Source organism: Perognathus longimembris, unplaced genomic scaffold (genome assembly GCF_023159225.1).
Source record: "Perognathus longimembris pacificus isolate PPM17 unplaced genomic scaffold, ASM2315922v1 HiC_scaffold_1590, whole genome shotgun sequence".
Lineage (NCBI taxonomy): Eukaryota > Metazoa > Chordata > Mammalia > Rodentia > Heteromyidae > Perognathus > Perognathus longimembris.
This window is the reverse complement of record NW_025956607.1, coordinates 1-50,870: the sequence shown is the minus strand read 5'-3', so window position 1 is coordinate 50,870 and position 50,870 is coordinate 1. Positions and strand designations below refer to the sequence as shown.

Here is a 50,870-nt window from a genome sequence, read left to right as displayed (position 1 = left end):
TATAACTTTAATGGTGGAACGCCATCCTTGAGAAAAAGAAGTTCAAGGACAGTGCCCAAACTCTGAGATGTGGAAATGAAGGATATGATCAATGTTTCACTAAGTATAAAATCTAGCCTGACAAGGAACAAATAGATGCATATTTTAACTGGGAATAGAATATTTAATTATATCTTTCTGGCATAATAAATAACTTTTCAGTCATCAGTAATCATTGTTGGACCTGCTTTCTTTACTCTCCTTGTAACCTGTGTCCCCTCTTTCACAGGACCAAATTGCTCTGCACAGCTGCCAATCATTCTCTTCTCCCACTAGGAAGTGCTCCCCGTTTCCTGCGCCCAGCCACCTATGTGATGTCCTGGGTTTTTCTGGGGATGGAGATTCTGCATTTCTCTATTTGATTTCCTCTGCTGTTTCCTCGATGGCTTCTTCTGATCTTGCCACCAATTCTTTGCAAAGCCTTGCACCCCACTGTCTACTTTGCTACCTGCTGCTGGGGCTCTCTCATACCTTTTGGTTTTTTGGGTTTCCTGTCAGCATTTTTTCTCACCTTCGCATAGATCCCCAAGGACAGGTCCAGAGTAACATGCAGGCTCCAGGGTGTTCCTCCCCGCATACAGGACTTTCCCAGGGTAGGATTGACAGCAGCACCAGGGCTGAGCTAGGAAGAGGCCAGATGGCTGGGGTGTTGTGGGGCGGGGTGTAGTGCAGTGCAGTGGTTGGGCCTGGTTTAAGGACCACAAGCATCAGCATTGCAGGGTCTCCCAATGTCTAGCATGGGCAGTGGGCCAAGGAGGACCAGGCATGGGACCAATCTCAGCTGTAGACTAGGGCTGGGGGCCTGGGGTTGGGACAGGAAACTGAAACAGAGTCGGGTTCAGGACATAAACTGGGAGTCACAGCTGTGGTGGGGGTTCAAGGGTAGGGGTGGTGTGTCGAGGCAGGGGCCTGGAGGCTTGCACAGGGTTCAAGAACAGGGCCTGGAGGCCAGGGTGGAGGTCTGGGCCCGGGATTGGGTGGAGCAGAGGTCTGTGTGTGTTTATGCCAAGGTGACAGTACAGGGGGCTTGAACACAAAGCCAGGCTTCTGTCCCAGAGCCTTTTTTGCCCAAGACTGCACTCTACCCCTTGAGCCAAATGACACATCTTGAAATTTTGGTGATTAATTGGAGGTGTCAGGAGTGTCAGGTTTTTCTGTTTGGCTAGCCTCAAACCACTTTCCTCAGATCTCAGCCTCCTGAGTAGCTAGGATTACTGTTGTGAGCTACCAGTGGCCAGTTGGGGACATGTTTTTCAGCACTGGGTACACAGAGTATAGTTTGCCAAAACTGTCAGGTTTGATTTCAAATTACAATCCTAGATGATCAACTTTTATATATTTTAATGGTATCATTGCTTTCTGTCAAGATGAACTAGATATTAAATAAAACCCATTGAGATAGAAATCATGAATGACTCAGTAAGTTTTTTTGCGTAAGGTTATTTTATTGACTAAAACATGGAAACATTCTAAATAGACCAATTGCCAAATCTCATAGCAGGAGTTCTATAGACAAATCCTCAAGAATACAGTGGATGTGTGAGTGTGTGTATGTATGTGTGAGTGTGTGTGTGTTGTGTGTGTGTGTGTGTGTGTGTGCTCCTGAGGTTTGAATTCAGAGCCTGGCACCTGCTAGGAAAGTGCTCAAACACTGAGCTACCCCAAAGTCCTCATTCCAGGTCTGATTAAATTCTTCACTCTGGAAACTTCTTTCATCTCAATAGCAGGATGAATTCACATCATTAGGAAGAGTGGTCAGCAGTGTGCGACATATAGCCACGGTCATTCAGTATAGGGCCACCATTCTGCACAACCTTCCTCACATCCCCAGTGTTGAGTAGCCTAGGACTTGGTCATCCCACAAGCGAGCACCATGTTGTGCTCAGGCACCTCTGGCCCCTTCCGCTCACATTTGGTGTGATGCAGTGCATCCTCGTACACAGCAGGGTCAAGGTGAAGGGCGCCCAACTCGGGGCCATGTCGCACCTCCATTCCCCACCACTCTCCACTGTCTGGAGGCTGCCGTGCAGAGCCTTTGGTTTCAGAAGGCACATTCACCTTCCCCAGAGTTTGCATAGAAATAATCCTCACAAGATGGCAAGCCCAGCCCTTCCAGGACCCTACCTGGGGAACCTCCAGGAGGGCATTTCATTAGCGGGACTCCATCATGAAGGCACAGCACCTGCAATAATTGCACTTGGTGACCTGAACGTGTTGATTCCAGTCATCCTCATACTCTTGTATATATCTCGTTATGACATATACTTGCCTCAGAATCTATTTGGAGATGGGAGAAGCCCACGGTGGAGAAAGAGGGAGCCTACAGACGCCACCCACCCCTCCCCCCAGGAGTCATGCACACCCGGCCTGGGCGGTTTCAGCAAACCAGTCTGTTCCCATGTCTGCTGGCTGAGGCTTGCTTCCCAGCCTCTGCTATGTCTGTGACAAGATTCCCTGTTTCCTGCACTTGGTGACAGCTATTCTCACAAACTGTTTAGAAACTCGGGGTCTTGCTATTCTGTAGCTCAGGCTGCTGGGCTTACAGAAGGAACCACTCCACTCAGCAGCTTGCCTGAATTCCTGCTGAGCACTTTTCTGTCATCCTTGCTTTGACATTGTTGAGAACGGGGCCTTGGAGGCCAGGTGGGGAAGGATCACGCCACGCTGTGCTCACTCCCCAGGGTTCTGTGAGGAATAAAGCCTACAATGGCTCGTGAAGTTGGAACGTGGGCTGAACGCTTTTCTGCACGTGTCACACATAAGGCGTCTCCCCCAAGTATGTCTCCCCACAAGGTGGGGCTCTGACCATACTGGGCAATTGTCTGGCTGGTGTTCTGCTTGGATGGCACTGTGGGTGCTGAGGTTGGACTGGGAATTTAAGGCTTTGGCTCGCTCACCCAACCACTATGGCTTCGGCCCAGCCTGTGTCCTGCTGTGCACAGCAAGGTGGGAGGCCTGTCTGAAGGCCTGCCTGCACTCCGTGCACCTGTGAGGCTTGGGGACAGTGTGCACGTCCTGGTGTTTGGTGTGGCTCTTGCGACTGCTGAATGCCTGGCCACATGTGTCACACAGGTATGGCCTCTCCCCAGTGTGCGTCAGATTGTGGCACACAAGGTCTTTTTTGCCTACAAACTCCTTCCCGCACTGAGAGCAATGGTGCAGCATCTCCCCCGTGTGTCTCCTGCTTTGCGTGGAGGGGTCGGAGGAACAGGTGACCGCCTTCCCTCACTCTGCACACAGGTAGGTCTTCAGGCCTCTGGGGCGTTGCTCATGAGCCAGGAGACTAGAACGCGTGGAGAAAGCCTTCCTGCACTCTGTACAGATGCAGAGCTTCTCCCCACTATGGCTTCGTGAACCTCGAGGTGGGAACATCTGGAGAAAGCCTTCCCGCCCTTAGCGCAGACGGGAGACTTCACCCGGGTGTGGATCCGCAGGTGATACGTCAGGTACCAGGGGTGATTTCAGGGTTTTTCTCCACTACCACTGCCTGCTTTGAGTGGGAATTCTTGAATTCCACCTCCAGGAGCCTAGCTGCGAGATATAAAGTTTCCATTTGATTAATCAGAGTTATGTATTTCACACTGAAAGACAGACTACCATGGCAAAAATTATACACACATGGCAGAGCCACATGAACTCTGAGCACCATAAAACCCAATGCTTACTAACACAAGGGGTAGGATTCTTTCATTGCAAAGTTGATTACAAAGGGAAGGCAAGCCTCATTTCAAACAACCTATGAGGAACACAGGCTACACACAACCCAGGCTCCCATTCCACAGCCAACTGCCAAAAATCCTATAGTTATATCATAACCAAAGACAAAAAAATGCCTACTTACAACACAGTGACTGTGTACACAAATAAATGCCACAGAGCACACACATGTTGTAATGGTTCAGAGAACAAAGAAGTTTACAGAATGAATTAACTGGTAAATTTGAATTGGTAAATTTGAAAAGCAGAAGCGGGAAAAAGGTAGAACTTGAAGAGGGGAAGATTCAGGATGTTACACTCTGTAATGATGGCTTTGATGTGACAGCAAAAGCAAAACGCTACATGGAATTGTACATTGAAGCATTCTTCTGAGAAACTGAGAACGTATGATGAGCTGTAAAAATAACCCAGTGGCCCACACGTAGAATTCTTGCCATTCGAAGGCTGAGATCTGAGGTTTGTAGTTCAAAGCTCTTATCTCCAGTTGAGCACCAAAAAGAGCCAGAAGTAGAGCTGTGACTCAAAGAGTAGACACCCAGGCCCTGAATTCAAGCCCAGGATTGGGGTTAGAAAAAGAGCAAACACAAGTTGAAAAGAAAACCTTTGAGATTGGGAACTGGCCTCCTTACCAGGAACTGACAGCAGGTGGTCCTGTAGCACTGATGCAGGGGGTGATCCCAGGGAGTCGAGCAAGGCACAAATGGGTTAAGCAAGCCGTTTACAGAAGAAGAATTTTGCGGTAAAGCTGCCCTAGTACCAACTTTATTTTAACAATTGCTGCCATGCTTCCCATTACCGCTAAGCAAGCATGAGCTGGCCAGAATAATCCAGTACTCAACTATAAGTAAACCAAGCCAACAGTTACCATGGCATTTCTACTGCTGTCGAAATCCACAAATGCACAAATGAGGTGAAGCTTTTAGCATCTTGGCGAGGAGAGAGACAAACACTCAGTTAGGAACACTTTAGGAAATTAAATCAGTCCAGTCTTGGAGTTTTCTGCATCGTCTGCGGTGAAGTGTAGCCATGAGGACCGGTATTTGATCTCCTTTCGTTATGTGATTTTTTTAATGGACAGATAATGTATTTATTGGCTGAAGACAAAGCTTTACTCGGTGGACATTGTTGAGGAAAACATCAGAGTGAATGAACATATCTATCTCCTCAGGGACTTGTTACATTGGAGTTTAAAATGTGATCAGAGAAAATTAAAAATCCCCAAGCCCAAGAAGTAATCACAACAAAACTGATGATTGTCTGCTGTCTAAAGTAATATTATTAATTTAATAAACTCACTGGACCTGGTGGCTCACCTCTGTACTCCTAGCTCCCCAGATGGTTGAGATCTGAGGACTGAGCTTCAAAAGCCAGCCTGGGTGGAAAGACTTATCTCCCATGAACCAGGAAGAAAGCTAGAAGTTGAGCTGTGGCTGATGAGCAAAGTTGTTGAGCAACAGCACAAGACCTTGTGTTCGAGATCCACTAATGTCACGTACAAAAACTTGTTTTGAAAAATTTATTGAAAGTGAAGGAAAAGTTGACATTGTCCAAAAAGAAATATAGTCATTACCTGACATCTGAAATGGTAACCCTTCTCTACAACACTTTCATAGTAATAAAAAAATCTTATTTTAAAAACCATTACTATAAATGCATTACTATAAATAGTATAAATTCTTTACATTCTGTCTCAAAAAACCAGGAGACTATCACCATCCCTAGGGCCTTATGCCAAGCAATTTAAAATTCTTCCATTTCCCGCACTGAAATCCAGGTCCACTGGTTGTGCAGAGAGAGGTAGACATCTCATCACTTCCTCTAGTGTGTTTGGCCAGGGAGAGGGGAAGGCCGTGCCCAACTTATCCTGCTGGGACTGTGCACAGCAGGCCACAAGGCCTGTTGACTCCAGAGTTTCAAACTTCCACAACTTGCGACTGCTCACCCCCAGTGTCTTTATGACTGACGGGGGAATGAGTTACGTTGGAAGATACCAGATACTGCCAAGACCTCTGAAAACTCCAAACCCCCCTCACCAGCTCCACTTTCAGAAAAGCCTCTTCTCCCTTCTGTTTCTTCATCCTCTGCCCAGCCTCTCCACATGTCCCCCTTAGCTGCTGGGACACCATCACTTACCCCGGCTCCTAACGGGGTTCACTCTCTGGTGGAAATAAACAACATTAACCACCCCATCCCTGTGTCTGTGGGAACATCATTGCTCTGATCCTCACTGCCTGACTTCAGGAGTTAGACCTCCAGATGTGGGTGTGTGGCCTTGGGATCTCACCTCACCCAGGAGCTGCCATCGGCATGTCACCTGTCCCCACCCACAAGACACCATGGTTTGGGGAATGCGCCGACACAGAAGACTTAAGTTGGCCACACTTAAGTATGTAAGTATCAGGTCTGTGGCTCTCATTCTGTTCTCCATGCAGGAAAGAAATGGATAACAGTAGAGAAGAGAGAAATTACCCAGAATCCCAACCATAGTCTTGGATAATGTCACCTCCTCAGACATATAGATGTCTCCCATCCTTTCTGTTTCTTGTGTCTCATTCAGAGAATCTGATATGGAAAACACAGGCTTGCACAGTACCAAAGGAACTCAACAATTCCCATCCAGCATTAATCCCACTGGAAATATTGCCTAGTGTCTCTCATGCATTAAGAGGATTCCAATTAACTACCAAAGAGGCCACAAGTGGAGCTGTAGGGCAAGTAGAGCTCTAGGTGTGGAGCACTAACCTTGTGCACAAAAATTCAGAATAGTTCCTGGGTCCTGAGATTAGAGCACAAGATGGGCACAAAAATAGAAGAAAAATAATGGGTTCTAAGCTTCCTCTCACAGGTTAAAGTTGTGAACTCCTAGGAAACAACTGAAAATTAATATAAAAATATATTGAAACCTTCATTTGTACTTAGAAAATATACCTTCACTGTCTGTTTTACTCCTCTGGATATTTTTGAAAAAGAGAAGCCAAACTGGTGTATGTGGCTCATGCCTATAATCATAGCTAATCAGGAGGCTGAGATGTGAGGATTGTATTTCAAAGCCAGCCTGGACAGGAAAGTAGGGGAGACTCTTATCCCCAATTGATCCCCAGGAAACTGTAAGTGTGCATCTAGTTCAAAGTGGTAGAATGCTAGCCTTGAGCTAAAGAGCTGAAGGCTGCTGCACAGGCCCTGAGTTTCAGCCCCACTATCCAAAAAAAAAAAAAAAAGGCTTCCAAATATTAATATGGAAATCTTTCAAAATACTGCTTGTTGCACAGTCACACATGTAAGAGACTTAAACATGGCATAATACAGTGCAGAAACAAGGGTGTTAAGTTCTTGGGGTTGTCTTGGGTTGTTCCTCCTCTACTTACAGACGAAAGAGCCTACAGGTGTGAACAAGATAACTGAAAGCTGCACACACACCAATGTTTCATGCATTCCCAGAATGAGAACTTTTTCCTCTTCCTGATCCTGGCCAAGCAGAAGCTCGAGGCACTGAAGTCCTAGTTCAGGAGCAGAAACATCCAGAAACTAGTTTGGCTGTGTACCCTGGAAGTCAGCTGAGCATGCTCACGAGACAAGGACAAACATGGAGGATTCAGCCTGGCATGTAGAAGCAGCAGCACGGGCTCTCAGGAAGCAGGATGGCATGAAAGCTCTGGAATCAGGGAAGGACACGGAGGACACAGAGGGGCCAAAGCTGCGGGTCCTGTGCTTCTGTTGGAGTCTACTCTGGTGTATGTACAACATTGTCATCATGGAGACACTGGGCCTGAGCACAACCCCAAAACACACCTCATCAGAAAACGCCATCAATACTGTAGCTAGGATTTGTCTGTTGTAATCATGAGAAATCACAGCTAGCACTCCTTCAGTCCGTGCCTGCGAATGTCTCTGCTCAGGAGAATGGACAGGCCCTGAGTTCAAGCCCCACTACTGACAAAATAAAAAGAAAAGTCATCATAATGAAGATCTATCTGCTTGAAAAGGTCCCTTAGCCAAGACACTATCACCTGCAAGTGAGCAGTGAGGTATTTTAATAAAAGTAGATGCGATGAAAAAAAATAGATACTGTCCAACAGGAACCTGGCCACAACAAGCTGTGTGTAGTGGTGCAATATCAGCCCACCATTATGGTGATCACCAAAGGGCAGTGGTATGATATAGGAACAGAAGTAAAATGACATCTTTCCTAGGCATTGGTTGAGTTATGCACCCAGAATGTTCTTATTTGATATGAGCACTTCTCCAAAACTTGCACATGACTTTCTTGGCGGGCCTTCCCTCTCTCCCTTCCTCTCTTTCCTCCTTCTTTCTTGGCTGTCGCTGTCTGTCTGTTTCGTCTCTCTGTTTCTCTATCTCCCTTTCCTTCTTTGTGCCACCCCTGGAGCTTTTAGTCAGGGCCTGGGTTCTGTGCCTGGCTTCCTATTGCTCAAGGCTAGCACTCTACCACTTGAGCCACAAAACCACTTCCGGCTTTTTTAGTAGTTTATTGGAGATAAGAGTCTCACAAACTTTCCTGCCTAGGCTGGTTTTGAACTGTGATCCTTATATCTGGCCTCCTCAGTAACTAGGATGATAGGCACCAGTCAGCCAACATCACCCAGCCGCTATTTTCTTTCCAACTGCTTTCTGCTTCTGAACACAAGGAGCTTCAAGAATGGTTTGCTTCATTCCATATGGAACTATAAAAGAAAATCAAGGAATCAAATTGGAATTAGGAAAACACATGTGAGATGAGTTTAAGCAATTTATCTTGTAACTGGACCCTGACAACATTTCATGGAGTAGATTCCAAGGAAGAAGTTGACACAATGTAATAAGCATTATTACAGAAGGTAACATTTCAACATTCAAATCATTTCCTATGCCATCAAAATAGAGATGGGGAACACACATACATAAATATAATACAGTGCACAAATGCACAGGCATGTAAACTCGTGCACACTAGATTCTCCTATCAGAAGACTTTTATCAAGGGGCCGAGATTGTGGAATCACTGAACAAACTTCACATAGAAATGAACCTTTGTGTGTTCCTCAGGGGAGGACCACTTTCCTCCTCCTCCTGCAGGCAAAGCACAGGCTGTAGGGAGTGGAGCGACCACTCATGAGCAGAAAAGGGCTGACAGCTGGGAAACAGCCCATAGCAAAAGCGGCCATATGGTGCAGCACAGGGCTGGGGTTGTAAGTCATAGCCATGTAGATCTGACAGATGCAGGACCAGGTATAAAAGGACACAAAGGTGCTCACGAGGAGAAGGATGTTTTTGGTAGCTCTGGACTCAGGAGAGGCTCTGCAGGAGACACTGGTCCTCTGGATGTGCTGCATTCTCTGCTTGTGTGTGTAGAGGACGAAGAGCATGGAGATGCTGGCCCAGAGCATGAGCCCCAGGCCCAGAACATCAGCCACTGAGAGCAAGACTATGAGCAGTACATCTGCAGCTGGGTTTTTAAGCATGGAGGAACAGTATCCATAGTCTTTTACGATAGTCATGTTTTCATCTGTTTTAGGTCCAGTTATGTATATGAGGAAAGTAATGTTCACCAGGAGGCTGACCCCCCAGCTGAGGTAGACCATGGAGACAATGTGCTTGTGGGCTCTCCCCTTCAGCCATGCACACCGGGAGTCCCCGGGGCTGATGCTGACAGCCTGGAAGACACTCAGGAAGCAAATGCTACCAATCGCCATACCCCTGCCCACTCGGTGAAGATAGAAGACCAGTTTGCACCCCAGATCACTGAGGAAATATCTCCAGCCCCAAGCCACCATGGTTTGGGGAATGCCCCTACACAGAAGATTTAAGAAGTTAGCCACAATTAAGTGCATAAGAATCAAGTCTGTGCCTCTCATTCTGTTCCCCATGCAGAAAAGGAATACATAATGGTAGAGCAGAGAGAAATTACCCAGAATCCCAACCACAGTCTGAGATAAGAGGAACACCCCCATGAGCACACAGCTGTCTGCTGTTCTTTCCATTCCTTGTGTCTCATCCAGAAAATTTGGTGTGGAAAACTGAGGCAAGCACAGTGCCAAGGGAAGTCAAAATTCTGCATCCAACATCAATCCCATGGAAATATTCTCCCACCGCCTCTCACTTATTAAGAGGATTCCAACTTTATTCATCCATGAAAAAAGGGGGGTGGGAGGCAGGATTTTCAGGGAAATGGGTGAACCTTGAGAAACTGCCTGGAGTGGAGGTAAGTCTAGATGAAGGGCACCTCTATTTCTCTCCTTTGTGGGATCAGATCTAAGACTGGGCCCTAGTGGCTCAGGCCTGTAATTCTAGCTACACAGGCAACTGAGATCTTCTATTCGCCATTCAAAGCCAGTCTGGAGAAGAAAAGTCTGTGAGATGCTTGTCTTCAGTTAAGCTCTAGAAAACCACAGGTAGAGTTTTGTCTCAAAGTGGTAATAGCCCTAGCCTTGAGCAAGAGGAGCTCAAGGACCATGCCCAGACCCTGTACCCAAGCCCAATCACTGACTAAAGAAAAAACTGGAAACATTCATGACATACACACATGATCACATGCACGTACGCACCAACACACTGACTGCAGGAGTGGGTAGCAGGCTGCCACCCTTTCCTGAATGCTGCACTGACATTTTTCCAAAATAACTACCAGGAAGGTAAAACGTGTCTAGTCTGTGGATTATGCAGTCTACGGAGGACAGAGTCAGAGAGTGAGCAATTTTGGGCAAATATGCCATAATACAGTCACTGATGTGAAAACACCACTTCCAAGAACCTGGAAAATGAGGATTCGTCATCACCTGTCATAAACCACAACAGTCTCTGTGAAGGAACCGGAAGTTAGAAACCACAGGGCTTGGGGATGGGAGGCCTAGAACTCCAGCTCTTTTCGCTTCCCCAGCTCATTCCTATCCTTCCTCTGTGACTTTTCATGCAACCTGCTTCAACCCAGAATCCCTTTTCTAGAAGTGATCACTTACCCAGAGTGTTAACCATAGCAGGTCTCCTGCAGCCTGTTCCTCACAGATGCCAGTGAACACATGTGTTCACCTTTTCTCTCCGGATATGGACAGCAGCTCCGTGGTTTCGGAGACCATCGTGTGTGCTTTGGAGGTGCAGAAGGCTCCTTAGATATGGGTCTGGGAAGGTGGTAGGTGAGGTCACCTCCCACTGGAGCTGTGATTATCTCTTCACCTGGAGTGGCAAGTCATGTGCACACTGCTTCACCAGCCAAGTTCTCTGAAAACTTTTTCTTTCCCCCATGTGACAAGTATCAAGACACTGCTCAAAGTTTCCCGCTGGTGTTTCCCAAGGGAGGATGGGAGTGGTGGTGAGTCGCTTCTCCTTGATCCCAGTAGACCAACAGGAGACAGTGAGGCCTGACAAGTGAGGACTGTCTGTGAGCAACCTCTGTGGTGTGTAAGCCATGGTTACCAGGAGTTTCCTAACAAAACTTTCCTTTCCTATTCTTCATCTTATTTTGTTGCACAACCATTTACTCTTTCAGGAAAAAAAAATTAAACCCCGTGCTGGTGGCCAATGCCTATAATCTCAGCAGGCTAAGATCTGACGATCAAGGTTCAAAGCCAGCTTGGATAGGAAAGTCCATGAAATTCTTATCTCCAATCATCCAGCAAACAAGCCAAAACACCAACTGGGGATGAGTGGTAGAGTGCCAGCCTGGAACCAAAGCAATCAGAGACAGCACCCAGCCCCTGAATTCAAACCGCAGTACTGTCACCAAAAGAGAAAATAAAAAAGAATGAAGCATTTCTTTAGCGGATTTTGTTGAGTACTAATGATTATCTTCTAAATTCTTCTCATCTCTATTGACCCCATTTGGTGACTTTTATATAAGTATTTCATGTCTTTCATGAGAGCAGGGTGATGAGACCTCTCTTTTCACAGGTGGTAGTTTGTGTAACTTCATTCTCTAAGTTCATAGTTATTTTCATAATTTTCAGTGTTGCTTTTGCCCCAGTAACTTGGTTACTGTGCTAAGGTGAGGATCAGGAATGATCCCTTACCCTGTGTTTCTGGTCTCCGTTATTACATGTGAGTCGATTCCTCACCTGGAACTTTCTGGTCTCACTGACCAACCCTTTGTCCTGTTAAGTCAGTTGCCAGAACATGTATTTGCCTTTGTGTGTCTGACTTGTTTCACTTATCATAGTGATCTGTAGTTCCACAGATAATGGTGCAGATGACAGGATTTTGTTCTTTTCCATGGCTTAGCAGGAGTTTGTGATGGAAATAGGTTGGGCCTGTGACTCTGTTCCTCAGAATCTGGCTGACTTTGCTCCACACGGCAATGTCCAATGTCACTCATTTGTCTGTAGACAACATGGAGCATCTGGGTTATTTCTTGGCTGTGGTTAATAGTGCCACAATGGATATGGTGTTCCAGGACCTACATATCCTTGAGATTATACCTAAGAGTTCCTTTTCTATTCTTAATCTCATTTGGTTACACCACCAAAGAGTATACACATGTGTAAAAGCAACTGAACGTTGCACTCACACCAATCTTTCATGTGTTCTTGGGAAATGAGATTTTCTCTTCCTGATCCATCCTGGCTAAGTAGAGGCGGGAGGCTCTGCTGAAGTCCTGGTTCAGGGGTACAAGAATACTCATGGTTGCAAAACATCCAGAAGTGATTGCTGCTGGCTCAGCAGAAGCAAGCTGGGTGTGTGCAGGTGAGTCTCCACATGAAGAGGACCCAGCAGGGCATGTAAAAGCAGACGCAGGTGCTCATGGGTGGACTCCAGGAAGGATGCAGAGGGGCCGGAGCCGCTGGTCCTGTGCATGTGTTGGATTATCCACTGGTGTCTGTATGCTATCATGGGACTACTAATAATCCATGTACATAAGTGATCATTGGACCTCTAACGTTCTGTGCACACATGTCATCATATGGTTACTAATATTCCATGTATATATGTCGTCACGGGGGCACGAACACTGCATGCATATTGGCGATCATAGGACCGCTAATATTTTATTCACCTATGTGGTCATGGTTCCATGGTTTTTCCATGTACATATGTGATCACGGGACCAATAGTATCCTGTGTACATTCGTGATCACATAGTCTGTGAATAGGTGTCACCATGGGACCAGGTATCTTGAGGGGATGCTGGAAGCTGGGACGGAGAGGATGAGTTCCGGGGGCCTGCAGCCATGCTTGAAGGTGTGGGGTAGGCAGTGCATGGTGCATGGTGGGTGGCACAGGGGTGGACGGAGTGAGACAAGGTGGATGGGAGGTGTGGACTGCGTGGGGTTGTGTGGAAGGGATGGGGTGGACAGGGTGAGAGTGAGTAGACAGGGTGGGGTGGACAGGGTCGAGTGGACGGGGTGGGGTTGCGTGCATGTTATGGGGTACATGAGGTGTGGTGGATTGGACGGGGTGCAGTGGATGGGTGGGGTTGGGTGGATGGCTGGGTTGTGTTGTACCCAAGTCGCAGGACCCTCACCAAGAAGACCACAAGAGCCAGACATTCCAAAATGCCAAAGCAAGGATTTATTCAGGCAAGCTGCAGCTTGGGTCTTGTCCAATTCACCGACGCAGCGGAGATAGCGAGGAGGACCCTGAGTTGAAATCTTACAGGGCTTATAACGGCAAAACCCACAAAGTTACAACAACCAGGTGTTCAAGCAAGATTAGGGTTCCAGCACAATTCTGATTGGCTCCGGGGTAGAAACATTCAAGGGTGAACAGAAGTTACCAAAACAGTCCTCCAGTTGTTTGGGTTCTGACAACCTGTCCTGCTAGGTGGAGTATTTGGTGGCCTGAGCGGGCTCACAGGCCTGTTTATCTTTGGCCAGCATGGCTATATCTCAAAGCTTGTGCAGGCCCAAGGTTACAGGCCCAGAGTGGGGCCTGGCTGGCTCTAAGATAGCTTTGTTTAAGGAGTTTAGAGCTTCAGCAGTTTCAGCACAAAAAAAGTCTAGTTTTTACAGTCCAAAACAACAAGATGGCTACGATTTCAAAACGGAGTTACTGCTGCCTTAAAGTAGGAAAGTAGGATTTACACTCTTCAGGTTGGGGGTCGGTTGGGGGTGGGATGGATGGGTGGAGGGCAGTGGCTCCAGCTGCTGATGGTTCTGTCCCAGGGACAAGCACTAAGGGGAGCTGAGCACAACCAAGGCACCGGAGAAGACCCGGATGTGCAGGCAGTCCTGCTGGTACAGGCAGTGTAAATAAAGTGTCCCCTGGCTATCAGAGTAAAGGGCAGAAAAGTGAGCTATATTTTGTACTCTTATTTCTAGAAAATGCTGAGAGGGATGCAGAGTCTTGTAGGCAGATTGGAGGAACAATGGCAGCCCTCTTATAACTGGGGTCTCCTTTGATTAGGAAGAGGGGGAGGTCAGGCCGGCAGGGCCTGGAAAGGGCAGGGGTGGGATAGGGAGGGCAATGGCTCTTTGTGAAGAGAAGAAATCTTGATAGCGCAGCATGTGTTTTCAGCAGATATGTTGTGTCTGTATTGATTGCAGGGAACAGGTTCTTTTCCAGGTGTTTGGGGAAGGAGAGGGGGGGAGATGACTTGTCACAGTCTGCAGGCATGGCCAGTTTTAAGCCATGGTTGGAGATGAGTGTAAATTATTTTCCATGATAGGAGAGCTGGGCCACGAACATCTTGGTGGGGAAAGGCATGGGCTGGGAATAGGTGCTGGTGAGTTGGGGTACAGGAGGCCCAGCTAGCATGGCCCTGGGGGTCGGGAACACGGCTAGCATGATTCACTTAGGAGACTTGGATGGGGGCACATTCCTTTGGGGCTTGGCCAGTGTGGGTAGGAAGGGGTTCTTGTGGGTGGGTAGCCAGCATGAACGCTGAGGGGCCTTGGTGAGTGAGCGCTGCAGGAGCACAGGGCCCAGGCCAGGTGACTCCTTAACCCAACTATGTGTTTGCACTGAGCCTCTGTTGGTGATTCTGGGTGAGAGGACCTGGGGTTGCTGGAGGATGTGGTTAATGGACCACAGTGGAGGAGGGTAACCTTTGCTGTTGGGTCTCTCTGTTCTCCCCAAGTTCAACTGCTGCTACCTGCTTTGGAAGCAGTGGTTCCAATGGGACATGCCTACACCTGCCTGTGAGAATGACCAGGTGGAAGGGCAAAGACAGTCATGAGACAAAAATTACGAGGAAAGGAGGACAGTGCCTTTAGCGGAAGAAGCACCTACATGGGAAGGTTGCTACATCTTTCAGAGCTGTAGTTGAAGAAAGGGGGTGGCGGTGGAAATCCCTTCATGGCTGCAGCTCCATCCATCAGCCAGCACATGTAGCCATGATTCACTGCCAGAGGCTGTTATAAAGTTATAACACGTTAGAAATAGGAAGCATTGCAGGAAACTGCACATTATCCAAGCAAGTGACTTTCTCAAAGAGGAGCCTTCATTTGTTAAAAATCATTTTACATTGCAACTAGTTCTCAAAAGAACACTTAATGTCATTGTTATACTAGGAGAGATTTTAGCGATATATAACATACACAGCAAAGGAAAAAGAAGAATTGTGAAAAATAAATAATGTGGATGAATTCAACACAGATAGGACTAAGGGAAGAACTTTCAGGAAGAAGGCTTGAAGTTTTCAGTCAGTGCTACCAAAGAAAGGCCATGAAGATGCTGGCCCAGAGCATGAGCCCCAGACCCAGAACATCAGGCACTGAGAACAAGGCAACGTACAGTACATGTGGGGCTAGGTCATGACACACAGGAGCAGTATCCATAGGCTTTTAAGGTGGTCATGCTGTCATGTGTTTGGGTCTGGTTATTTACATGAGAAAAGCAATGTTCACCAGGATGAAGATCCCCCAGCTGAGGCAGACATGGAGCCAGTGTGCTTGTGAGCTCTCCCCTTCAGCCATGCCTACCTGGAGTCCCCGCCCCTCATGCTGATGACCTGGAAGATGCTCAGGGAGCAAGTGCTACAGATCCAAATCCTCTGCCCACTCAGTAGACAAAGCCAGTTTGCACCCCAGGGCACTGAGGAAATCTCTCTAGCCCCAAGCCACCATAGTTTAGGGAATGCCACCACACAGAAGACTTAAGATGCTGGCCACAATTAAGTGCTTTAGACTCCAGTGTGTGCCTCTCATTCTGTTCTTCATGAAGGAGAGGAATAGATAGTGGTAAAGAAGAGAGAAATTGCCCAGAATCCCAACCACAGTCTGGTATAAGAAGATTGCCCCCATAGGCACATAGGTGTTTCCCTTTCCATTCCTGTGTTGTATCCAGATGATCTGGCATGGGAAACCGAGGCATGAATGATGACAGGGTATCCCACCATACTCTATCCATGATTAATTCCACTGGAAATAGTCTCCTTAGGTCTCTAAGAGTATTCTAATTCTATTCATCCATCACAAAGAAAGAAGAGGAGGAGGAAGAATAGGAGGCCAAGAGTGAAGCTAATAGATTTCAGGTAAATGGGTGAACCTGGAGAAATGACATCGAGTGACCACAAGTCAGGCTCTGAGAGATGAAGGGCATCTGTATTTCTCTCTTGTGGAATCAAATGTGAGACTATATATGAGCTGGGCACTAGTAGCATGAGCTACTGTAATCCTAACTATTCAGTAGGCAGAGATCTGAAGATGGTGGTTCAAAGCCAGCCTGGAGGAGGAATGTCTGTGTGACTTTTATCTCCAGTTAAGCACCAGAAATCTGAAGTATACCGGTGTATGAAACCATAGAGCCTTGTTCTTGAGCAGAAAGAGCTCCAGGACCATGCCCAAGCTGCAAATTCAAACCCCACAATGGACAAAAGTAAACGATAAATCTGTATGCCACGTCACATGCACTTATGCACCAACACACTGACTGCAGCATTCAGTCCCAGGCTGCTATCTTTTCCTGAACACTGAACAGATAATTGAATACAATAAATACTCTCAAGATGAAAAATGTCAGGTCTGGAGATGGTGCAGTTTAAGGAGGAGGAGGGGGATAGGGTCAGAGTGAGGAATGCTGGGCAAATATGTCATCATACAGACTGTGTTGTGAAAACACCACCCCTGAGCACCTGGAAAGGCTTCCTCACCACATACCATAAAGCAGGAGAATCTCTGTAAAGTGACAGGAAGTTAGGAACCACCAGGGTTTGTGGGTGGGAGGTCTTTGCACTGCCCCAGCTCCTTCCTATCTTTCCTCTGTGGCTTTGTCATGCAGAATACAGAATCCAGAATACATTTTCTAGAATGGATCACTTAACCAGAGTATTAAACTTAGCTTCTCTCTTGATGGCTGTGCTTCTTGGATGTCCGTGAACATATCTGCTCGCCTTGTCTCTCAGGATGTGGTTGGCACTGCGATCATTTGTAAGACCAAAGTGCACTTCAGAGGCCCTGGTGGCTCCTAGATAAGAGTCTGGGAGGGTGGAGGGATGTGAGGTCGCCGCCTGGTGGCTGTGATTATCCCTTCACCTGGAGTGACAATCCCTGTGCACACTGCTTCACAAGACAAAGGTCTCAGAAAATGTTGTCATTTCCTGATATGTCAGTTGTGAAGAAGCTGCTGGAACATTCTCCCTGATGCTTCTCAAGGGAGGATGGGAGTGGTGGAGAGTTGCAGGAGGCTGGCAAGAGACACTGAGGCCCAACACGTGATGACTCTGACTGACCTCTGTCTATTATAAACCGAAATTCCTAGAAGTTTTCTTCCATTATTTCCTTTCCTATTCTTAATCTCATTTGTTTTCACCATCATTTGCCCAGGTAGAAAATATAGTTTTTAAAGCTGGTGCTTGTGGCCTATGCCTGGGATCCTAGCTACTCAGGAGGCTGAGATCTGAGGATCATATATTAAAGCCAACCTACGCAGGAAAGTCCATGAGATTCTACTCTTCATTCCTACTTGGAAAATACACCTTTGCCCTCCATTTAATCCTTTGAATTTTTTTTATAAAGGAAAGCCAAGGGGAAAATACACCTTCGCCTTCCATTTAATCCTTTGAATTTTTTTTTTTTTTTATAAAGGAAAGCCAAGGTGGCTGTCTGAGGCTCATGACTGTAATCTTAGCTACTCAGAAAGCACAGATCTGAGGATCATGGTGAAAGCCAGCCTGGCTAGGGAGTCCATGCAAATCTTTTCCCCAGTGAAGCACTAAAAATCCAAAAGTGGAGCTGTGCCTCAAGTAGTAGAGAACCAGTGGGAATGTACCAAGGCCTTGGAGCAGCACACACACACACACACATGCACGCACACACACACGTACATGCACACACAGATTTATTTTTGTTTTTATACATTCTTATTTTCTTCTTATGTGATACTATTTCAGAAATGTCATTGTGGCCAGGCACCATTGACTGAGCCCTGTAAACCTAGCTACATAGGAGGCTAAGAACTGCGGATGGTGGATCAAAGCTAGCCCACACAGAAAAGTTCCCCAAGACTCCTATCTCCAGTTAACCACTCAAAAAGTGGAAGTGGCACTGGGCTCACACTGGTAGAGTGCCAGCCTTGAGCAAAGAGCTCAGTGATAGTGCCCAAGCACTGAGTTCAAGCCCCACTAATGACAAAAAAGAACAAAGTGTCATTACAGGGATGTCCATCTGCTTGTAAAGATTTCTTAGCCAACACACTATGACCTGTAAGTGAGCATTGCAGTATTTTAAAAAGTAGCAGGAATGAAAAGGTACATACAGTCCAACAGCAACCTGACCATAACAAGCTGTGTGCAGGTGGTGCGATAATGGCCCAACATCACAACAGTTACCAAGTGACATTGGTCTGACTTAGAAACATAAGTAAAATGACGCCTGTCTTAGACATTGGTCAATATCTACACACCCAGAATCTTTTTATTTGGTGCAAGCATTTCTTCAAAACCTGCCCATGACTTCCTTGGCCCTGTTAGATTTGTCATTCTGATCACAGTGGCAATCTGGCTGCTCCTCTTTGCAACTGCAGTGCTGCCATCTTCAGCAGCAGCAAAAGCACTGTAGCAGGATGGAGTGGGAGTGGCTAGACCCTGAGCTATGGATGTGGGGTGCGGTGTGGTGGGAGCTGACCACCCCTCCCCTCAGACCCACAGTTAACATCTTGCCTGTATTAGCAGTGGACGTGCAGATTTCAGGAGCCCATAACTTTCTGGAAGACTTTTCCTTGGTAACAACTAGCAAACAAACTTCCTGCTAGCATCTTGAGGTGATTACTGTGGGCTTTCTGCAGGCTCTTGTCGAGAATCCCTGAAGGCACCAGCGTCCCATAGAGGTAACAGAACATATGGTGGTCTGAACTGCAAGGCACTGGCATGGCTGATGCAGTCACTGCTCCCTGGAGGAAGTCACGGCTCTGTAAGGAGCTTGCTGGTCACCCTTTTGGGAAAGAAATGGGGTGAGCCTAAACACAGGGAGAAGATTACCAACACATACAGGAGGAGAAAGATGCTAGCAAGTGGCATTAAACTTGGTTAAAATCTCTGCCTACATGCGGGCACACACACATGCGGGACTCCATTGCAGCTCACATTTCAATGCAATGTAAATGGTATTGAAAATTTATGTACTACATAAAATATATCATATTGTTTTGTATACATTATACATGTATATAAATACAGAGAGTGGAGAGAGTTGAAGAACAATAGCCAAACAAAATGTTGTAGAAGTGATCCAAATACACCACGAAAAATGATCACAATACACTCATGATTACAAGTCCAAAGCTTACCATTTTGTAACTATCCATAATCAAGTCCAGAGCCTCATGTCATCACCTGAAATTAGAGTTGATGCTTTTCTAATTCTTCCTAACATTTGACATAATTACAAGAGTGATATTTTTAATGATACAAACTCAGGAAATTGCTGTGAACTTTACCAGTTAGGTGAGTTTGTGTTTTAGGTAAGAGGGATAATTGGGGCTGGGGGGGCTGTTACACTGCATGATAGGGAGACAGGATGGCTAAGGCAGGAAATAGCAAAGGGATTTATATAAGATGGCAGTGCAGAACCAAAGATGATGAGGAAAGAGGGATGAGAGGCAGACACAGAGATGGAGACACGGTTCCTGGATATGCAAAGTATCCAGAAGTAACTGAAGTCCAGGTCTGCATTTCAGTATACGGTGTGTCAAAGTACTGGGGCAAGCGAGCAAAGTACGTTAAGGATGCAGGGCCTCTTTGGTGGTGTCTGAGAGGAGTCTGTGCCTTCAGTGGATTGAAGGGGGTGCATGGGAGGGAAGAGCCAGTGCTTAACATAGAAGTGAAATTCAAAGGCAGTGTTGTCCAGGCATGGGAGTTTCAGAAACCTGTACTTTCAGAAGCCAGGAGACTGAGGCAACAGCACCATGAATTCCAAGCCATGATGCATTAAAAGTTGAGACATGGGTTTGATTTTTTAAAAGTTTAAAATCATTAATTGTAATTCTTAGATAATGTATGAAATGTCCCTGAACACTTGGGAGAAACTGTGGCTTGGCACGGCCTAGGTTGTCTAGATTTGGATAGGGGTGAAGACAGAATGAGGAGGGTGGAGTGTGTGGCACTCTTGGGAGCTTAGATGGCGGGCAAGGTAGCAGGGCAAGCTCAGGGCCATCAGAAGGAAGGGAACTCCCAGAGGATGCCCACTCCTAGGTCAGGAGACTACTTAGGAATCAACACTGCAAAGTGACATTGACAGGGAAAACCCCAGGGGAGAGAAACACGATGGGTCAAGTGTGGACCAGGTATGCATAAGGTTAATAATGACACCTGACAACACCCACAGGAAAGCAGAGGATTCTTTTGCTGGGTGGAATGACATTGGGTTCGATTAAGCCATAGGTGTGTTGAGGGAATCATAGCATAGAGGCCCCGAGGAATGCACTGAGAATTGACTATGGGAGACAGAGAGGGGACATAGCACAAGGGAAGGAAGGGCAGGGCCAGTGGGACCTGGAGCTCAAGGCTTTTTGTGGTGGAGGAGGCTGGGGAAACTTCCTGATGAGGAAGGTGTGGCCTCAGGGCTGACAGTCTCACTCAACACAAAGCTTATTTCCCAGGTAAGTCTTGGAGGCAGGTGGCTGTCTGCTTGTTTCCCTTTTCTGTGCCAGACGTGGGGCCTCAACTCAGGGCCTGGGTACTGTCCCTGAGCTTTAGTGCTCAAAGCTGACAACTACCACTGGGGCATCAGCTGCACTTCTGCCCTCTGGCCATCTGCAGGTCATTCTTTAGAAGAATGGCATTTGCAGTGGAACTCCCTTTATAGTTGGGGCCCACATCAGCCTGCACTTGCAGCCGTGACTCAGTCGGCTGAAGCTGTTGTAGACTTAGTTATCTTATAACACAGTAGAAGTCAGAAACATTGCAGGAAAATTCACATTATAAAGCAAGTGACTTTCTCAAGAAGGAGCCCTTATTTGTTAAAGAAACTTTACATCGCAACTAGTTTTCAAAAGTACATTTAATGTCATTGTTGAAATAGGAGAGATTCTAGAGAAATATAACATACACTGCCAAAAGAAAACGAACTTGTGAAAATAAATTATGTAGCAGAAATCAACCCAGACAAGACTAAGGAAAGAACATTCAGGAAGAAGCCTTGATTTCTTTTTTTTGGCCATTCTACTCCAGCAGGATTACTTTTTACTTTCTTCCATTTCTTCATTGGTTCCTTTCTTTCTTCCTCCCTCCCTTCCATCTTTTTGTTTCTTCTTCCTTGCTGTTGCTGGCTGGCTTGTGCTCCCCATTTCTGCCTCTTTTTATTTCTCTCTTACCTTTGTGCTAGTCCTGGGGAATGAACTCTGTCCCTGAGCTGCTTAGCTTCAAGGCTAGCACACTACCACTAGAGCCATAGTTCCACTTTTGGCTTTTTTTAGTAATTTATTAGTGATAAATGTCTCATAGCCTTTCCGTCCTAGGCAAGCTTTGAACTGTGTTCCTTAGATCTTACCTCCTAAGGAACTAGAATGACAGATATGAACCACAATCACCCAGCCACTCTATTCTTTCTAACTGCATTCTGCTCTTAAACAGAAATGGCTGCAGAGATGATTTGCTTTATTTCATAAGGAACTATCTTAAATTTGAAAGAAGAAAAACTGAAAGACTCAAAATGGAATTAGGAAAACACCTGTTAGCTGAGTTTAACAAGTTTATCTTGTAACGTGACACAACCACCATATACTGAAGTAGATATGTGGTGGGAGTTGACAAAGTGAATAAGCATTATTTCATAATGAAACATTTCAACTTCTCATAACATTTCGTGAGCCATCAAAGTACAGGCAGGTAGGACACATGAACATAAATACAATAGAGTGCACACAGGCACAGGTGTGTAGGTGTGAACATACCACCATCTCTTATCAGATGACTTTTATCAAGGTGTGGGGATTCCTGAATGGCGAAGAAAACTTCACACAGAAATGCAAGCTTTGCGTGTTCCTCAGGGGGAGTATCATTTTCCTCCTCCTCCTGCAGGTGAAGCACCGGCTGTGGGAAGTGGAGTGTCCACTCATGAGCAGAAACGGGCTGACAGCTGGGAAAAAGCCCATAGCAAATGAAGAAATACGTAGCAGCACAGGGCTGGGGTTGTAAGTCACAGACAAGCAGATCTGACAGATGCAGGACAAGGTGTAAAAGGAGACAAAGGTGCTCGTCAGGAGGAGGATGCTTTTGGCAGCTCTGGACTCAGGAGAGGCTCTGCAGGAGACGCTGGTCCTCTGGATGTGCTTCATTGTCTGCTTGTGTGTGTAGAGGATGAAGAGCATGGAGATGCTGGCCCAGAGCATGAGCCCCAAACACAGAACATCAGGCACTGAGAGCAAGGCCACGTACAGTACTGCTGCAGCTGGATTGTGACGCACGGAGGAACAGTATCCAATGGCTTTTAAGGTAGTCACGTTGTCATGTATTTTGGGTCCAGTTATATACATGAGAAAAGCTGCATTCACCAGGAGGCTGACCCCCCAGCTGAGGTAGACCATGGAGACAATGTGCTTGTGGGCTCTCCCCTTCAGCCTTGCCCATCTGGAGGCACCGGGGCTGATGCTGACGGCCTGGAAGATGCTCAGGGAGCAAGTGCTACCAATCACCACACCCTTGCCCACTCGGTAGACATAAGAAACCAGTTTGCACCCCAGATCACTGAGGAAATCTCTCCATCCCCAAGCCAGCATAGTTTGGGGAATGCTCCTACACAGAAGACATAAGACGTTGGCCACAATTAAGTGCCTCAATATCAAGTCTATGCCTCTCATTCTGTTTCCTTTGCAGGAAAGGAATAGATAACGGTAGAGAAGATACAAATTACCCAGAATTCCAACAACAGTCTGGGTTAAGAACATCACTCTCACAGACACATAGGCATCTCCAATCCTCTCCATTCCATGTGTCTCTCATCCAGAGCATCTGGTGTGAGAAATTGTGGCATGTGCACTGTCAAAGCAAACTCAACATTCTGCATCCTGATCCAGAAAATATTGCATCCATTTTGCATCCAATTCTGCATCCAGAAAATATTGTTTTACTGTCTCTCACATGTTAAGAAGATTCCAATTTTCTTCATCTATCATGATGAAAAAAGAAAGAGGAGGAGGAGGCAGGGAAGACATAGGAGGAAGAGGAGGAGGCATTTTCAGGTATATGGGCGAACCTTGCGAAATGGCATTGAATGAAGGTGAGTCTGGCTCTCGTAGACTACTGGCACCTTCATTTCTCTCCGTTGGGGAATCAGATCTGAAACTATCAACCAGCCAGGCACTATGGTCTCACTCTTGTACTCCTAGCTACTCAGGAGTCTAAGATCTGAGGTTCTCAGGTCAAATCAAATCTCAGGAAGTAAAGCCCATGCGATACTTATCTTTAAGTAACTACCAGAAAAGCCCAAATTGAGCTGTGGATCAACACGGCAGAGCCCTAATCTTGAGCAAAAAGAGCTGAGGGACAGTTCTCAGGTCTAAAATTCAAGCTCCAGGACTGACTTAAAAAATGTATAAACATCTATGACATGTACCTGTGTTCTTATGTGTTTATGCACCAACACAATGACTATAGGAGGGGCTCCAAACTACTACCATTTCCTGAACACTGAACAGACAATGTAACAAATAAATATGAGTAAGATGAAACCTGTCTGGTGTGGGGATGGTGCAGTTTAAGGAGGAGTAGGACAGAGACAGAGAACATGGAATGGTTGGGGACTATGGCATAATACAGATTCTGATGTGAAAACACCATCTCTGAACACCTGGAAAATCAGGATTCCTCATCACTTGTCATAAACCATGACAGTCGCTGTGAGGCACATGAAGTTAGGAATCACCAGAGATTGGTGGGTAGGAGGCATAAAACCCCAGCTCTTTTCACTGCCCCAGCTCATTCTGATCCTTCCTCTGTGGTTGGATCAAGCATGCTGGTTCAATCCAGAATCCCTGTTGTTGAAGAGTTCACTCACCCAGAGTGGGAAGCATGGGGTCTCTCCTGCAGGCTGCGCTTCCTGGATGGCAGTGAACGTGCGTGCTCACCTTTTCTCTCAGGATGTGCATGGCGGTGCGGTCCTTACTATGACCAACCTGTGTGCTTCATAAGCACAGTGGGCTCCTTAGCAATGGGTCTGTGAGGGCGGCAGGAGCTGAGGCCGCCTCCCCCAGGGGCTGTGATTATCCCTTCACCTGGAGTGGCAATCCCTCTGCACAGCTCCTCACAAGCCAGTTCTCAGAAAACTTTTTCTTTCCCCAGTGACGGTTATGAAGAAAGTGCTCAGAGTTTCTCCCTGGAGCTCCTGAAGGGCGGCTGGGACTGGTGGAGCATCACTTAGTCTCTTCCATCCCCGTAGGCCGGCAGGAGACACCGAGGCCCGCCACATGATGACTTCTGCAAGGGCCCTGTGTCTCCTGTGAGCCATGGTTCCCAGAAGTTTCCTACCAGAACTTTCCTTCTCCACTCTTCATCTCATTTGGTTGCACTGTCATTTATACTGTTAGAAACAAAATGGAGAGGGGTGCTGGTCACCAATGCTTGTAACAGTTGCTACACAGGAGGCTGAGACTTGAGGATCAAGGTTCCCAGTCAGCCTGGGTAGAAAAGTCCATGGGATTCTTATCTCCAATTAAACAGCAAACAAGGCAGAAGAGCTGGGCTCTGTGGTAGAGTGCCTGCCTGGAACAGAAAAGCTCAGAGAGCAGCCAGGCTTTAAGTTCAAGTCTCAAATGAGACTTTTCTGTGAAGCACTTTCTTTGGTAATAATGATCATTTTCCCCAAAATGGTTTCAGCTCTATTGACCTTATTTGGAGACTTGGATATAAGCATTTGATGTATATTCCTGAAAGCAGGGTGACGAGTGTTCTTTTTCAGATGTGATCGTTTGTGCGGAGGTAACTTCATTCTGGGATTTCCTGGTCATTTTCATAGTGATCAGTGGTGATTCTGACCTAGTAACTTGGTTACTGAGCTGAGGAGAGGACCAGGAGTTGTCTCTCACCCAGGGTTTCTGGTCTACCGTACTGCATGTGCATCTATTACTCATGTAGACCCTTCTGGTCTCTATGACTGTTCCTTCAACCTGTTCTTATCCATTTCCAGAAGACATCTTGCGGTTACCACAGTGGTTTGCAGTGCCACTGATGTCACTGCAGATAACAGCATTTCATTCTTGTGGGGTACCCCACCTTTCCATGTTTTTGTTGACCCGTGCTGCTAGTCCCATCTCTAGCCTCCAGCTACAGAATGCTGTTTGATTGGTTCTCACCGCAGCTGAAGAATATCCTTGTCACTAATGATCTTTGAACTTGTGTAAACGTCCACCTGCGTGTGGTTCTGACCTATATAAACCCTGCCCCAATGGAGGTTGCAGCTGCTCTCAGTCCTCCCAGCACTGAGCAGTTGCTGGCCAGCCAAATAAAAGTCCTTGTCCCCTTCGACCTTGCCTCCATGGATTATCTTTTCTTTTTTTTTTAAGTTTTTATTATAAAACTGATGTACAGAGAGGTTACAGGTTCATACGTTAGGCATTGGATATATTTCTTGTACTATTTGTTACCTTGTCCCTCAGTCCCCCTTTCCCCCTCCTCTTTTCCCCCCTGAGGTGTTCAGTTCGCTTACACCATACAGTTTTGCAAGTATTGCTTTTGTTGTTGTTTCTCTTTATTTACCCTTTGTCTCTCAATTTTGGTATTCCCTCTCAATTTCCTAATTCTAATACCAGTATACACGGTTTCCAATATACTCAGATAAGATTACAGAGATAGTGTAGATACAATCCAAGAAGGTGATACAAGAACATCATCAACAGTATAAACTACAGATACACATGGGATGTTGAAAGTAGTTACAACTGTGATATAACAATCATTTCCATAAAATGGAGTTCATTTCACTTAGCATCATCTTATGTGATCATAAGGGTATTGCTATTTGGCTCTTGTGATCCTCTGCTGTGGCTTGCCTAATCCTGTGCTAATTATTCCCAATAAGGGAGACCATAGAGTCCATGTTTCTTTGGGTCTGGCTCACTTCACTTAGTATAATTTTTTCCAAGTCCTTCCATTTCCTTACAAATGGGGCATCCGTGGATTTTCTTGATGCCAAGGTCATTACACTTGTTCCTGGCTTAGACATAGTTTGCAAGAACAACAGGCTACATCGTTTTATGCATTCCTCCACAGTCGGGCCTGTGACTCTGTTCCTCTGAACTGGCTGACTTTGCTCCACATGACAATGTCCATTGTCGCTCATTTCTCTGTAGACAGCATGGAGCATCTGGGTTGGGTTGTTTCTTGGATATGGTGAATAGTGCCACAATGAACATGCTGCTCAAGGACCTCCATGTCCTTGAGTAGATGCCCAAGAGCAGATCATATGGAAACTGTAATGTGAGTTTGGTTAAGATCCACTGCACTGATTTCCACAGTGTCTGCATGTGATGGCATTCCCACCCTGTGTGACTTCCTTTGATTCTACACAATGGGTGTTCTTTATGAACAAGAATAAAATGAAGTCTCAACATTTTGATTTACATTTTCTTTGTGGGCAGTGTCAGTAGACATATCTTCATATAATCACTGGATATTTGTAAGACTTCTTTTAAGAGTCAAGATCCTCGCAGGAAACAGGAGTGAGACTCACCAAAGTGTCTGTTCCCTCGGCCTACATACTTTCTCACCTGGGAAAACATCTGTTCACTTATCTCCCAGCCCCTAATAATGAGACAATTTTTCCATGTCATTTAGTATTCTAAAACGAGGAGGGAATTTTCAGAAGTATGTTTGAAATTTCAATTGAGCCTGGTACTTGAGCTTCACATGTGTAATAACACCTCCTCAGGAAGCTGAGGTCTGGGGACCATGATCCCTAAGCAGACCATCTGAGAACTACCCATGAATTACCAAAAATGCTGGAAGAGGAGGTGTGGCTCAAGCAGTTGAATAACAGCCTTGAGCAAAAAAGCTTAGGGATAGTGTCCTGGCCCTCAAGGACTTTCCTGTATGGGTTGGCTTCAAACCATGGTCTGTAGATCCCAGCCCCCTTAGTAGCTTTAATGACAGATGAGTCACCAGTACCAATGGTTTTCAATATTATTAGTATAAACATCTACAATTGTATTTCTTATGTAAAATGTTAAGTATTATTTCATGGGAAACGGCAACTTTAGGTATGTAAACACACATATTACAATATAAAAACAAGTGGTGGGCTCTGGTTTTACCACTAGTGCGGCATTGATAATTTACCTACACCATACCCTAAAAGTGTGGAGAACAGCAGTGGGGACAAAGAATTTAGAGCTTCCCAAGTTATATAAGGTTTAATTTCATATAAAAATCCTAAATCCTCAACCTGCATAGAGCCTAATTGTATCATTGGCTTGTGTCAGGAAGAACTAGACAGAAATGAAATTCAGCTTAGCTGGATAGGAAGCATGAATCGCTCAGTACTTTTTTATTTTTATTTATTTATTTATTTTGTTTGTTTGTTTGCCAGTCATGGGCCTTGGACTCAGGGCCAGAGCACTGTCCCTGGCTTCTTTTTGCTCAAGGCTAGCACTCTGCCACTTGAGTCACAGCGCCATTTCTGGCCATTTTCTGTATATGTGGTGCTGGGGAATTGAACCCATGGCTTAATGTATACGAGGCAAGGGCTCTTGCCCCTAGGCTATATCCCCAGCCCACAGTACTTTTTTTTATTTAGTGTATTTTATTGACTAACACATGAATACATTCTGAATGCAGCAGCAACAATATTCAATAGCAACAGTGCTATATAATCATCCCCAAGAAACTGCTATTCTGATGGTGTGTGTGTGTGTGTGTGTGTGTGTGTGTGTGTGTGTGTGTGTGTAGGTCAGTGTCCCTGAGATTTGAACTCAGAGCCTGGCACCTGCTAAGACAATGCTGCAACACTGGGCTACCCTAAAGTCCTCATTTCAGATCTGATTAAATTCTCCCTTGTGTTTCCTCATTCTCTGCCTGGCCTCTCCACACATCCCTCCTGGCTGTTGGGACACCATCGCTAAGCCTGGCTCCTGATGTGTCTTGCTCCCTTACTGATTCTCTCCAGTGGACAGAAACGGCATTAACCCCCCTATCCTGATGCTGGCAGAGCATCGGTGTCCTGGTCCTGACTGACTGACTATGGAAACCAGACCTCCAGATGTGGGTGTGTGGCCTTGTGATCTCAGCACCTTCCCCAGGAGCTGCCATTACCATGTCACCTGTCCCCGCCATGGCAGTGCATCTTGGGAAATTCAGATAGCACCTGGGACATTTCTTCTTCTTCGTCTAATTCATCTTCATCATCATCTTCGTTGTCGTCGTCATCCTCATCATCAGTACTGCTGGAATTAACCGCACCAGGAAAATACAACCCAAGGCCAGATCCAGCCTGAGTGATGATAACCCTGGAATCAGCTTTCCTCTTGAAAGCACATCTCAGCTCTAGCTCTCTGTGACTCACTTTCCCATGACCTTTGCAGGCAGGGAACGTTACCACCAAAAACATGAACGGAGAAAGCCATGTTTCCATCTCCAGACCCCGGCTCCTCCATTGTGAATGCATATGGTGACAGAGCAGGATGGGAAGATCTGCTCCCTCCAATAGCTTCCAGGCTCCTTTGCCTGTGGGTGTGGAAGGGCAGATGGGGAGGTTTTGCCAATGTCTTAAAGGCAGACCCTACAGAGCAAGGAGTCATTGATTTGGTCATCTGATGGGAGCAGGAAATACCAGGAGGGAGGAAGAGGAGGAGGAAGTGGTGGCTCTTCCCAGGAAACTCTGGGCCAGGTCAAGGTCACATCTATGCTGGTGAGGACCTTGCATGCCAATTTCTAGCTTATCCTCAGATTTTCTTGGCAGAATATTTTGTAAGAGTGCCAGCGTTGCTGGGTGGAGGTGGCTTGTAAGTAAAGTCCTAGCTACTCAAGAGGCTGAGATCTGAGGATTAGGGTTCCAAGGTGGCTCTGACAGGAAAATCTATGAGACTCTTATCTGTAATTAACCAACGAAAACCATAAGTGGCGGTGTGGCTCAAGTGGAGCAATGCTAGCTTTGAGCACAAAAGCAAAGGTTTGGTACCCAGGCCTTGTGTTCAAGCCCCAGGAACTTGTAATAGAAAAATTTTAAAGGACAGAAGCTTTGTGAAAGTGCATCTCAGATAAGTTCATTTTCAAAGTCCTGGGAAAGGGTTGCTATAGAAAACCACATTTCAGCCAGGTGCCAGAGGCTCATTCCTGTAATCCTAGCTACTCAGGAGGCTGAGATCTTATGATCATGGTTCAAAGTTAGCCCAGGCACAAACATTCGTGAGGCGCTTATCTCCCATTAACCACCAGAAACCAGGAGAGGTGGAGGGTGTAGGTGTGTATCAAAATGGCAGAGTACTAGCCTAGAGTGACAGATCTCCGAGATAGCACCCCGGCCCCAAGTTCAAACCACAAGACCAACAACACAAAGAGAAAAGAAAAGAAAATCATGTTTTTATAACTTTTCATCCAGTACTTTCTACTTTTGAAGGCAATATGTATTCTTCATTTCATTTTTATGTGTTTGAGTGTGGGTGTGTATGTGTGTGTGTGTGTGTGTGTGTGTACATGCACCCGATCTTGAACCCAAGGCCTTACACTCTGAATTGATTGGCTTGCTTGTGGATGGTGCTTTACCACACATCCATTGTACCATTTTTCTGGTTAGTTGGAGATACAGTCTCACAGATTTTTCTGCCCGGCCAACCTTCCAGTCTGACCCTTCAATGCTCAGTCTTCTGAGTAGGGAAGGTTACAGGCATGAGCCACTGGTAACCAGCTTGCTTGGTCATTGCAGCTGAGTGGAAATTCCAGGCATTCAGTGACACAGGGCACTCACTGCATTCTGCATCTTGGCATCTCCTAGTCACTCTGCTCATTTGATGCAGTGGCGCCTGGATGCTGAGACCAGTGTGTGCAAACTGCAAAGGCCCCATATGGAAATGATCACCAGGGGTGTAAGTGGCAGCCATATTCCCTCCTGCTCTTCAGCATACACACCTTTCTATTATTGCAATGCCCAGGTCTTAATGTCTCTAAAGGAAACCTCATCACCTATCTTGAGCAAGAAAAAGAGCCCTGGAGAGGGAGGAGAATGGAACCATCAGGAAAAACTATAGGTAAGTGGAAATAAACTAAACAGCCACCCCAAAACACACATCCAAAGGGAAGGAAGACAGGAAGCAGAAAATGGGATTGCAATATTTTCCTAACTGGAAATATCTGTTGTTGGTTTTTTCTGTGGCTAGGCCAGGGGCATGAACTCAGGGCCAGTGTCCAGTGCTTGAGCCTGTATTGCTCAAGTCTAGTGCTCTAGCTCCTGAGCCACAGCTCCCCTTCTGGTTTTTAGTTGGGTTATTGGACACAAAGAATCTCACAGACTTTCATCCTCGGGCTGATTTTCAACCCCAACCCTCAGAGCTCAGCCTCCTAGGTGTCTAGGATGACAGGCCTGAGTTATAAGTTTCTTTTTCTTGCTTTCACAGATGACCAGTCTGCAGACACAGTACCCATGCGATGCCTGTGGAAGAACCTTCAGGAAATTATCTGCCCTCACTCTGCAACAGAGAATCCACTGTGCAAAGCAACCTTATGAAAGTAAAGGATGTGGGAAAACTTTCTGCTATTACTTAGTGTTCCAGAAGCATCAGCGAATCCACTTGGGAGAAAAGCCTTTCAAATATCAACAGTGTGACCAGTGCGTTGAACATCTGTCCAGTTGAAGAACACATTCCCAAATTCACATGGGAGAGAAAACATACCAGTGCCAGGCATGTGGCAAAAACTTTCACCAGACTTCACTTCTTCAGAGACACAAGAGAATCCATGCTGGAAGGAAACCCTACCAGTGCAAAGATTGTGACAAGTCATTTAGATATGTCTGCAGGCTGAAGAATCCTGATAGAATACACACAGGGGAGAGGACCTACCCAGGTCTGATATGGGACAAAGCCTTTCAATGTTATTTAAGGCTTGAAACCTATGAAACCTACCAACTGCGCCACACAGGAGAAAAACTCCACAGATGTAATGCATGTGAAAAGTCATTCACGCTGCGTGGGGATCTGATCATCCACCAGCAATTCCACACTGGAGAGAGACCTTTCCAGTGTCCCCATTGTGACAAATCCTTGAAACAAATCTCAGCATCTCTGGAACACCAGAGAATCCACACTGGGGAGAAAACTTATGAGTGCAAACAGTGCGGCAAGATCTTCCGGTATCGCTCCAATCTCTAAGAACATGGGAAAACACACAAACAAGAGAAACCCTAGACATGTGAACAGTGCCACAAAGCCTTCAAATATGACTCCAACCTCAGAGCTCACCAGAGAATCCACACTGGGAAACGACCCTACAAATGCCATTCATGTGGCAACTCATTTATACAGAGCTCACACCTGAGGACTCATGAGAAAATCCACATGCCACTAGAACCCTAAAAGTTCAAGAAATGAGTAATGGACTTTCCACACTATTCAAGCTGGAAGAAACACAGAGGAGCAACACTACAAGAAAACCTACAGACACTGAGAATTCAGAAAAGCCTCCGCCACAGACCAGGCATTAGAATCCAGCACAGAAACTATGAAGGAGAGAAGACAGAAAGAACGGAGACAGATGACATCACTTGACCACTGCTCCAGTTGGCTAAAACACAAGAATATGTACACATAGGTCATGTATGGATGGCAATATGGATTAGCAGACATGAGAATCTGAGTTTGAACTCCAGGAAATCAAGTGAAGGGGAGGCTCAGATTTGGGGGTGGAGGAATCATGGCTCCAGTGGTGGAATGTTTGTCTAGCAAGTTTGAGTCTTACTACCAAAGCAACCCTATAAAAGAATGGACTTGGCCAGGCCCTGGTGGTTCACATTTGGAATCCCAGCTGCTCAGGAAGCTGAGATCTGAGGGTCCTGGTGTGAAGTCAAGAAGGATAGGAAGTTCCATGAGACTCTAATCTCCAACTATTCACCAATAATTTAAAAAAAAAAACAAAAAACAGGGGCTGGGAATATGGCCTAGTGGCAAGAGTGCTTGCCTCGTATACAGGAGGCCCTGGGTTCGATTCCTCAGCACCACATATACAGAAAAAATGGCCAGAAGTGGCGCTGTGGCTCAAGTGGCAGAGTGCTAGTCTTGAGCCAAAAGAAGCCAGGGACAGTGCTCTGGCCCTGAGTTCAAGGGCTAGGACTGACTGGCAAAAAAATAACTCCCAAAAAACCAGAAGTACAGGTATAACTTTAATGGTGGAACGCCATCCTTGAGAAAAAGAAGTTCAAGGACAGTGCCCAAACTCTGAGATGTGGAAATGAAGGATATGATCAATGTTTCACTAAGTATAAAATCTAGCCTGACAAGGAACAAATAGATGCATATTTTAACTGGGAATAGAATATTTAATTATATCTTTCTGGCATAATAAATAACTTTTCAGTCATCAGTAATCATTGTTGGACCTGCTTTCTTTACTCTCCTTGTAACCTGTGTCCCCTCTTTCACAGGACCAAATTGCTCTGCACAGCTGCCAATCATTCTCTTCTCCCACTAGGAAGTGCTCCCCGTTTCCTGCGCCCAGCCACCTATGTGATGTCCTGGGTTTTTCTGGGGATGGAGATTCTGCATTTCTCTATTTGATTTCCTCTGCTGTTTCCTCGATGGCTTCTTCTGATCTTGCCACCAATCTTTGCAAAGCCTTGCACCCCACTGTCTACTTTGCTACCTGCTGCTGGGGCTCTCTCATACCTTTTGGTTTTTTGGGTTTCCTGTCAGCATTTTTTCTCACCTTCGCATAGATCCCCAAGGACAGGTCCAGAGTAACATGCAGGCTCCAGGGTGTTCCTCCCCGCATACAGGACTTTCCCAGGGTAGGATTGACAGCAGCACCAGGGCTGAGCTAGGAAGAGGCCAGATGGCTGGGGTGTTGTGGGGCGGGGTGTAGTGCAGTGCAGTGGTTGGGCCTGGTTTAAGGACCACAAGCATCAGCATTGCAGGGTCTCCCAATGTCTAGCATGGGCAGTGGGCCAAGGAGGACCAGGCATGGGACCAATCTCAGCTGTAGACTAGGGCTGGGGGCCTGGGGTTGGGACAGGAAACTGAAACAGAGTCGGGTTCAGGACATAAACTGGGAGTCACAGCTGTGGTGGGGGTTCAAGGGTAGGGGTGGTGTGTCGAGGCAGGGGCCTGGAGGCTTGCACAGGGTTCAAGAACAGGGCCTGGAGGCCAGGGTGGAGGTCTGGGCCCGGGATTCGGTGGAGCAGAGGTCTGTGTGTGTTTATGCCAAGGTGACAGTACAGGGGGCTTGAACACAAAGCCAGGCTTCTGTCCCAGAGCCTTTTTTGCCCAAGACTGCACTCTACCCCTTGAGCCAAATGACACATCTTGAAATTTTGGTGATTAATTGGAGGTGTCAGGAGTGTCAGGTTTTTCTGCTTGGCTAGCCTCAAACCACTTTCCTGAGATCTCAGCCTCCTGAGTAGCTAGGATTACTGTTGTGAGCTACCAGTGGCCAGTTGGGGACATGTTTTTCAGCACTGGGTACACAGAGTATAGTTTGCCAAAACTGTCAGGTTTGATTTCAAATTACAATCCTAGATGATCAACTTTTATATATTTTAATGGTATCATTGCTTTCTGTCAAGATGAACTAGATATTAAATAAAACCCATTGAGATAGAAATCATGAATGACTCAGTAAGTTTTTTTGCGTAAGGTTATTTTATTGACTAAAACATGGAAACATTCTAAATAGACCAATTGCCAAATCTCATAGCAGGAGTTCTATAGACAAATCCTCAAGAATACAGTGGATGTGTGAGTGTGTGTATGTATGTGTGGGAGTGTGTGTGTGTGTGTGTGTGTGTGTGTGTGTGTGTGCTCCTGAGGTTTGAATTCAGAGCCTGGCACCTGCTAGGAAAGTGCTCAAACACTGAGCTACCCCAAAGTCCTCATTCCAGGTCTGATTAAATTCTTCACTCTGGAAACTTCTTTCATCTCAATAGCAGGATGAATTCACATCATTAGGAAGAGTGGTCAGCAGTGTGCGACATATAGCCACGGTCATTCAGTGTAGGGCCGCCATTCTGCACAACCTTCCTCACATCCCCAGTGTTGAGTAGCCTAGGACTTGGTCATCCCACAAGCGAGCACCATGTTGTGCTCAGGCACCTCTGGCCCCTTCCGCTCACATTTGGTGTGATGCAGTGCATCCTCGTACACAGCAGGGTCAAGGTGAAGGGCGCCCAACTCGGGGCCATGTCGCACCTCCATTCCCCACCACTCTCCACTGTCTGGAGGCTGCCGTGCAGAGCCTTTGGTTTCAGAAGGCACATTCACCTTCCCCAGAGTTTGCATAGAAATAATCCTCACAAGATGGCAAGCCCAGCCCTTCCAGGACCCTACCTGGGGAACCTCCAGGAGGGCATTTCATTAGCGAGACTCCATCATGAAGGCACAGCACCTGCAATAATTGCACTTGGTGACCTGAACGTGTTGATTCCAGTCATCCTCATACTCTTGTATATATCTCGTTATGACATATACTTGCCTCAGAATCTATTTGGAGATGGGAGAAGCCCACGGTGGAGAAAGAGGGAGCCAACAGACACCACCCACCCCTCCCCCCAGGAGTCATGCACACCCGGCCTGGGCGGTTTCAGCAAACCATTCTGTTCCCATGTCTGCTGGCTGAGGCTTGCTTCCCAGCCTCTGCTATGTCTGTGACAAGATTCCCTGTTTCCTGCACTTGGTGACAGCTATTCTCACAAACTGTTTAGAAACTCGGGGTCTTGCTATTCTGTAGCTCAGGCTGCTGGGCTTACAGAAGGAACCACTCCACTCAGCAGCTTGCCTGAATTCCTGCTGAGCACTTTTCTGTCATCCTTGCTTTGACATTGTTGAGAACGGGGCCTTGGAGGCCAGGTGGGGAAGGATCACGCCACGCTGTGCTCACTCCCCAGGGTTCTGTGAGGAATAAAGCCTACAATGGCTCGTGAGGTTGGAACGTGGGCTGAACGCTTTTCTGCACGTGTCACACATAAGGCGTCTCCCCCAAGTATGTCTCCCCACAAGGTGGGGCTCTGACCATACTGGGCAATTGTCCGGCTGGTGTTCTGCTTGGATGGCACTGTGGGTGCTGAGGTTGGACTGGGAATTTAAGGCTTTGGCTCGCTCACCCAACCACTATGGCTTCGGCCCAGCATGTGTCCTGCTGTGCACAGCAAGGTGGGAGGCCTGTCTGAAGGCCTGCCTGCACTCGGTGCACCTGTGGGGCTTGGGGACAGTGGGCACGTCCTGGTGTTTGGTGTGGCTCTTGCGACTGCTGAATGCCTGGCCACATGTGTCACACAGGTATGGCCTCTCCCCAGTGTGCGTCAGATTGTGGCACACAAGGTCTTTTTTGCCTACAAACTCCTTCCCGCACTGAGAGCAATGGTGCAGCATCTCCCCCGTGTGTCTCCTGCTTTGCGTGGAGGGGTCGGAGGAACAGGTGACCGCCTTCCCTCACTCTGCACACAGGTAGGTCTTCAGGCCTCTGGGGCGTTGCTCATGAGCCAGGAGACTAGAACGCGTGGAGAAAGCCTTCCTGCACTCTGTACAGATGCAGAGCTTCTCCCCACTATGGCTTCGTGAACCTCGAGGTGGGAACATCTGGAGAAAGCCTTCCCGCCCTTAGCGCAGACGGGAGACTTCACCCGGGTGTGGATCCGCAGGTGATACATCAGGTACCAGGGGTGATTTCAGGGTTTTTCTCCACTACCACTGCCTGCTTTGAGTGGGAATTCTTGAATTCCACCTCCAGGAGCCTAGCTGCGAGATATAAAGTTTCCATTTGATTAATCAGAGTTATGTATTTCACACTGAAAGACAGACTACCATGGCAAAAATTATACACACATGGCAGAGCCACATGAACTCTGAGCACCATAAAACCCAATGCTTACTAACACAAGGGGTAGGATTCTTTCATTGCAAAGTTGATTACAAAGGGAAGGCAAGCCTCATTTCAAACAACCTATGAGGAACACAGGCTACACACAACCCAGGCTCCCATTCCACAGCCAACTGCCAAAAATCCTATAGTTATATCATAACCAAAGACAAAAAAATGCCTACTTACAACACAGTGACTGTGTACACAAATAAATGCCACAGAGCACACACATGTTGTAATGGTTCAGAGAACAAAGAAGTTTACAGAATGAATTAACTGGTAAATTTGAATTGGTAAATTTGAAAACCAGAAGCGGGAAAAAGGTAGAACTTGAAGAGGGGAAGATTCAGGATGTTACACTCTGTAATGATGGCTTTGATGTGACAGCAAAAGCAAAACGCTACATGGAATTGTACATTGAAGCATTCTTCTGAGAAACTGAGAACGTATGATGAGCTGTAAAAATAACCCAGTGGCCCACACGTAGAATTCTTGCCATTCGAAGGCTGAGATCTGAGGTTTGTAGTTCAAAGCTCTTATCTCCAGTTGAGCACCAAAAAGAGCCAGAAGTAGAGCTGTGACTCAAAGAGTAGACACCCAGGCCCTGAATTCAAGCCCAGGATTGGGGTTAGAAAAAGAGCAAACACAAGTTGAAAAGAAAACCTTTGAGATTGGGAACTGGCCTCCTTAACAGGAACTGACAGCAGGTGGTCCTGTAGCACTGATGCAGGGGGTGATCCCAGGGAGTCGAGCAAGGCACAAATGGGTTAAGCAAGCCGTTTACAGAAGAAGAATTTTGCGGTAAAGCTGCCCTAGTACCAACTTTATTTTAACAATTGCTGCCATGCTTCCCATTACCGCTAAGCAAGCATGAGCTGGCCAGAATAATCCAGTACTCAACTATAAGTAAACCAAGCCAACAGTTACCATGGCATTTCTACTGCTGTCGAAATCCACAAATGCACAAATGAGGTGAAGCTTTTAGCATCTTGGCGAGGAGAGAGACAAACACTCAGTTAGGAACACTTTAGGAAATTAAATCAGTCCAGTCTTGGAGTTTTCTGCATCGTCTGCGGTGAAGTGTAGCCATGAGGACCGGTATTTGATCTCCTTTCGTTATGTGATTTTTTTAATGGACAGATAATGTATTTATTGGCTGAAGACAAAGCTTTACTCGGTGGACATTGTTGAGGAAAACATCAGAGTGAATGAACATATCTATCTCCTCAGGGACTTGTTACATTGGAGTTTAAAATGTGATCAGAGAAAATTAAAAATCCCCAAGCCCAAGAAGTAATCACAACAAAACTGATGATTGTCTGCTGTCTAAAGTAATATTATTAATTTAATAAACTCACTGGACCTGGTGGCTCACCTCTGTACTCCTAGCTCCCCAGATGGTTGAGATCTGAGGACTGAGCTTCAAAAGCCAGCCTGGGTGGAAAGACTTATCTCCCATGAACCAGGAAGAAAGCTAGAAGTTGAGCTGTGGCTGATGAGCAAAGTTGTTGAGCAACAGCACAAGACCTTGTGTTCGAGATCCACTAATGTCACGTACAAAAACTTGTTTTGAAAAATTTATTGAAAGTGAAGGAAAAGTTGACATTGTCCAAAAAGAAATATAGTCATTACCTGACATCTGAAATGGTAACCCTTCTCTACAACACTTTCATAGTAATAAAAAAATCTTATTTTAAAAACCATTACTATAAATGCATTACTATAAATAGTATAAATTCTTTACATTCTGTCTCAAAAAACCAGGAGACTATCACCATCCCTAGGGCCTTATGCCAAGCAATTTAAAATTCTTCCATTTCCCGCACTGAAATCCAGGTCCACTGGTTGTGCAGAGAGAGGTAGACATCTCATCACTTCCTCTAGTGTGTTTGGCCAGGGAGAGGGGAAGGCCGTGCCCAACTTATCCTGCTGGGACTGTGCACAGCAGGCCACAAGGCCTGTTGACTCCAGAGTTTCAAACTTCCACAACTTGCGACTGCTCACCCCCAGTGTCTTTATGACTGACGGGGGAATGAGTTACGTTGGAAGATACCAGATACTGCCAAGACCTCTGAAAACTCCAAACCCCCCTCACCAGCTCCACTTTCAGAAAAGCCTCTTCTCCCTTCTGTTTCTTCATCCTCTGCCCAGCCTCTCCACATGTCCCCCTTAGCTGCTGGGACACCATCACTTACCCCGGCTCCTAACGGGGTTCACTCTCTGGTGGAAATAAACAACATTAACCACCCCATCCCTGTGTCTGTGGGAACATCATTGCTCTGATCCTCACTGCCTGACTTCAGGAGTTAGACCTCCAGATGTGGGTGTGTGGCCTTGGGATCTCACCTCACCCAGGAGCTGCCATCGGCATGTCACCTGTCCCCACCCACAAGACACCATGGTTTGGGGAATGCGCCGACACAGAAGACTTAAGTTGGCCACACTTAAGTATGTAAGTATCAGGTCTGTGGCTCTCATTCTGTTCTCCATGCAGGAAAGAAATGGATAACAGTAGAGAAGAGAGAAATTACCCAGAATCCCAACCATAGTCTTGGATAATGTCACCTCCTCAGACATATAGATGTCTCCCATCCTTTCTGTTTCTTGTGTCTCATTCAGAGAATCTGATATGGAAAACACAGGCTTGCACAGTACCAAAGGAACTCAACAATTCCCATCCAGCATTAATCCCACTGGAAATATTGCCTAGTGTCTCTCATGCATTAAGAGGATTCCAATTAACTACCAAAGAGGCCACAAGTGGAGCTGTAGGGCAAGTAGAGCTCTAGGTGTGGAGCACTAACCTTGTGCACAAAAATTCAGAATAGTTCCTGGGTCCTGAGATTAGAGCACAAGATGGGCACAAAAATAGAAGAAAAATAATGGGTTCTAAGCTTCCTCTCACAGGTTAAAGTTGTGAACTCCTAGGAAACAACTGAAAATTAATATAAAAATATATTGAAACCTTCATTTGTACTTAGAAAATATACCTTCACTGTCTGTTTTACTCCTCTGGATATTTTTGAAAAAGAGAAGCCAAACTGGTGTATGTGGCTCATGCCTATAATCATAGCTAATCAGGAGGCTGAGATGTGAGGATTGTATTTCAAAGCCAGCCTGGACAGGAAAGTAGGGGAGACTCTTATCCCCAATTGATCCCCAGGAAACTGTAAGTGTGCATCTAGTTCAAAGTGGTAGAATGCTAGCCTTGAGCTAAAGAGCTGAAGGCTGCTGCACAGGCCCTGAGTTTCAGCCCCACTATCCAAAAAAAAAAAAAAAAGGCTTCCAAATATTAATATGGAAATCTTTCAAAATACTGCTTGTTGCACAGTCACACATGTAAGAGACTTAAACATGGCATAATACAGTGCAGAAACAAGGGTGTTAAGTTCTTGGGGTTGTCTTGGGTTGTTCCTCCTCTACTTACAGACGAAAGAGCCTACAGGTGTGAACAAGATAACTGAAAGCTGCACACACACCAATGTTTCATGCATTCCCAGAATGAGAACTTTTTCCTCTTCCTGATCCTGGCCAAGCAGAAGCTCGAGGCACTGAAGTCCTAGTTCAGGAGCAGAAACATCCAGAAACTAGTTTGGCTGTGTACCCTGGAAGTCAGCTGAGCATGCTCACGAGACAAGGACAAACATGGAGGATTCAGCCTGGCATGTAGAAGCAGCAGCACGGGCTCTCAGGAAGCAGGATGGCATGAAAGCTCTGGAATCAGGGAAGGACACGGAGGACACAGAGGGGCCAAAGCTGCGGGTCCTGTGCTTCTGTTGGAGTCTACTCTGGTGTATGTACAACATTGTCATCATGGAGACACTGGGCCTGAGCACAACCCCAAAACACACCTCATCAGAAAACGCCATCAATACTGTAGCTAGGATTTGTCTGTTGTAATCATGAGAAATCACAGCTAGCACTCCTTCAGTCCGTGCCTGCGAATGTCTCTGCTCAGGAGAATGGACAGGCCCTGAGTTCAAGCCCCACTACTGACAAAATAAAAAGAAAAGTCATCATAATGAAGATCTATCTGCTTGAAAAGGTCCCTTAGCCAAGACACTATCACCTGCAAGTGAGCAGTGAGGTATTTTAATAAAAGTAGATGCGATGAAAAAAAATAGATACTGTCCAACAGGAACCTGGCCACAACAAGCTGTGTGTAGTGGTGCAATATCAGCCCACCATTATGGTGATCACCAAAGGGCAGTGGTATGATATAGGAACAGAAGTAAAATGACATCTTTCCTAGGCATTGGTTGAGTTATGCACCCAGAATGTTCTTATTTGATATGAGCACTTCTCCAAAACTTGCACATGACTTTCTTGGCGGGCCTTCCCTCTCTCCCTTCCTCTCTTTCCTCCTTCTTTCTTGGCTGTCGCTGTCTGTCTGTTTCGTCTCTCTGTTTCTCTATCTCCCTTTCCTTCTTTGTGCCACCCCTGGAGCTTTTAGTCAGGGCCTGGGTTCTGTGCCTGGCTTCCTATTGCTGAAGGCTAGCACTCTACCACTTGAGCCACAAAACCACTTCCGGCTTTTTTAGTAGTTTATTGGAGATAAGAGTCTCACAAACTTTCCTGCCTAGGCTGGTTTTGAACTGTGATCCTTATATCTGGCCTCCTCAGTAACTAGGATGATAGGCACCAGTCAGCCAACATCACCCAGCCGCTATTTTCTTTCCAACTGCTTTCTGCTTCTGAACACAAGGAGCTTCAAGAATGGTTTGCTTCATTCCATATGGAACTATAAAAGAAAATCAAGGAATCAAATTGGAATTAGGAAAACACATGTGAGATGAGTTTAAGCAATTTATCTTGTAACTGGACCCTGACAACATTTCATGGAGTAGATTCCAAGGAAGAAGTTGACACAATGTAATAAGCATTATTACAGAAGGTAACATTTCAACATTCAAATCATTTCCTATGCCATCAAAATAGAGATGGGGAACACACATACATAAATATAATACAGTGCACAAATGCACAGGCATGTAAACTCGTGCACACTAGATTCTCCTATCAGAAGACTTTTATCAAGGGGCCGAGATTGTGGAATCACTGAACAAACTTCACATAGAAATGAACCTTTGTGTGTTCCTCAGGGGAGGACCACTTTCCTCCTCCTCCTGCAGGCAAAGCACAGGCTGTAGGGAGTGGAGCGACCACTCATGAGCAGAAAAGGGCTGACAGCTGGGAAACAGCCCATAGCAAAAGCGGCCATATGGTGCAGCACAGGGCTGGGGTTGTAAGTCATAGCCATGTAGATCTGACAGATGCAGGACCAGGTATAAAAGGACACAAAGGTGCTCACGAGGAGAAGGATGTTTTTGGTAGCTCTGGACTCAGGAGAGGCTCTGCAGGAGACACTGGTCCTCTGGATGTGCTGCATTCTCTGCTTGTGTGTGTAGAGGACGAAGAGCATGGAGATGCTGGCCCAGAGCATGAGCCCCAGGCCCAGAACATCAGCCACTGAGAGCAAGACTATGAGCAGTACATCTGCAGCTGGGTTTTTAAGCATGGAGGAACAGTATCCATAGTCTTTTACGATAGTCATGTTTTCATCTGTTTTAGGTCCAGTTATGTATATGAGGAAAGTAATGTTCACCAGGAGGCTGACCCCCCAGCTGAGGTAGACCATGGAGACAATGTGCTTGTGGGCTCTCCCCTTCAGCCATGCACACCGGGAGTCCCCGGGGCTGATGCTGACAGCCTGGAAGACACTCAGGAAGCAAATGCTACCAATCGCCATACCCCTGCCCACTCGGTGAAGATAGAAGACCAGTTTGCACCCCAGATCACTGAGGAAATATCTCCAGCCCCAAGCCACCATGGTTTGGGGAATGCCCCTACACAGAAGATTTAAGAAGTTAGCCACAATTAAGTGCATAAGAATCAAGTCTGTGCCTCTCATTCTGTTCCCCATGCAGAAAAGGAATACATAATGGTAGAGCAGAGAGAAATTACCCAGAATCCCAACCACAGTCTGAGATAAGAGGAACACCCCCATGAGCACACAGCTGTCTGCTGTTCTTTCCATTCCTTGTGTCTCATCCAGAAAATTTGGTGTGGAAAACTGAGGCAAGCACAGTGCCAAGGGAAGTCAAAATTCTGCATCCAACATCAATCCCATGGAAATATTCTCCCACCGCCTCTCACTTATTAAGAGGATTCCAACTTTATTCATCCATGAAAAAAGGGGGGTGGGAGGCAGGATTTTCAGGGAAATGGGTGAACCTTGAGAAACTGCCTGGAGTGGAGGTAAGTCTAGATGAAGGGCACCTCTATTTCTCTCCTTTGTGGGATCAGATCTAAGACTGGGCCCTAGTGGCTCAGGCCTGTAATTCTAGCTACACAGGCAACTGAGATCTTCTATTCGCCATTCAAAGCCAGTCTGGAGAAGAAAAGTCTGTGAGATGCTTGTCTTCAGTTAAGCTCTAGAAAACCACAGGTAGAGTTTTGTCTCAAAGTGGTAATAGCCCTAGCCTTGAGCAAGAGGAGCTCAAGGACCATGCCCAGACCCTGTACCCAAGCCCAATCACTGACTAAAGAAAAAACTGGAAACATTCATGACATACACACATGATCACATGCACGTACGCACCAACACACTGACTGCAGGAGTGGGTAGCAGGCTGCCACCCTTTCCTGAATGCTGCACTGACATTTTTCCAAAATAACTACCAGGAAGGTAAAACGTGTCTAGTCTGTGGATTATGCAGTCTACGGAGGACAGAGTCAGAGAGTGAGCAATTTTGGGCAAATATGCCATAATACAGTCACTGATGTGAAAACACCACTTCCAAGAACCTGGAAAATGAGGATTCGTCATCACCTGTCATAAACCACAACAGTCTCTGTGAAGGAACCGGAAGTTAGAAACCACAGGGCTTGGGGATGGGAGGCCTAGAACTCCAGCTCTTTTCGCTTCCCCAGCTCATTCCTATCCTTCCTCTGTGACTTTTCATGCAACCTGCTTCAACCCAGAATCCCTTTTCTAGAAGTGATCACTTACCCAGAGTGTTAACCATAGCAGGTCTCCTGCAGCCTGTTCCTCACAGATGCCAGTGAACACATGTGTTCACCTTTTCTCTCCGGATATGGACAGCAGCTCCGTGGTTTCGGAGACCATCGTGTGTGCTTTGGAGGTGCAGAAGGCTCCTTAGATATGGGTCTGGGAAGGTGGTAGGTGAGGTCACCTCCCACTGGAGCTGTGATTATCTCTTCACCTGGAGTGGCAAGTCATGTGCACACTGCTTCACCAGCCAAGTTCTCTGAAAACTTTTTCTTTCCCCCATGTGACAAGTATCAAGACACTGCTCAAAGTTTCCCGCTGGTGTTTCCCAAGGGAGGATGGGAGTGGTGGTGAGTCGCTTCTCCTTGATCCCAGTAGACCAACAGGAGACAGTGAGGCCTGACAAGTGAGGACTGTCTGTGAGCAACCTCTGTGGTGTGTAAGCCATGGTTACCAGGAGTTTCCTAACAAAACTTTCCTTTCCTATTCTTCATCTTATTTTGTTGCACAACCATTTACTCTTTCAGGAAAAAAAAATTAAACCCCGTGCTGGTGGCCAATGCCTATAATCTCAGCAGGCTAAGATCTGACGATCAAGGTTCAAAGCCAGCTTGGATAGGAAAGTCCATGAAATTCTTATCTCCAATCATCCAGCAAACAAGCCAAAACACCAACTGGGGATGAGTGGTAGAGTGCCAGCCTGGAACCAAAGCAATCAGAGACAGCACCCAGCCCCTGAATTCAAACCCAGTACTGTCACCAAAAGAGAAAATAAAAAAGAATGAAGCATTTCTTTAGCGGATTTTGTTGAGTACTAATGATTATCTTCTAAATTCTTCTCATCTCTATTGACCCCATTTGGTGACTTTTATATAAGTATTTCATGTCTTTCATGAGAGCAGGGTGATGAGACCTCTCTTTTCACAGGTGGTAGTTTGTGTAACTTCATTCTCTAAGTTCATAGTTATTTTCATAATTTTCAGTGTTGCTTTTGCCCCAGTAACTTGGTTACTGTGCTAAGGTGAGGATCAGGAATGATCCCTTACCCTGTGTTTCTGGTCTCCGTTATTACATGTGAGTCGATTCCTCACCTGGAACTTTCTGGTCTCACTGACCAACCCTTTGTCCTGTTAAGTCAGTTGCCAGAACATGTATTTGCCTTTGTGTGTCTGACTTGTTTCACTTATCATAGTGATCTGTAGTTCCACAGATAATGGTGCAGATGACAGGATTTTGTTCTTTTCCATGGCTTAGCAGGAGTTTGTGATGGAAATAGGTTGGGCCTGTGACTCTGTTCCTCAGAATCTGGCTGACTTTGCTCCACACGGCAATGTCCAATGTCACTCATTTGTCTGTAGACAACATGGAGCATCTGGGTTATTTCTTGGCTGTGGTTAATAGTGCCACAATGGATATGGTGTTCCAGGACCTACATATCCTTGAGATTATACCTAAGAGTTCCTTTTCTATTCTTAATCTCATTTGGTTACACCACCAAAGAGTATACACATGTGTAAAAGCAACTGAACGTTGCACTCACACCAATCTTTCATGTGTTCTTGGGAAATGAGATTTTCTCTTCCTGATCCATCCTGGCTAAGTAGAGGCGGGAGGCTCTGCTGAAGTCCTGGTTCAGGGGTACAAGAATACTCATGGTTGCAAAACATCCAGAAGTGATTGCTGCTGGCTCAGCAGAAGCAAGCTGGGTGTGTGCAGGTGAGTCTCCACATGAAGAGGACCCAGCAGGGCATGTAAAAGCAGACGCAGGTGCTCATGGGTGGACTCCAGGAAGGATGCAGAGGGGCCGGAGCCGCTGGTCCTGTGCATGTGTTGGATTATCCACTGGTGTCTGTATGCTATCATGGGACTACTAATAATCCATGTACATAAGTGATCATTGGACCTCTAACGTTCTGTGCACACATGTCATCATATGGTTACTAATATTCCATGTATATATGTCGTCACGGGGGCACGAACACTGCATGCATATTGGCGATCATAGGACCGCTAATATTTTATTCACCTATGTGGTCATGGTTCCATGGTTTTTCCATGTACATATGTGATCACGGGACCAATAGTATCCTGTGTACATTCGTGATCACATAGTCTGTGAATAGGTGTCACCATGGGACCAGGTATCTTGAGGGGATGCTGGAAGCTGGGACGGAGAGGATGAGTTCCGGGGGCCTGCAGCCATGCTTGAAGGTGTGGGGTAGGCAGTGCATGGTGCATGGTGGGTGGCACAGGGGTGGACGGAGTGAGACAAGGTGGATGGGAGGTGTGGACTGCGTGGGGTTGTGTGGAAGGGATGGGGTGGACAGGGTGAGAGTGAGTAGACAGGGTGGGGTGGACAGGGTCGAGTGGACGGGGTGGGGTTGCGTGCATGTTATGGGGTAGATGAGGTGTGGTGGATTGGACGGGGTGCAGTGGATGGGTGGGGTTGGGTGGATGGCTGGGTTGTGTTGTACCCAAGTCGCAGGACCCTCACCAAGAAGACCACAAGAGCCAGACATTCCAAAATGCCAAAGCAAGGATTTATTCAGGCAAGCTGCAGCTTGGGTCTTGTCCAATTCACCGACGCAGCGGAGATAGCGAGGAGGACCCTGAGTTGAAATCTTACAGGGCTTATAACGGCAAAACCCACAAAGTTACAACAACCAGGTGTTCAAGCAAGATTAGGGTTCCAGCACAATTCTGATTGGCTCCGGGGTAGAAACATTCAAGGGTGAACAGAAGTTACCAAAACAGTCCTCCAGTTGTTTGGGTTCTGACAACCTGTCCTGCTAGGTGGAGTATTTGGTGGCCTGAGCGGGCTCACAGGCCTGTTTATCTTTGGCCAGCATGGCTATATCTCAAAGCTTGTGCAGGCCCAAGGTTACAGGCCCAGAGTGGGGCCTGGCTGGCTCTAAGATAGCTTTGTTTAAGGAGTTTAGAGCTTCAGCAGTTTCAGCACAAAAAAAGTCTAGTTTTTACAGTCCAAAACAACAAGATGGCTACGATTTCAAAACGGAGTTACTGCTGCCTTAAAGTAGGAAAGTAGGATTTACACTCTTCAGGTTGGGGGTCGGTTGGGGGTGGGATGGATGGGTGGAGGGCAGTGGCTCCAGCTGCTGATGGTTCTGTCCCAGGGACAAGCACTAAGGGGAGCTGAGCACAACCAAGGCACCGGAGAAGACCCGGATGTGCAGGCAGTCCTGCTGGTGCAGGCAGTGTAAATAAAGTGTCCCCTGGCTATCAGAGTAAAGGGCAGAAAAGTGAGCTATATTTTGTACTCTTATTTCTAGAAAATGCTGAGAGGGATGCAGAGTCTTGTAGGCAGATTGGAGGAACAATGGCAGCCCTCTTATAACTGGGGTCTCCTTTGATTAGGAAGAGGGGGAGGTCAGGCCGGCAGGGCCTGGAAAGGGCAGGGGTGGGATAGGGAGGGCAATGGCTCTTTGTGAAGAGAAGAAATCTTGATAGCGCAGCATGTGTTTTCAGCAGATATGTTGTGTCTGTATTGATTGCAGGGAACAGGTTCTTTTCCAGGTGTTTGGGGAAGGAGAGGGGGGGAGATGACTTGTCACAGTCTGCAGGCATGGCCAGTTTTAAGCCATGGTTGGAGATGAGTGTAAATTATTTTCCATGATAGGAGAGCTGGGCCACGAACATCTTGGTGGGGAAAGGCATGGGCTGGGAATAGGTGCTGGTGAGTTGGGGTACAGGAGGCCCAGCTAGCATGGCCCTGGGGGTCGGGAACACGGCTAGCATGATTCACTTAGGAGACTTGGATGGGGGCACATTCCTTTGGGGCTTGGCCAGTGTGGGTAGGAAGGGGTTCTTGTGGGTGGGTAGCCAGCATGAACGCTGAGGGGCCTTGGTGAGTGAGCGCTGCAGGAGCACAGGGCCCAGGCCAGGTGACTCCTTAACCCAACTATGTGTTTGCACTGAGCCTCTGTTGGTGATTCTGGGTGAGAGGACCTGGGGTTGCTGGAGGATGTGGTTAATGGACCACAGTGGAGGAGGGTAACCTTTGCTGTTGGGTCTCTCTGTTCTCCCCAAGTTCAACTGCTGCTACCTGCTTTGGAAGCAGTGGTTCCAATGGGACATGCCTACACCTGCCTGTGAGAATGACCAGGTGGAAGGGCAAAGACAGTCATGAGACAAAAATTACGAGGAAAGGAGGACAGTGCCTTTAGCGGAAGAAGCACCTACATGGGAAGGTTGCTACATCTTTCAGAGCTGTAGTTGAAGAAAGGGGGTGGCGGTGGAAATCCCTTCATGGCTGCAGCTCCATCCATCAGCCAGCACATGTAGCCATGATTCACTGCCAGAGGCTGTTATAAAGTTATAACACGTTAGAAATAGGAAGCATTGCAGGAAACTGCACATTATCCAAGCAAGTGACTTTCTCAAAGAGGAGCCTTCATTTGTTAAAAATCATTTTACATTGCAACTAGTTCTCAAAAGAACACTTAATGTCATTGTTATACTAGGAGAGATTTTAGCGATATATAACATACACAGCAAAGGAAAAAGAAGAATTGTGAAAAATAAATAATGTGGATGAATTCAACACAGATAGGACTAAGGGAAGAACTTTCAGGAAGAAGGCTTGAAGTTTTCAGTCAGTGCTACCAAAGAAAGGCCATGAAGATGCTGGCCCAGAGCATGAGCCCCAGACCCAGAACATCAGGCACTGAGAACAAGGCAACGTACAGTACATGTGGGGCTAGGTCATGACACACAGGAGCAGTATCCATAGGCTTTTAAGGTGGTCATGCTGTCATGTGTTTGGGTCTGGTTATTTACATGAGAAAAGCAATGTTCACCAGGATGAAGATCCCCCAGCTGAGGCAGACATGGAGCCAGTGTGCTTGTGAGCTCTCCCCTTCAGCCATGCCTACCTGGAGTCCCCGCCCCTCATGCTGATGACCTGGAAGATGCTCAGGGAGCAAGTGCTACAGATCCAAATCCTCTGCCCACTCAGTAGACAAAGCCAGTTTGCACCCCAGGGCACTGAGGAAATCTCTCTAGCCCCAAGCCACCATAGTTTAGGGAATGCCACCACACAGAAGACTTAAGATGCTGGCCACAATTAAGTGCTTTAGACTCCAGTGTGTGCCTCTCATTCTGTTCTTCATGAAGGAGAGGAATAGATAGTGGTAAAGAAGAGAGAAATTGCCCAGAATCCCAACCACAGTCTGGTATAAGAAGATTGCCCCCATAGGCACATAGGTGTTTCCCTTTCCATTCCTGTGTTGTATCCAGATGATCTGGCATGGGAAACCGAGGCATGAATGATGACAGGGTATCCCACCATACTCTATCCATGATTAATTCCACTGGAAATAGTCTCCTTAGGTCTCTAAGAGTATTCTAATTCTATTCATCCATCACAAAGAAAGAAGAGGAGGAGGAAGAATAGGAGGCCAAGAGTGAAGCTAATAGATTTCAGGTAAATGGGTGAACCTGGAGAAATGACATCGAGTGACCACAAGTCAGGCTCTGAGAGATGAAGGGCATCTGTATTTCTCTCTTGTGGAATCAAATGTGAGACTATATATGAGCTGGGCACTAGTAGCATGAGCTACTGTAATCCTAACTATTCAGTAGGCAGAGATCTGAAGATGGTGGTTCAAAGCCAGCCTGGAGGAGGAATGTCTGTGTGACTTTTATCTCCAGTTAAGCACCAGAAATCTGAAGTATACCGGTGTATGAAACCATAGAGCCTTGTTCTTGAGCAGAAAGAGCTCCAGGACCATGCCCAAGCTGCAAATTCAAACCCCACAATGGACAAAAGTAAACGATAAATCTGTATGCCACGTCACATGCACTTATGCACCAACACACTGACTGCAGCATTCAGTCCCAGGCTGCTATCTTTTCCTGAACACTGAACAGATAATTGAATACAATAAATACTCTCAAGATGAAAAATGTCAGGTCTGGAGATGGTGCAGTTTAAGGAGGAGGAGGGGGATAGGGTCAGAGTGAGGAATGCTGGGCAAATATGTCATCATACAGACTGTGTTGTGAAAACACCACCCCTGAGCACCTGGAAAGGCTTCCTCACCACATACCATAAAGCAGGAGAATCTCTGTAAAGTGACAGGAAGTTAGGAACCACCAGGGTTTGTGGGTGGGAGGTCTTTGCACTGCCCCAGCTCCTTCCTATCTTTCCTCTGTGGCTTTGTCATGCAGAATACAGAATCCAGAATACATTTTCTAGAATGGATCACTTAACCAGAGTATTAAACTTAGCTTCTCTCTTGATGGCTGTGCTTCTTGGATGTCCGTGAACATATCTGCTCGCCTTGTCTCTCAGGATGTGGTTGGCACTGCGATCATTTGTAAGACCAAAGTGCACTTCAGAGGCCCTGGTGGCTCCTAGATAAGAGTCTGGGAGGGTGGAGGGATGTGAGGTCGCCGCCTGGTGGCTGTGATTATCCCTTCACCTGGAGTGACAATCCCTGTGCACACTGCTTCACAAGACAAAGGTCTCAGAAAATGTTGTCATTTCCTGATATGTCAGTTGTGAAGAAGCTGCTGGAACATTCTCCCTGATGCTTCTCAAGGGAGGATGGGAGTGGTGGAGAGTTGCAGGAGGCTGGCAAGAGACACTGAGGCCCAACACGTGATGACTCTGACTGACCTCTGTCTATTATAAACCGAAATTCCTAGAAGTTTTCTTCCATTATTTCCTTTCCTATTCTTAATCTCATTTGTTTTCACCATCATTTGCCCAGGTAGAAAATATAGTTTTTAAAGCTGGTGCTTGTGGCCTATGCCTGGGATCCTAGCTACTCAGGAGGCTGAGATCTGAGGATCATATATTAAAGCCAACCTACGCAGGAAAGTCCATGAGATTCTACTCTTCATTCCTACTTGGAAAATACACCTTTGCCCTCCATTTAATCCTTTGAATTTTTTTTATAAAGGAAAGCCAAGGGGAAAATACACCTTCGCCTTCCATTTAATCCTTTGAATTTTTTTTTTTTTTTATAAAGGAAAGCCAAGGTGGCTGTCTGAGGCTCATGACTGTAATCTTAGCTACTCAGAAAGCACAGATCTGAGGATCATGGTGGAAAGCCAGCCTGGCTAGGGAGTCCATGCAAATCTTTTCCCCAGTGAAGCACTAAAAATCCAAAAGTGGAGCTGTGCCTCAAGTAGTAGAGAACCAGTGGGAATGTACCAAGGCCTTGGAGCAGCACACACACACACACACATGCACGCACACACACACGTACATGCACACACAGATTTATTTTTGTTTTTATACATTCTTATTTTCTTCTTATGTGATACTATTTCAGAAATGTCATTGTGGCCAGGCACCATTGACTGAGCCCTGTAAACCTAGCTACATAGGAGGCTAAGAACTGCGGATGGTGGATCAAAGCTAGCCCACACAGAAAAGTTCCCCAAGACTCCTATCTCCAGTTAACCACTCAAAAAGTGGAAGTGGCACTGGGCTCACACTGGTAGAGTGCCAGCCTTGAGCAAAGAGCTCAGTGATAGTGCCCAAGCACTGAGTTCAAGCCCCACTAATGACAAAAAAGAACAAAGTGTCATTACAGGGATGTCCATCTGCTTGTAAAGATTTCTTAGCCAACACACTATGACCTGTAAGTGAGCATTGCAGTATTTTAAAAAGTAGCAGGAATGAAAAGGTACATACAGTCCAACAGCAACCTGACCATAACAAGCTGTGTGCAGGTGGTGCGATAATGGCCCAACATCACAACAGTTACCAAGTGACATTGGTCTGAC

General features: G+C 46.4%; 3 protein-coding genes across 3 annotated transcripts; all 3 read right to left on the bottom strand.

Annotated features, from left to right (window-relative positions):
• Window positions 1–8,772: 8,772 nt before the first annotated feature.
• Window positions 8,773–9,701, bottom strand: LOC125344592 (vomeronasal type-1 receptor 4-like). Its single transcript, XM_048337059.1, has one exon. It carries the CDS (start codon window positions 9,699–9,701, stop codon window positions 8,793–8,795), a length of 909 nt encoding a protein of 302 aa, XP_048193016.1. The 3' UTR covers window positions 8,773–8,792.
• An 11,605-nt stretch (window positions 9,702–21,306) lies between these two features.
• LOC125344591 (vomeronasal type-1 receptor 4-like) lies at window positions 21,307–42,107 on the bottom strand. Its single transcript, XM_048337058.1, has 2 exons — window positions 41,186–42,107; window positions 21,307–22,084 (listed from the first exon to the last, which is right to left on the bottom strand). Exon 1 carries the CDS (start codon window positions 42,105–42,107, stop codon window positions 41,199–41,201), a length of 909 nt encoding a protein of 302 aa, XP_048193015.1. The 3' UTR covers window positions 21,307–22,084; window positions 41,186–41,198.
• Window positions 22,032–23,037, bottom strand: LOC125344593 (vomeronasal type-1 receptor 4-like). Its single transcript, XM_048337060.1, has 2 exons — window positions 22,224–23,037; window positions 22,032–22,048 (listed from the first exon to the last, which is right to left on the bottom strand). Exons 1-2 carry the CDS (start codon window positions 23,035–23,037, stop codon window positions 22,032–22,034), a joined length of 831 nt encoding a protein of 276 aa, XP_048193017.1.
• Window positions 42,108–50,870: the final 8,763 nt, after the last annotated feature.

Coding starts and splice junctions, on each gene's coding strand:
- LOC125344592 (XM_048337059.1), bottom strand. CDS start 9,701: ATGGGGGTGTTCCTCTTATCTCAGACTGTGGTTGGGATTCTGGGTAAT.
- LOC125344593 (XM_048337060.1), bottom strand. CDS start 23,037: ATGGAGAGGATTGGAGATGCCTATGTGTCTGTGAGAGTGATGTTCTTA.
- LOC125344591 (XM_048337058.1), bottom strand. CDS start 42,107: ATGGGGGTGTTCCTCTTATCTCAGACTGTGGTTGGGATTCTGGGTAAT.